Consider the following 72,089-nt stretch of genomic DNA (forward strand, 5'->3'; position numbering starts at 1 on the left):
TTTTGTTTTATGTATATATTATTAATACGCGTCTGTAAACAGATAAGTGTAAGTGGAGCAATGGCAAGGTGATGTAATCTGAAGTGTAACTCGAAGGGGCGTGGGTTCAACCCCTGCCTCCAGCATATATTTTTCTTTGCTTTTTCTTTAACTCCAACTTGCAGATCCAGCGCAGCATACTCATATTTGGACATGGTATACCCTTCATCATGGCCAATGGATCGTCAGCCGTCCGGATCCGAGGAACCAGAATGCGCCATCCCACCGTGGGTCTTCAAGAGGAAGCCACACTACATAATACACGCTAAGTGTTCTTCTTTTTTTTTTAATTCTTTTATTCTAATGGTTTTTTTTTATTATTTATTTTATTCTCAACAACAAAACTTTTTTTTTTCTTCAATCTTTTTTTTAGAGATTCCTTTAAAACTTTTTTTTTCTTTCTCTTAATAAATTTAATTGGTTTGTTAAATTTAATTTAGATAATGATTTTATTAGTTTAAGAAACTTTGATTAGTTTTTTTTAAGTGTAATTAGGTTATTTAGTTTTAAAATTAGGATTACATTTAGAATAATTAAATTAAGGTTCATAAAAATAATTTAATCAGGGTTGGTCGATTTTAAAATTAATTAGGTTTAAACCAATAATTAATTTTTAGGTTTATTGGCCTCGATTAATTTAGAAACCCTAGTAGCCTTAGGTATTTTTAGGTAGGTGTTGTCCATTAATTAATGTGTCGAGTTTTCTCATAAAACCTCCATTCCCTAAAAATAGGGTTTACCCTGAATGTTTTCAAAACCCTTGCCTTTTTCAGGATCTCTTTTATTTCTTATCAACGCCTTTCATCTTCCACAAAAAGTTTTCTACCTTTCTCTTTTTCATTTTTTCAGGGAGCCAAGATCATTCAGCCACGCGCCATACCAATCAAAAAGCTAAGTCCCTATTTAATTATTATTTTAAATATTATTTATTTTTGCCTTATAAAATGTAAATTAGGGTTTACTTTCAAATGTTGAAGAACTCCGCCTACACTCACCACTATCATTTTTCGTTTAATTCTCAGATGATCAGAGTCAATCGAAGGTTCGAGGGAGATCAAGGCTGAAGATGTGCAAATTAATTTTATGCTTTATTTTTCCCCCATCCCCGCAGGTGTTTATTGTAATAGCGTAGGAATTTATTTTTTGCCTTTAAATTCCGTAATTATTAATTGCGTGGTTAGTAAAATAGGGAGTGCAAGATTATTAACTGAACCTAGATCACTAACTCATAAGATAAATGTCATTGAAGTTAACCACGTGATTGTGCCACACACACACCTTTAGGGTAATTCCTCTTGTTGCATGTTGCCTTATATTGTTGCCTTGCTGCCTTAATTATTGCCGCCTTTAAATAGTCAAGTCCCTCGATTCCGAGGATACCTAAAGCAAATGGGTCGAAGCAGCATCTTACGCCAATGTTACAAGACAAGTGGTTGTGAGGTTTATCAAGAATAACATCATTTGCCGATATGGTGTTCCCAGCAAGATCATTACTGACAATGGTTTGAACTTGAATAACAATATGATGAAAGAACTGTGTGAGGAATTCAAGATTGAGCATCATAACTGTCATACCCCAAAATTTGCCCATACTATTTCTCCTATTCAAATTCAAGGTCCTAGGACACCTTCATATGATAAATATTGAGGGAGACATGCATTTATGAAGTTGGCAATTTTTTTGAAGAGATACATGAAACAAATAATGACCAAAATCACACTTTTTTAAAAATGGGCCCATTATTTTATAATCCAAATTTGTTCTAATATTGTCAAGAGTGTTCAAGCCCAATCCCATGAATATTTTGTTTTTATTTTATTTTAGTGAATTTTTTATTCATCTAAAATGAAATTTAAAGCCAAATAATTAAGGGAATATAAGAGATTTGGTTTATCCTTATTTTGGAATCAATTTCAGAACATCCACACACTATTTCTAGACCAAATTCGTGTGAAGATTGATTGGGAATATATAATTTAGATTGAGACTAAAAGAGGAAATATTTGAACCAAAGATATCTTCCAAATCAAAAATCAATTCTTGGATTTACAGAGATTTGATTTCAATTTTGTTAAACCTAATTCAAGGCATTATATATACGTAACAAAGTCACAAGGGTTAGGGGGAGGAGAGAATTATTTGGCCGCAAGAATCCTACTCGGAAGAAAAAGAACCGTGAAAAGCAAGGAGGTAGCAACCAAGTGTGGAGCGGTATTCAAGACATTATAAGGGTCGAGACAGCTTCTCCGGCCCCTTCTGAAGAGAATTCGATAATCAGAGACGTCCAAAGCATTCAGGTTCGTGTTCTTAGCGTTCAAAATCGGTCAAGTCTTCTTTTAATCGATTATGCCAAACTACATATCATGATTGCGTTTTGACTGCATATTTGAGTTTGTACGATTGCCTGGAAGATTTCTGGATTGGTATTGTTGAGTTTAGATGCAGGTTTATGGAGAAGCCATGGTTAGGGTTTCGAAGTTCCAATTTGGGGAATCCTAACTAGATGCAAAATTAGGCCGAATCAAGGGCATCCTCACGCTTAGATCTTGTTTTCTGGTTGATTTATGCTGTTATTTGTGATTCATGTTACATATTGTGTGAGTTTTGAGTCCGCAGGAGATTCGGTTACGGTTGTCGCTACGACTGCAAAAGCGTGGCCATAAACCTGAGTATTTTCGTGAAGAAGGAGAAGCTGGGCGCGGACAATTTTTTTTAAGTTTTGAATCGTTTTGTTTTATGTATATATTATTAATACGCGTCTGTAAACAGATAAGTGTAAGTGGAGCAATGGCAAGGTGATGTAATCTGAAGTGTAACTCGAAGGGGCGTGGGTTCAACCCCTGCCTCCAGCATATATTTTTCTTTGCTTTTTCTTTAACTCCAACTTGCAGATCCAGCGCAGCATACTCATATTTGGACATGGTATACCCTTCATCATGGCCAATGGATCGTCAGCCGTCCGGATCCGAGGAACCAGAATGCGCCATCCCACCGTGGGTCTTCAAGAGGAAGCCACACTACATAATACACGCTAAGTGTTCTTCTTTTTTTTTTAATTCTTTTATTCTAATGGTTTTTTTTTATTATTTATTTTATTCTCAACAACAAAATTTTTTTTTTTCTTCAATCTTTTTTTTAGAGATTCCTTTAAAACTTTTTTTTTCTTTCTCTTAATAAATTTAATTGGTTTGTTAAATTTAATTTAGATAATGATTTTATTAGTTTAAGAAACTTTGATTAGTTTTTTTTAAGTGTAATTAGGTTATTTAGTTTTAAAATTAGGATTACATTTAGAATAATTAAATTAAGGTTCATAAAAATAATTTAATCAGGGTTGGTCGATTTTAAAATTAATTAGGTTTAAACCAATAATTAATTTTTAGGTTTATTGGCCTCGATTAATTTAGAAACCCTAGTAGCCTTAGGTATTTTTAGGTAGGTGTTGTCCATTAATTAATGTGTCGAGTTTTCTCATAAAACCTCCATTCCCTAAAAATAGGGTTTACCCTGAATGTTTTCAAAACCCTTGCCTTTTTCAGGATCTCTTTTATTTCTTATCAACGCCTTTCATCTTCCACAAAAAGTTTTCTACCTTTCTCTTTTTCATTTTTTCAGGGAGCCAAGATCATTCAGCCACGCGCCATACCAATCAAAAAGCTAAGTCCCTATTTAATTATTATTTTAAATATTATTTATTTTTGCCTTATAAAATGTAAATTAGGGTTTACTTTCAAATGTTGAAGAACTCCGCCTACACTCACCACTATCATTTTTCGTTTAATTCTCAGATGATCAGAGTCAATCGAAGGTTCGAGGGAGATCAAGGCTGAAGATGTGCAAATTAATTTTATGCTTTATTTTTCCCCCATCCCCGCAGGTGTTTATTGTAATAGCGTAGGAATTTATTTTTTGCCTTTAAATTCCGTAATTATTAATTGCGTGGTTAGTAAAATAGGGAGTGCAAGATTATTAACTGAACCTAGATCACTAACTCATAAGATAAATGTCATTGAAGTTAACCACGTGATTGTGCCACACACACACCTTTAGGGTAATTCCTCTTGTTGCATGTTGCCTTATATTGTTGCCTTGCTGCCTTAATTATTGCCGCCTTTAAATAGTCAAGTCCCTCGATTCCGAGGATACCTAAAGCAAATGTTGCCCTCAGTTCATTCATCATAAGTTTTGTCCCTCGATGTTGCCTCAGTAAATGATGAGTTGTCCCTATTGCTAAGGTATCCTCGCATGATGCCTTAAATGACTATTATATTCTTCCCTTAGACTACCTGCCCTCTTTATGGCATGGGACAGTCTTATGGCGAACGATACTCTCGATGACCCTTTCACATCCAATTGAAAGACTTCCTACCCCTTATGGTATGGATAGATCCTTTCGCCCGAAAGACTTAAGAACAAGAAAGACCATAAACTTAGGGTAGGTAGCTCTTAACTGCTTGCTCACAACAAACTTTCAAAATACTTTTCACGCCTCCTTTTTCAAATACTTTCAAACAAGGCTACGCTTATTTACAAGCTAAAGTCCTTAACGAAATCTTATTTCTATTTACACCCTACTTTTCAAACAATTCAAACATTTTCAAAGTGAGCTAAGCAATTAAGAGCCCATGGATAACCATGGATGCAAAGGGTGCCTTACACCTTCCCTTTGTATAACTTACCCCCCGAACTCAAAATCTTTAAAAGGTCTTTTTCTGTTCTTTTAGCCTTTCCAATTGGATAAAATAAAAGCCGGTGGCGACTCTTGCTATCCGCATATTTCAAATAAAGTCAGTTCACCGTATTACAATAACTCTTCTCCTTACAGACCAAAAATGAACGGCGCCGTTGAAGCTGCCAACAAGAACATTAAGAAGATTGTCCAGAAAATGGTCGTCACTTACAAAGACTGGCATGAAATGCTTCCATTTGCTTTACATGGGTACCGTACTTCAGTGCGTACTTCAACAGGGGCAACTCCCTTTTCTCTAGTATACGGCATGGAAGTTGTGCTCCCCGTAGAAGTTGAAATACCATCAATGAGAGTCCTCATGGAGACTAAGTTATCAGAGGCTGAATGGTGTCAAAGCAGATACGATCAGTTGAATTTAATCGAAGAGAAACGTATGACTGCTCTATGCCATGGACAGTTATACCAAGCAAGGATGAAACAAGCTTTCAACAAAAAGGTTCGACCTCGTGAATTTCGAGAAGGCGACCTCGTGCTTAAAAAGATCTTGTCTTTTCAACCAGAGTCTAGGGGCAAATGGCCTCCTAATTACGAAGGCCCGTATGTTGTCAAAAGAACATTTTCTGGCGGCGCCATGACTCTTGCAACCATGGATGGTGATGAACTACCGCATCCTGTGAATGCTGATGCAGTCAAGAAATACTTTGTCTAAAAAAGACAAAAGAACAGCTCGGTAAGTTGAAAACCCGCAAAGGGCGACTTAGGCAAAAATGAGCGTCTCGGTGGACTGAAAACCCGAAAGGGCGGTCCAGGCAAAAATTAGAGACAAAAACAGAAAAAAATTCATCCTGGTAGATTGAAAACCTGAAAGGGCAATCTAGGCAAAAATTAAGGATTTATGACAAAGTAACTGCATCAGTCCATACTTCGTCACCTGAATCGTCTTTTCCATCAAAGGATCTACGATCAAATCATCGCCAATCTGAAGCGACAAGCACAGTTGGAACTCAAAGTTGTTAGGGAGAATAGTGGTTATTGCTTTCAATGTAGACTTTTTCGCATAATTACCATTTCCAACTTTTGTAAATACTCCATGGAATCATGCCTTTAGCTGATTACCATCCTATTAAATAAATTTGAGCCTTGTGCCCATTTGTTTGCAATTCTAATTTCTTTTAGCTTGCAAAATGACGCTTTAATTGTGTTATTCACTTTTGAAAAAAAAAAGAGAAAAAAAGTTTTAAATGAATTTAATTTCCTTTTTCAAAATAAAAGCGAAACTTTCCTTTGAGTTGTGAACAATAGAAGGAACATCAACAGCTATCTCCATAGGATGAATCAAAGATTATGATAGGAAAAGCTCTTCTATCCCCAGTGAAGAAGCTCTTCTATCCCCAGTGAAGAAGCTCTTCTATCCCCAGTGAAGAAGGTCTTTTATCCCCAGTGACGAAGATTTTCCATCTCCAGTGAAGAGGTTCTTCCATCTCAATAAGAAAATATGCTTATCATCCCCAGAGAAGATTAAATCACGCAACACCATTCATCACCTGTGTTATCTACACCGTGTTGAAGAACATTTGCCAAGTATCTGGTTGTATTGCGACGTCGGTTCCTCTCCAGTATACTTCTTTGTCTGTCAGTATTGTTAGCATGCATGCGACATTCATGACATTCATCATTCATACATATTTGCATCATTTATGCATCATTGCATTTTTCAAATGTCTGCCTAAAATCACTTGTTCAGGATATATCTATCCCAAGAAAAAGCAAAAAAGAAAAAAAGAAAAAAAGAAACAGGTATGGGCATGTCATCTCTCTAGTAGGTTGTCACCCATAAGCAGAAAGAACATCTTCTTTCTCCAGTTCCCCACTGAGATCATTTCTCGTGGAAGAAGGTTGCTTTAGTTTTCTCCTCTCAAAACAAAGGAGAAAATCCCCAGTCAAGTTCATTCCTCATTGGGTACAAAATCTTGTTTGACTGTTTTCTTTCCAATTCATTCATGGATAGAACCTTGTCTTTACCAAGAGATTCAAATTCCGATTACCCAAATAGAGTCGTGAAAAACAGACAATAAGCAATAGCCTCATCATCTGAGCAGCTTATGTCTCTTTCAAAAGCTTTTTCCTCTTAAGGAATTCAATCATGAAGACCATTTGACAATCAGGGCCTTATTATTGTTCACAAGGCTGAATAACCAGTAATTTCCCTAGCAAAGTCTCCAGGATCATTTTATCACTCGGCTGATAATTGATCACGTCTTCAAAATCGCTATCACGAGGCTGGTAGTCGGTAACCTTTTGTTCTGGTTATATTATTTAACATGTCTATCACCATGCTGATAGTCGGTAATATTAACCGAACCTTTGAAACTCTTTTACCTTGTCAAGTCTATCACCATGCTGATAGTCGATAATACAGTTGCATACCTTTCACCTTCGCCTTATTAACAAGTCTATCCCTGTGCAGATAGTCGGTAATGTCGATAGGTAAGCTTTTCTTACAAAGCTATCATTCCCCGGTGAAGCATACACTTGCTTTCCCGAAAAGAAAAAAACGGATTCTCTTCCTAAAACGGATTGAGACATCCTTCTCGATCTCTTGTCCCCAGTGGAGTCAGTTTGATATCCCTCGGTAAAAATATCTTTGCATCATTTGCAATTTTGGTATCTTAGGTCCAAAATTCGCGTCTTCTGATATTTAAGTCTCTTCCACCCTATCAAAACGAAGATTTTCAATCTTCATGTCTCAGGTTAAAGAAAATTAAATAGGGGCATCTGTCATACCCCAATTTTTGACCTAAGATACCACCTCATATCATAGCATATGCATCATTTGCATCTCTAACAAATTGCATAGCTTGTGTTTGCTACTTGTGACTCAGCAGGATTTGATCAGGAAATCACTCATCAGTACAAGTAACAATAAATTAGGGTTTTGTTCTCCCTTCATTTCAAATTAATCATCTTCATCAACAATCAACATTTGGTCCTCAGAGATTCATTTCAACAAGCTCAAAGGCTCTGAACCAACCAGATCAGGGTTTTGACTGAAGATAGTATACTCCTGACTTTTGCTCAGGATTTGAACTAATGACTTGGGACATGACCTCAAGACCCCAAGTGCATCACTTTGACCTAATCCATTGGCTCAAGACATCTCCTACACAAGGATTGATCAACAGTGAAATTTCAAATCATCAGAATAGGGTTTTGAACTATCAGGGACTGAAATCAGGGATCGCATTTGGGAAACCCTAAAAATCCCCAGGAAGTCAATCAAAGGTTTCAATCATCCTCAAATAATCCCTATGACAATATCCAATGGAAATTGTGTCTCAATTCAAGATCCACAATCATCAATTTCATCAGGTCGACAATTAAGGTTTTTGACCTAATTCACTGAACAACTGACTTTTTAATCAGGACATGGTGCCACAAATCAAACCATGGCTCAATATCCTCTAATGCCTCAATATTATCCATTCATACCATTCATTTGGTGAGGATAGTCTGGTTCATTTGAAATCTCCAGAAACGCGATTCGTCTGAAAAAGTCAGCTGTACAAGATCACCATTGACCTTTGGGGAATTTTGGTCAACCATGACTTTTGAAGTTTTGTATCATCAATATATGATATATTAAGTCATTTGATCAAGAAAAATCAAGAAAATCAATCAAGAATCAAAAAGTCAAAAGTTTGACTTTCCATACTTAGAAAAATTCTAAGTGTTTTTCAATGGTTTTTTCCAAACTTTGGAAGGGAATTTCTCAAAATTTCACCTACAAACTGAAAAAAACTTCCAACATGAAAGTTGTAGATTTTGATCCAATGAACAACTTTGTCACATATAATTGTTTTCCAAAAGATCAACCTTTTAAGAGATATGGAGCTTCAAAGTTGGTATCTTTTGAAAATTTCACTTAAAACTTCATTTTCTTCAAAGTTCGTGGATCTTTTTCACCCATTTCCTTAAAGGTCTTGAAGAAACTTTCAACTAGGGTTTTGAAGTGTGTAACATGAGCTTTCCAAAATGTCCAAGAGCATGAAAAAATATGGAGTGTAGCCATGGTTTTGAATTTTGACATTAGTGAACTTTTCACTTGAAATTTCAAGTCATTTTGCCAAAGTTATGAACCATTTTGCCAAATGATCCAAGTAATGATGCATAGATGCAATAATTGAAGATATTTTCTGATTTGAGATCAGAATGGAAAGAGATAAGAATCTTGGCAAAATAACCATGGTTAAGTCACTTTTAACCATTTGCATTTAATGTGAAAGATTCCATTTTATCTCTTAAGCCAAATCATCACTTCTTGATCAACTTGCAAGAGCTTTGCATTCAGAATCCTTGGCCTATAAATAGAGGTTCAAATCATCTTCAAACTCACACCAAAACCTCACAAATCATAGGTTTTCTCTTCCTTTCTTGAATTGCAAGTTTCATAGTTTTCAAAGAGGTAGAAAACTCAACCTCCAAATCTTTGAAGTCATGACCAAAGTGATGGTTCTAACATCTCATAAACATCATATGGGATGTGTTTGATCCACTCACACACACCAAAACACCTTAAAACTCAGAATCATCATCTCACCTCCATGTTTGCATAAAGAGAGCCTTATCATGCCAAAATCCATTCAAGATCATTTCTGGCCAAACTAACACTTCCAACACCTTATATACATCACATATGAACTATCCCAACACCCATCATCAATCAAAAACTTCAGAATCATCAAGCTCGATTCACACTTGGTTCTACTGCAGATCGGGTTCCATGGAATGATCCAGATGTTTTCAATTCACTCCAAGCATCCAGACATGTTCTATAAACATCATTGAAGCTGTTCAGATCGAGCAACAACTTCTATAACACCTCCCGCTCAAAATTCAATCTCCACTTTGGCCGTTTTTGAAGGTAAGCCTCATGAACTTCAAATTCATACTTGCACGCATCATAAATGAAATGTGAGCATACCATCTTGTTTCTGCACCTATGAGGATCATTAACCCTCAATCAATTGCATCTTAACTTGCACATACACGATTTCAGAATGAATCATAGAATTAGGGTTCTTCGTGTTCATCAGAAAATTGACCCCCTTAGAGTGAAAATAAATGAAATTAAATGGTACCATCATGTTCCTGGTGAAAAATCGAGCAAGATAGGCTATTCACTCGATCCAAATAAATCAGTTTTCAGAATTTTCAAATTTGAATTGGATTTGTGTTCTTGGCGCCAGATTTTGAAACTGAGTTTAGAATTTGATTCAAAAATATAATTGGTTTGTTGCAAATGTTAAACAGACCACGCGCGTGGTCCATTTGGCAATGTTTTTAAGTGGTAAACACAAGGGCGTGGGTTCAAGCCCTTTGAAAGACAAAACCTAATTTTTTATCACTATTTTTCTCTATTTTCTTCACAACTTCATCAATTAATTTAACCCATCAAATTAATTCATTTTGACTTCATTTTTTACACACTTATCATTTAATATGTCTATTTTATGAACATCTAAAAAAAATCACAAAAATATATTTATTTAATACATTTTTTAATTAAGTATAAAATGACATACTTTAAGTGTTTTTAATACTTTTAAGTATTGTTTTTCACTTGATTTTTCAAACTTAATCACTTGTAAATATTTTGTGATCAAACCCTAGTCATCTAGATGTTAATTAAGTATAATCTTTTTGTTTATCTTGATTAATTTGATTTCTTTCAAAATTTCAAACCGTTTTAAAACAGACGATCACCGTTTTTCAAAACAAATAAACCATTGATTAAATCTTTTTGGATTGATCAATTGATTTTCAATACCATGGGCCTCCATGTAGGTATAAGTCCCAAGCCCCTTTTATACCCATTCCTTTTTCTTTGTACAAAAAAACTTCTTTCAAAAAACAAAAACTTTCAAACAGTTTTTCAAACGACACATCTTTTAACAAAACAATCAACCATGTTTTATAAAAGAAAACATGGGCCTCCATGTAGGTATAAGTCCCAAAACCCTTTTGTAAATATTTGTTTGCATAGCTTTTGAATGAACTCAATGGGCCTCTCCCCGAGTATAAGTCCCGAGCCCCGTGTATACAAATGGATCATGCTTACAGGTATATTTCCTTCATAAACTCCATTATATACACACACTTTGTCATATATATGTAATTGTTCATACTTGTTCATACTTGTTCATGCTTGTTCATATTTGTTCGTACTTGTTCATATTTGTGATTGTGTTATATATACTTGTTCAACTTAGTACAACACTAGGTTCCCCATAGCCTCCTATTGGGCTTCGTGCAAAGAATCTCCCTAGTTTAGGTTAGGACATAGAGTATGGTTTCCCGGTGAAATCGCTCTAAGAGCTCAAACCAACTATACCACGCCTCCTCTTGGGCTTTGTACAAACGACTTGTGCCTCCCATAGCCTCCTCTTGGGCTTACAATGCAAGGACCCTCGATAGTCCCTCCCATAGCCTCCTCTTGGGCTTACAATGCAAGGACCCTCGGATAGCCTCCTCTTGGGCTTCGTACAAGGACCCGCGGGCTTCTTATAAGCATCCCCAATATCCAAATCAAATACCCTAGGAGATTAGACATTTATCATCTCTATGATAGGAGTATCTCTTCTATATCATCACAAACAATTAATCAATCAACTTAACTTTTTTGCCACAAGGCTGGCTAATCAATCAAACTTTTTTTTGCTACCATACTGGCTGATTAATCAAAGTTTTTGTCACAAGGCTGACTTCATTGAAACTTTTGCCACAAGGCTGGCTGATTAATCAAAACTTTTTGTCACAAGGCTGACTTCATTGAAAGTTTTTGCCACAAGGCTGGCTAAAAAATATCTTTATCATTCTAAGCGCCATAAGTGGCATGGCCCAGGGCTTATAATGAAAAGATTTCAAGCAAAATCAAACAGATGTATGTGATGATATAGATTAGATACATCGAACATTTAGATGACATTTGTCTCTTTTCCTTTGCTTCCACTAGCATAAGTGGGAACTACGATTGCTCTGACTTTCTCAACATCCCTTTGAGAATACGTAGGCACAAGGTCGTATCCTTGGCGAGCAAAACTTCTCCCTCAAACCACTCAAACCTTAGCACCCGTAGTCCCCGAGCTACAGATGCTCTGATTCCCTCTAAGGGATATGTATGCAGAGGATCGCGATGATCTTTGCGAGCATAATCAAACAAACACCTTAGGTCCCACCTATTTCACCAGAACCTCCACCATAACATAGAATGAAATAAACAAAACAAAGAAACCTATAGAGTACTATAGATACGTTGGGTGCTAATACCTTCCCTTCGTATAACCAACCCTCTTACCCGGAATCTCTCCCCCACTTGTGCATTGCTTTTAGTTTTGGGCTTTGCATCTGTTTTTTAGGTTATTGCAGCTTTTTTCCTTTTCCTCCTTTGGAAACAATAAAAAGTTTGGTCGGAACAAAAGAAAAATCATTTTTTGAGCACTCGAGCCCAAAGAAGGCATCAGGTGTCTCATCCCGAAAAAAAGATACGATTTTTCCCCGCAACAATTAGGTTAAAAATAAAGGAAAAAACAAAACAAAACACAAACAGTACACGTAAGTCACATTGTTATCTAAATGTTTATTGTATAAAAAGTGTGTGTTCTTTATGCTTGTTGATTATCGGTTTATATAGGTCTTCATTGCAAGAAATCATTTATTATTGGCTTATTGCTCATTATGATTTGTATTTCCCTGTTTGACTGAAAGTAGTAAAGGGAGCTAAATTTCATGTTTCCTTGTCTTATATCTCTCTTTCGAATGCCTTTAAGTAAATAAGTTTTAAGTTTAGATTTCCTTTATTCATAAGGAAATTGGGTGGAAGCATTTAGGATGGACCTGGAGTTGTCAAATATTGAATATAAGTTGACTTCATTTTTGAACCATATATTCAAGGTGAAAGTGTCAGTATGCGGATCCCCGAGTGGAAAATGGGTTTTTTTCTATTTCTTTATAAGTGTCTTCGAAGATTTTGGGGTCGGTAGCCCCTTTACCATATTTGAATCTTATATTATCAAGGAGCTCAACAATTCTCCTTCATAGCTTCTTTTGAATAGCTAGGAATGGACGTGTAGAATACAGATCCTCTATTGGGGCTTGTATGTTACAATCATTGATGTGATCTTATTCTCCTTTTATGAAACAAAAGGAGTATTCTAGGGTGTGTGGGTCTCTATGAGCGCATCCCTAGGTGTGTTATGCTTTCCCTTGTACCTCCAATTAAATTTTTTGGAAGGATAAGTATGTTAGGGTTATGGGTGGCACTAAATGCCTTGATGTTATCTTTGAGGATAATAGGTCATATAGGTTCTCACTTTACTAGAAGAGAGGTCTTCTTTCTATCACAAGCATTCTTCTATCAAAACTTAGTGATAGTGAGAAAGAGGTTGTGGAATTCTTGAAGTAATTTTGTACTATGGAGGTAAATCATCCCATGTTGATGAGTTTCTTAGGTAAGACATTATTCTTCTAAAAATCTTACGATTTATTTTTATCCAATGTTTATTGACTTTTTTTCCTTTTTGTTGGAAAGATGACTCATATTTTAGTGATTGTGAAGAAGGCATTGGTGGCAAGGGCCAAAGCTCGTTGAGGCAAGACCCAGACAGTTCACCATAATGATTCTAGTGACTTTCAAACCAGCTTACCCAAGAGAAGGAAGAATGCGACAGAGGGGAAAATAAGAAAGGTTATACCTTTGACTGTAATACTCCAATTTTTGTTAAATTATTTTAATTGATTTATTTGTAATTTTATATATGATTTATTTAATTATTGTGTTGTAGTAATTAAATAAATAGGAAGCTTGGGGGTGTGTCTGGTATAGTCCTAGTGAATTTGGAAGTTGTTGCCTCGGTTGAAATGAGTACGATGTGCGCTAAATGTACATGCAAGCAGGGTACACTATTTTATAACTCTATTGGTGTTAGGTCAGTCAGAGTCACACTATTATCTAAATGTATATCGTATAAAAAGTGAGTGCCATTTATGCTTGGTGATCATCGGTTTATAAAGTTCCTTCATTGTTAGAAATTGTTTATGAATTACTTATTACTCAATATGAGTTGTATTTTCTTGAATGGATGGAATTAGTAAAGAAAATTAAATCCCATGTTTCTTTGTCTAAGGCCGACCCTTAAAGGTTATTTAATGGCTTAAATAATTTGTAGGTATATATATAGGGTATTAATCTGAGATGAGGTGTATCCACCCATGGCTCGACCCATTCTTTCTAGCCCATTAAGAATTATTCAATTAAGCCTTTTCCTATGAATGAGTTAAGTCAGGGCAAGTTAATTCATGACCGAGTTTTGATCTGGCCTAGATGTTTTGGGTGAGAGACCATAATTTACAAAGTCCCTAAAGCATAAGGTTTAAAGGGAAAGGTGCTTTAGGGAAAGAGAGACCAGGAAGTACACAGTCCCTCGAGCTAGTGGCTGAGGGGGAGAGGTGCTTTAAGGAGAAAGATTGAAATATGCATAGTCCCCTAAAGCATGAGGACAAGATGGTGACGTGCTTTAGGGGGAGACTTGAATGTACATAGATAATGAAGGATATTATACCATCAATTGTGAAGATCATGTTGAGCCTCCAAGAAGAACCGTTGAACTTAGTCATCAAATTTAAATAATGGGTGCCTCGTAGAGAGTGTAAGTGATTATGAGATGGTCATTCTGTCACAACATTTTTTATGTTTTGAATAAACTCATTATTCTTGTGATACTTATTAGCGGAGGATTTTATGAGGTTGATGTAAAGGGAATAACTTGTGTGACAGACTAGATCATTGGAGCATTTATCCTTAGTTTTCATAATGGTTAGAGTAGGGATGAATAAGATTTTTCTAGACATTACACATATATTCACCTAACTAGTCTTTAGACATGCCTTAGTATCATAGAAAGAAACGAAGGTCCCAATGGTAGGGTTAGAGGTTAACCTCTAGGCACTAAAAGATGATTTTGAACGCCTAACCATTGGGCGTTATTTGTGAGGGAGCGACGTTGATGATCACAAGGACCTTAGATTTGAAATGGGTGAAGGGTATGAGCACCCATAGATCATGAAAAATAAACAAGTACATGTAAAATAAGGTGTGGGGGGAATCTGTCGGGGTGACCATGTTAGTCTTCTCCACTTCGGAGTACAACTCCATAATAACGCACCTTTATCGCCTATTCTAGACAAGTTCCAATGTCTTCTAAAGGAGGATACTCTCTAATCACTGGTGTAGTGTGTCTCGAAGTCCATCATTCCTTAGTTATTTGTGGGACTAGTCGCCTTTGATAAACTCATATTTCCTAAGAAAGATAATGAAGAATAAGAGTCATTATTGCTACTAGACTCGGAGATGCTCTCGTAACTCCCTACCATTCCTACTTCGAGGAGCCTTAAGTCAATTATTCCATAAACTCGCTTGTCATTGTTCATGCAATGTTTAGATAAAATTTCACGAGTTCTATACTGTTGGAAGGCTCAATTGTATTACACATATCATATAACTTTCTAATAATCACCATTTCCAAAAACAGAAAGTTTAAGAGAGGGAATGAGGAGTTATACCTATTTGAGAGGAAGACAAAATTTGAAAAAAAGGTTGAATGCATTTAAACTTGTTAGAAGTAGAGACTTTGGAATATCATAAGTACTAATGAGCCGAGGGCTTATTTTTATACTGCTAGGAAATAGGCATGGCAAGAAAATTTGTTTCCACCCGGACTTGGCTTCCCCTGCTCCGAATCTAATGGCAAAAACACGATTAAATTGGGGTGGGTGCAGGTGCAAAGAAAACCCGATTCTTAATTACGAGGGTGGGTGAGGAAGTGGTTGCTAATACTTGTCTCATACTCACCCTCGCTCTGCATTGGCCTATTAACTTCACTTTACTACCCTTACTTGTAATAATTTTATTACCCATTTATCCTTCATAATCTTAAGATAACAAACTTATTAAAATTAATAGACTTTTTAGAAAATACATATTTAGTGAAAATGATCAAACATTTTGATTATTATTAAATGACTAAGTATTTAGTTTAATTATTTAATTTTTATTCTGAAAAAAAAGATGCAATTTACCTTATAAAAAAAATACAATTCTTGGGGGTAGGTGGAGGCGAGCGGGGAAACTCGTTCTCCTTTCCCCGTTGTGGGCGGAGTGGGTGGTCAATTGTTGCCCCCCAAATGTATTTAGGGGCGGGGCAGGGTGGTGGAGGGGCGGAACTGGTAATGCTTAAACCCACCTCACCTCGTTGTCATGCCTAGTAGGAAACCCATGTCATGCACATTATGATTTCCTTCTGCTAGGTACACACCAATGATTATATACTGAATCACTAAATGTCTTACATCCTAACATGTGTTGGCAAACCAAGGGTCTTATGTAGACTTGGCTTTCTGTGACAAATCAATTATTAGGGGGATTTAATGTTGCATGTGATGCCCTAAATGACGTTTGAGAGACTCGTCTCGTGCTTCGCTTAAGGGCTTGCCCTGGGTGATGCTCGGGGGATTGCCCACATGCTTCACTTTGAGGACTCGCCTCATTCTTTGCTTGAGAGACTCACCCCAAACTTCACTTGAGCGACTCGCCCTAGATGTTGCTTGATGGACTCGCTTCATACTTCGCTTGAGTAACTCACCCTATATGATGCTTGAGGGACTCACCCCATGCTTCGCTTGAGGAACTCACCTTAGATGATGCTTAACGGGCTTTCCCCATACTTCGCTCAAGAAATTTCGCGAAACTTCAGGATGGAAATAAGACAAAATTAAATCACTTTGTCCTTTTCAAGGTTTGTACTTAAGGAACTCTGGACAAAAATAATTTATTTGGGTCTGACTAAAAAGTGTCTCATAACAAAATATATTTTTGATAAAGTAGAATTAGTGACGAAAAGTGGGCTAGCTGCCCAAAGGGATGTTTGAAATGGCGTAGTTGCCCTAATGGAATGGAAGCGACTAATCACTTAAAATAAATCTCTCATTCTCTTCACCATTGTATATTGAGCAAGTATAAAATTAAATTTGTTAGCACAAAAATCAGGGGTTTGTTAGGGCAATAATCGGGAGTTGAACGAGGAGTATTCTACTTTGTGGGACTTTTCTTTGAACAACACATTTTTGTGAAAGACACGCCACTTATTCACCTAAAATCTTAAGGTGATAGATGAGTGGGTTCTCCCACTTATAAATACTCAAGTTACCACATTCTTCACGGTTGCTATATTCTCAACATAATTGTTATATAAAAAATTACTATCAGCAACATAGTAATTTCGAGTTTAAAACTGATTCAAGAGAAGAGAAAAAAAAATAGTTGACCAAATATAGAATAAATGTATCGTTTTGTTTGGTGTGAAAGCACCATTTTAAAGTACGTATATAATATTCATCACACTTTTAGTTTACATTGTGCACTAATTAATTGTAGTAAGTAGGACTCAAGGCAGAGTCATCATATAATATAGACAGTGCTTTTCACCGACGCCAAATGATTGGGAGAGAGTATGAAACACGAATTTAAAAAAGGATCATGCATATATAAGGCGTGATTGTTGGATTATTAGCCAATGAGATTGTGACTAATTTGCTAAACAAGTGTGGTTCAGGTCAATTGCACATGAATTCCCTTCTTAGCAAGTGTGTATAGCTATTGGCTACTACTATTATTAATCATCAAAGTCATGCTTATTATATAACTAGAAAATTTATTAATTATACAAGATAACCTGGCATGATCATAAGTCAATATTTAAGGATCTGTCTAAACCATATAATTTCTATGTCAGTAGTTTGTTAGACAGATTATCATATAAATTAGGTATACTATAAAATTAGTTAAATGCAGAAACAAATTAAGTAAGGCAAATAACAACCAACAGCAACACAAGCAAGCAAGTAAGAAAAGAAACTAAAATAAAGACATTTAAATATAGTTACTGTACTTGATATATTCAGTATAGATGTATTAAATAGACTTACTTTACCTAAATAAAACTTTTTCTACAATTATTTATAAAAATTTTAAAATAATTTACATTTAAATAAATAACTTTAATTGATGTATATATAATATTTAAAAAATAAAAATAAATAAATATCATGATATTCAGTTATTAAAATAATTATGGCAAAAGTTTTATACTATTAAAAAATAAAATTATTGACCAAAAAATGAAATTCCCCGGCAATAAAAATTAATAAAACTAATTAAAATGTCTTGGTTGATACAACTAGTAGTTTGACTATAAAAAATTAATCTAAAATTTTAAATTTTTGTAGTTAGACTATTAAAATTTTTAATTTGAGTACATAACTAAACTTTTTTCTCGTTCTTCAAGATATTTATTAATAATAAAATATATAAAATAATAATAAGATGTTTTTCTCTTTTTAAAAATTTATTTATATTTTTTAATATTGTCAGAAATAAATATTGTTAAAGTAAATTGACTATTTTCTTTAAATAAAAAATGTTAGTTGGTTGTAGTAATAAAATAGAAACAAAAAATATAAAAGAAGAGGTGAAAGTTGTGTGTGGTTCCAGGCTTGCAAACCAATCCTCTAAAAAGGAATCGTTGAGAAAAAGTAATGGGTTTGCTTCAAAGCCAACCGAATCTCACTCGTTTCTTCCATTACCTCCTCACATACACATACTTCACAATCCCTACACTTCACACCTTGTTGTATATATTTTAATATCTCTATATATAACTTCCAATGTTGGAAAACCAACTCTGGCAAACACCAAATTTATAACTACTAGGTTATATTTATATACTCTTCTCATCATAGGTTATTCATGCACCTTTAAACCCTTTCTTTACACCACTAATATATATTAACTCTCTTTCATTCAATCATTCATTCATCTCAAACTTCACACCTTCTTCTCTTTTTTCTCTTTATCTTACATACAAAAAATTATGCAAGTCCTAGAAGAACAACAACTCATGGTGGTTTCTAAGGATCTTACACAACAACATGTCATAAAAGGAAAGAGAACAAAGCGCCAAAGGTTGCCTTCTCCACTTAGGTTAGCCATGTCTTGCAATGAAGGAACCAGTTATTCCGATGATCGAAATTCAAAAGGAATTGATTTCGCGATAATAAAATCGCGTGACCGATCAGAAGAAGAAAAAGAAGAAGAAGATATGGCGAATTGTCTTATTCTATTAGCTCAAGGTCGTCATCGTCATGATCATCATCGTCAGGATCAACATCTGATCCATGTCGATGATGATAACAATAGCAACAACAAAAGACCTTCAAATTTTTATCTTTATCAATGCAAGACATGCAATAGATGCTTCCCTTCATTTCAAGCACTTGGTGGACATAGAGCGAGTCATAGCAAACCTAACAAACCAAATTGTAACAATAATGTTACAAGAACTTTTGTTGATAATCATTATGATCCAACCATGAATACTATACTCTCTTTGCAAGCCTTTACCGCCTCCGCGACCCCGATCACTACTATTACTACTACCACTACAAAAAAGTCGAAAGTTCACGAGTGTTCGATATGTGGCGCGGAATTCTCCTCGGGCCAAGCGTTGGGAGGACACATGCGACGACATAGAACACTCGTGAACACGTCGACAACAACTACAACGACGACAGCGGCAACAACTTCTTTGAGTATGAGTATTGGAAGCCCTAGATCTCATGAAGCTAAGAAACCAAGAAATGTCTTGAAGTTGGATTTGAATCTTCCAGCTCCGGAAGTTGAACAAAGAGATCAATCCAAGTTTTCTTTTCAGCCTAGGGAAAATGTTATTGCTTTCTCTAGTAATTCTTCTTTGGTGGATTGCCATTTCTAAATCTCAAATTTGTGTATTCAGTATTAATTCATTGACCTTAATTTTTTTTATATTTTTTATTTTACTTTTTCAATTAAACTTGTATATGCTAATAATTCTTTCCATTCATTCTACATTGAAATTGAAAATTGAATTTATTCATATTCAATGGCTTATAATTGTAGATATTAAATGTTAATTATTATATATGATTGTGATGCATGTGATTTTTAGTGGATTAAGTCACAAGTCAAAAGTAGCTTCTTCATCTATTATTTTTTTAATTTTTGTTTGAATTAGCATTGCCTGTCGCTATAGTATTGAATCTGGTATATATCATATTCACGGCATGTTAAATGAGAATCTTGTATTCATCACTTTGCGTACAAAAATGTTTCTTTTAGGTGCAATTTCTATTTTAATTCATAATCTAAGGGAAAAAAAGTAGACGTGCATGAAAAATGAAGCGAAAAATAGGTGCTGCTTTGCGTGTGGTGGTGAGTACAATTTTCACTAAAAGTAGACAAGTTTTTGACTTAATGAGCTAGATAATTTATACTATTAATATTAATATATGTATTAATTTTCATGCTATTTTTGAAAAAGAAAATAGATAGTAAAATTATAAAAGTAAATTGCTAGTTAAAAAGTGACTTAGTTTTAGAGTCCAGCAAAAGCAACTCGGTTAGTTAGTTAGTTAAAGGATTTTGAAACAGTTTTAATAAAATTCACAGTTACACTCTACTAGTTTTCTATGTTCATCAGAACTCGGTGCGTCAGTAAAACTGAATAGCTCGCGAATGGTAACAGTCGATCCAATTAATCTTCCAAAACTAATATGTTTATCATAATCTCCAAATTTGTGTGATATATTGTTCGCAATTTCTTTTTATAACCATGTACTTTCTTACAAACCTGCCGTGAAAAACCCAAAATACTCCTATATTTTGGATATGCATATCCAGCCTTGATCGTTATAAAGGACGCTGCTACGAGATCGAGCCTGTTCCTGGAGAAGATAATCAATTTATTGCTTATGTAGCTTATCCCTTAGACCTTTTTTAAGAAGATTCTGTTACTAACATGTTTACCTCCATTGTAGGTAATGTATTTGGGTTCAAGGCCTTACGCGCTCTACGTCTGGAAGATTTTTGAATCCTTAATGCTTATGTTAAAACTTTCCAAGGCCCTCCTCACAGAATCCAAGTTGAGAGAGATAAATTGAACAAGTATGGACGTCCCATATTGGGATGAACTATTAAACCAAAGTTGGATTTATCTGCTAAGAATTATGGTAGAGCAGTTTATGAATGTCTCCGCGGGGGACTTGATTTTATTAAAGATGATGAAAATGTGAACTCTCAACCATTTATGCGTTGGAGAGACCGTTTCTTATTTTGTGCCGAAGCAATTTATAAATCACAGGCCGAAACAGGTGAAATCAAAGGACATTGTTTGAATGCTATTGTGGGTACATGTGAAGAAATGCTAAAAAGAGTTGTATTTGCTAGAGAATTGAGCATTCTTATCGTAATGCAGGACTACTTAACAGGTGTATTCACTGCAAATATTACCCTGTCTCACTATTGCCGCGATAATGGTCTACTTCTTCATATCCACCGTGCAATGCATGTAGTTATCGATAGACAAAAAAATCATGGTATGCACTTTCGTGTATTAGCTAAAGCCTTACGTTTGTCTGGTGGAGATCATATTCACGCTGGTACTGTAGTAGGTAAACTTGAAGGTGTCTTCGGAGATACATATATGTATCTCCGAAGACACCTTTTTTTTTTAATAAAAAAGGTGTCTTCGGAGATGCATATCCAAAAATTGTTGCCTGTTGGAGAGTTGACGATCACCCTACTCGATGTGGTCTGTCTGCTCCATATGCCGATCAGAGGGAGGTTATTGGACCATTCCCAGATACAGAGGGTTAAGGTCATAGAGTGGATGGTGGATTATCTGTGCATGGACTCAAATATGGCCGATTTTGAGTGCAGAGCAAAGAGTGGGGCGCTTATCCGGTTCTCCAGCCTGAAAGAGCTTTATGAGAACCACTTGGTGGCGGCAGCGGATTTTGAGGCAGAGGATGATGGCCTTTATGTTGAATACCACTAGGCCTGCGCTTTGCGGTGTTTGTTCATGTTCTTGTTAGGCACTGCCCTCTTTGTGGACAAAAGTGCAACTTACGTGGACATGACTTATCTCCGGTACTTTATTGATTTGAATACAATTCACGAGTGGAACTAGGGCGCCACCATTCTGGTATACCTATACCAGAAGCTGAATGAAACCTACAACTGGAGGACCAAACAGTTGACTGGCTCTTGCACACTCCTTACGGTACATTTCTTTTTAATTATATCACATTTAGTTATATCACATTTAAAATTGCGAGACGCAGCATTCTTACCAACATTCGGCTGATGTTCCAAAGCCTGAGCCATCGCCTCTAATGCGGCAGTAATTGCAGCATTCTTCCTTCCAGCCATCTCAACTCGTCGCTACCACACAAACAATGATCAGAATAATCAACAATACTCTATTGTTAACTAACTACGACACGACACTTGGCGGGACGGACCGACCTGCTCTGATACCACTAATGTATTACCCCAAATCTACCCAACGGTTTATAAAGGAAAATCAGAGTGCAAAATCTCAAAATAACATGCTTGAGGCGTCACATTTATCAACTTAAAACATATACGCATACATGCTCATTAATAAAGATACATAACACATATCAATAGGGAGAATTCATAATCCAATGGTCATTCAAAACCAAATCAACTTTAAAACAATGCAGCGGAATTCATAAACTCATAGACTTCTAAGTAATAGCATATTTGTCAACATAAACAAAATAGCTAAACAACTTCAACAGAAGCAAATCATAATCCAACTCAAACATGACAATAGAAAACAAGACAAGCGTCAATTATCCCGAGTGCTACGTATTAGAGCAGTGGACACCAACTCGAGCTACTAACGATAAACAGCTACTCCATATCGTCACCTGCACGTTACCAACAAAGGGTAACATTCAAACAGAAGGGGTGAGATATCAAACAGTATAAAGGAACATATGATAATACTTATTGCAAAGATAAGATCATACACAATTCACCAATTCCCATCTCAAGGCAATTTGCATCACAACAACAATGTTAATAATCAATCATGATAACATATTCAATTTCACAACTAAATCACCCACAATTACAACATTCACTTCATAATCACAACGAAAAACAAATGCAACTCAATATGCGACTTAACATTATGCATATGCATGTGTTACCATTTGGAGTAAAACTCCCATCGTCGTTATTGCCTCTTGGGCCATCATCACTTTGCCATTTTCAGGCCATCGTCGCTTTTGCCATTTTTAGGCCATCGTCTCTTTTATGCAATAGATGCGACTCAATGATGCATATCCACAAACACAACATTCATAATACATAACAACATCGTCTAAACATCATCAATTTAATGCCAAGATTCAATGGCAACAACAACATCATTACTTTTATAGTAATTCGTCACTTCTCAATCACGTCACTATGTCGTATCATCATACAACATTATTTCATTTCTCGATACATCACAATATCGGAAAATACAACTCAAGAAAAGTTATCAAAAATCATTCCAATCATTCTCATTAGATATACACTAATTTCATCTTTACGGAGGTTCAAACGGTGAGTAAAAAGGAGTTACGAATCAAAAGATACAGTAGTTAGAAGTTTCAAAAAGTTTTTGATAGCAAAGTTCGCTTAGCGGGCTTCAAGCGGGCTTCATAGAACTAAAAACAGAAGCGAACCACTTTCGCAGCTCTGCTTAACGGGTCAATCTCGCTTAGCAGACTCGCGAATATCAAAATATGTCCCCAGACTTCGCTTAGCAGACCAGGGGTCGTTTAACGAACGTGCAATTTGCAGAAAAATGACAGCAAACCCAGTTTTGTGAAAAAACTATTCCACACCTCAAAATCACTTCCAGTCAACAATAAACCATAATTATAACCAATATTGAACATGTGGTAATAACAATCATCATCAAAAACATGTTTAGAAACACAATTCATAGAATCTAGCATAAATCCTAACAATTTCAATTTCACAAACATGGTTACTAAGCATATAATCAAAACCCCACCATAATCTATCATCATACAATCCCTTATCATGAAAGAATCCCACTCTTACCTTAGGTTTTAGATTGAAGACAACTCTAGCTTCAATTTGGGATTTGACCTAGCTTTCTCTCCTCTTCCCTTCTTTCTCTTCTTTTCTCTTCTTTCACCAAATGATCTTCTAATTTTCTATTTTCTCAATTTCCCTTGTTTTGTTTAACTCACTAACTTATTATTACTAATGGGCTCTAATTAGCACCTCTCATTTACTAGCACTAACACTAAGTTAGGCTCAATATCATTAGTCTCATTATGTTATTACTACTAATTTCTAATAAAATAACGTAAAACCAATTAATCACATAATTAACACATAAATCACAAAACATATTATAAAATAAATAATTAAACTAAAAACAGGCATTACATTTCACAACAACTTCCACTAAATAAACCTCACCCAACATCCCAAATTCCTAAGCTCCCTATAAGAAGATTATCCTAAGCTCAACTACAAGAACATCGTGCCCAAGGATTTTGTTATAATTGTGATGAATTTTTTTTCCTAGGGCGCAAGTGTACTACTAGCAAATTTCTTTTACTATTAGCTGAGCATGACTCACACCAATCTGACCAAGTAGACAAAGTCTATATTGAGACAGAAATTGGTGAAACAGATTTTAGTGATAATTATTTTCAATTGTCCACTCAAGCTGTGACTGGTCAATTCTCTCCCCAAATCCTTAAATTCAAAGGTCTGATCAGAGGATTACAAGGATGGTCCTCATTGACACAGGCATCACTCACAACTTCCTACAATCTTGCATTGTCCAACATCTCAACCTCAAAACCACCCCAATTCCATAATTTTCAGTTATGGTGGGAAATGGATCCCATTTACAATGGCAAGGAGTATGTAATTAGGTAAAGCTCACTCTTGCAAATCAACCCTTCCCCGTCCCATTTTACTTGTTGCCTATCAAAGGCGCTGATGTTGTGCTTGGCATGGCATGGTTAAGTACACTAGGACCCATTCAAGAAAATGTTTCAATCCCATCCATCACATTTGCCCTCAACAACAACCCGATTACCTTAAAAGAGGGTCTTAAGTTACAACCAACACATACAACCTTCCACCAATTCTGCCAAATTATCCACACAAACTCCATCGCTTCCTTGCACCTTATGACTTTTACCAATTTAAACTCCCAAAGCAACAAAGACTCAATTCTCACAATCTTGGATAACCTTCCTAAGTCTCTTCCTCCAGAAATTGCTACTTTGTTACACAACTACCCATCTGTTTTTCAAACCCCAAGAGGTCTTCCACCCTCACGCCAACATGATCACCAGATCCCTCTCTTACCAAATACTCCTCCAATTAATGTACAAACCTACCGTTATCCCCGTAACAAAAAAGAAGCAATGACATCAATCATACAAGACATGTTAAGGGAATACACAATTATCCCAAATAATAGCCCATTCTCTTCCCCGGTCTTGCTTGTAAAAAAAAGGACTAAACATGGCATTTTTGTGTTGATTAACGCGCTTTAAATATTGTGACAATTAAAGATAGATTTCCTATACCTACCATTGATGAACTTGGTGTTGCCAAAATTTTCACTAAGATAGACTTACGCTCATGCTACCATCAGATTTATGTTGCATCTGAAGATACTCACAAAACAAATTTTCATACTTTTGACGGCCATTACGAATTCCTCGTGATTTCGTTTGAGCTAACAAACGCCCCCCTCTACCTTTCAATCAACTATGAATGATCTATTACGCCCATACTTACGACGGTTTTGTTAGTATATTTTGACGAAATTCTAATTTTTAGCGCTAAGTTGAGTGATCGTTTACGCATTTGACTGTTGTTTTCAACTAATTACAAACCCATGCCTTTGTTGCAAAGTTATCTAAATGTGTTTTTGTAGTGGATACAATTAATTATCTAGGTCATGTGATTTTAGTAGGAGTTGTTGCACCAGATCTAGAAAAAGTTTAAGCCATTTTGGATTGGCCTGAACCATGATCACTCACGGCTCTCCGATGATTTTTGGGTCTCATTGGACTTTACAGGCGCTTTGCGCACAACTACGTCACTCTCACCGATTTGCTTTGTTCCATAAAATTTTCTTGGAGTACAGAGGCTATTATAGCCTTTACAAAGTTGAAAAGAAAAATGACCGACATACCGATGATGGTGTTTTTGGTGAATGGAATTTTTGTTTCCTTCTGCTCTCAATTCAATGGCTAATAATATATATATATATATATATATATATATATATATATATATATATAGAGGAGGGTTATATTGACTCCAAGAGTAAGTATTCAACACTTACTCCAAATCATAACCATTGATTTTCATTAATCTAACGGTTTTAATTGATCATTTAATCTAATTATTTTTGGAAATATTTTTTTATATAAAACTTTAATTAAAACCGTTGGATTAATGATAATCAATGGTTATGATTTGGAGTAAGTGTTGAATGCTTACTCTTGGAGTCAATATAACCCTCCTCATTATATATATATATATATATATATATATATATATATATATATATATATATATATATATATATATATATAATGCATTAAAAATTGGTATAAAAATAATACAATATAAAGATTAGAATCACAGCTAAATATAAGATAGTAAAGAAAGTAGAGAAATTCTTCGTGTTTTTATGGGATAATAGCATGCATTATAATTTGAAAAGAGAGAGACAAAGATTACTAGATGAAATTCTATTTTGATATTTTGATATAATATGATTCAACATCTTTATTATACAATGTTGATGTTTTTATTTTTTTACTAACAGTAGAACTCTTGTAATTTAAAAATGGTAAATTACATACAAATAATATTTGGAAACAAGTAAGTCTCTTTATGGTTAAAATCATAAATAGACCTCTAGTACTCTGGAAATTAAAAATTGTAGTGCTCTAGAAATTTTGAAAAATCACCTAATTTAATCAAGGGAGTCATGAAATAGGATAAAAATATGAACTATGGCATCCTCCTATCTTTGAATATAAAACTTTTAATTAGAAAGTTTTGTTTTAATAAAATTGTTACTGATTTAAAGTTATAAAAAAAGAGTAAGTGAATTTATCACTATTATATATATGATTAAGAAAAAGCAAGGATAATATTAAAACAAAAACACTTAGATAGTCGAGAGCAGAGCTGATTTAAGGAAACTTGTCATGAAAAGAAGATGGATGGAGGAGTTTATGAACCGTAGTAGTTGGGATGGAAGAAAGCTTCATATAGTGTGAGAATTATTTCAAGGGTAGTTAGAGCCACATGGAAATGTGTAATTGGATACTTATACAATAGCCTTCTGCATGATGATCCAATGGTGGAGATTGGATTAGAGTTATATAGATTGTGTTTCTTTTGAGTGATCGTGATTTTCTCTTGAAACCAAGATGCAATAGTACAAAAGTTTGAGAAGGTTAAGAAATGGTTAAGTGGTTTTTGAGAGGAAATAGGTGACTTTTTTAAATGACATTTAAGGTGGCATTTAAATGGAAAAGTAAAGTCTTTTCCATCATAATTTGTAAGCATTTGTTACCATTTATTTGTTCAATTGAAAATTAAATTTTTAGTAACAATCATTAAAAATTAACACAAACAATCATAAAGAGACATATAGTACTCTGGAAATTAAAAATGGTAGTGCTCTAGAAATTTTGAAAAATCACCTAATTTAATCAAGGGAATCATGAAATAGGATAAAAATATGAACTATGACATCCTCCTATCTTCAAATATAAAACTTGTAGTTAGAAAGTTTGTTTCAATAAAATTGTTGCTGATTTAAAGTTATAAAAAAAGAGTAAGTGAATTTATCATTATTATATATATGATTAAGAAAAAACAAGGATAATATTAAAAGAAAAACACTTAGATAGTCGAGTGCATAGCTGATTTAAGGAAACTTGTCATGAAAAGAAGATGAATAGAGGAGTGTATGAACCGTAGTAGTTGGGATGGAAGAAAGTTTCATATAGTGTGAGAATTATTTCAAGGGTAGTTAGAGCCACATGGCAATGTGTAATTGGATCCTTATACAATACATGGATTGTGCCTTCTGCATGATGATCCAATGGTGGAGATTGGATTAGGGTTATATAGATTGTGTTTCTTTTGAGTGATCGTGATTTTCTCCTGAAACCACGTGATTTTCTCCTGAAACCAAGATGCAATGGTACAAAAGTTTGAGAAGGTTAAGAAATGTTTAAGTGGTTTTTGAGAGGAAATAGGTGACTTTTTTAAATGACATTTAAGGTGGCATTTAAATGGAAAAAGTAAAGTATTTTCCATCATAATTTGAAAGCATTTGTTACCATTTATTTGTTCAATTGTAAATTAAATTTTTAGTAACAATCATTAAAAATTAACACAAACAATCATAAGGGTTAGAATTTATTAATGTGAGTTAAGATTGAGGTTTAACCTAATAATATCAGTATTTTGCCGGTTGCGATATGACTTATAAATAAATTTTAAATTCATTTAACTATGATTTGTATAAGTTCAACTCTATTTAACTTTTTTAAAATTAATAAAATTAATAAAATATTTTTTAATAAAATTTATTTCTTTTCATCCTCGTCAAACTCATTTAAACTCAAATATCATTCATCTTTATTTCTCTATCTTTTCATATTTATGATTAATATCATTACAATTAATTAATAAAATTTATATAAAATTAGAAGGCAAAGAGATAACAAACTGCGCCGCAATACTTTTTTAGATGACAAAATGAATCCTCTTCAAAACTACATTCATAGACATAAAAGATATAACATTGTTATTCATAAGTTTATATATTCTCTATAAAAGATCAACTGGTTCTGGTGCTAGGAAATCAAATGTGTCAAAGAAATATGGATCCATTTGCAATTTGTTATCTGTTTAGATGTGCCTCCATGCAACTCCATGTGTTTTGCTTTTGTTAATTTTGGATGGTCATAAACACGCCAACATTTTGCCTATTATCTTTTCACTATCTTCAGCCTTTTATACGAGTCTATATATATATATATATATATATATATATATATATATATATATATATGAACATACTGCAATTATACAAATACATAAATATAATTAATTTTCATTAGTAATTATATAATCTGCAATTCTATAATACAGAGGCCTACAAATTCACTAGTGTGTGTTTTAGTGGGTGTGTATTAGCATCTTCATCAGTTTATGACTCATCCTTCAAATGAATATGTATTATTTTCTGTTGCGTTCTTGTTCTATCTAGTCACTGTAGTTAAAATTTGGTCACCCACAAAAACTTCTTCTATAGCCTATAAGCAACAACTCTACATTTATAATCAATATATAACTACATCGTTTAGAAAATAAACTGATGATATTGACATCATCACATTCACATGATGCTTAACCAAAACCTTTAACACTGCCAACTAGTGCCAGTAAAACCAATGCATATTTAACTTGACAAACTTCTGTAAAATCGTTCTTTCAGTAAATGGTCAATCTAAAATATTACACACCAAACTTTAGTACTTTTGATGGATCATATTCCCCTTGATCAAGAAAATAAGAAACATGATCAACCTAGCTCATTAGGAGCCTCAACAGACCATGCGCTCTTGCTCAGAAGGCTTTCTAAAAAAACATCTATCAATTATTGTCTTGATTGCAACATCATTTCCCCTCCATTCTCCATGATAAACAGTTCCAAAGGTACCAAAACCCAACTCTGTCAGCTCTTCAAGGTCAGAGCTCTTTATAATCTTGTAAACTTCCAACAACAAGATATTAGCTTAGACAGGGACAGATCTAAGTGGGAGTAAATGGAGTCAAGTGACCCCACTTGATTTTTCCTTTTCAAACTAATAATAATAATTATTGATATATTGACCCCACATAAAATATCTTGATGTCCCCACACCACTCCTTTACTTTAAATTCTAGCTTCTAGGAAACATAAATGTGACACTTAATTATACTTTTTGTTTTTTTTTGTTGAATATTTCAAAAGTAAATGGAAATTAAAAAGGCATGAGGAAGTTGTGTAGCTTCTTTTAACTAAATCTCCATAATACAATAACAACATATTTCTTCATTTATATTCTCCTACTTAATTTTTTTTTCTTTTGTCAAAGTGAAGCTAAAAGACAATAATTCAAGTAAGTTTCTTCCTTCATTTTTTATCTTTGGGTATATTATATTATTTTGTTGGGATTTTATATTTTGTCTTGATTTTTATCATATTTTTAATTTTAAGCCGATGCTTGTAATTGTATAAGATTCAAGTAACTAATTAGAGTTATATTTGTATGTGTTAGAAATGGAGAAGTATTTTAAAAGAAAATCAACATTAGAGTCTCAACAAGTTAATGAAGTGGAAAATGCATGAACACAACAATTTGAGCCATCTTTGAAAAAAATATTTTTAGATGTTGATTTAGATAATCTTCCTGTTGATCCTGGAAAGAGGAATCAAATGTCATGTTATCATACAAATGATTGAGATGAAATCCGAAGAGCTTATTAACAAAAAGGGTCTTGTCAACCAAAGGAGCATAAATTTCCACATCGACAAATTGGTACGTTTTAACGTAAGTTCAATCTTGATTGGTTTCTTGAATTTGGCAATTGGTTGGAATATAGTGTATCAAAAGATGATGTGTTTTTTTATATTGTTACCTTATGAGATATGATATAGGAGAACACAAAAGTTGGGATGCTTTTTGTGACTGAAGGATTTTCAAATTGGAAAAATAAAGATAGACTCAACGTCCATGTGGGAGGTCCTAATAATGCTCATAATCAAGCTTGGAGAAAATATAATGCACTAATGAATCAAAAACAACACATTGAAGTTGCTATCAACAAACAATCTGAATTGATTAAGAGGGAATATCAGATTCATTTAACTTCAATAGTTGATTGTAGGCAAAATACCCTTTTTGGTCCCTTAAGTTTACCTCGGGGTCCATTCTGGTCCCTTATCTTTAAAAAGTTCCAAATTAGTCCTTTAATTATTCAAAAAGGTCCATGTTAGTCCTTTTCGTCCATTTTTCACAAACGGCGTCAAATTTTGCTTTAGTGGCATCTGACGTGGCACCTGTTTGTAGGCGTGGCATGTGACTTGGCATACATTGATCTTCTAGGTCACCAAAATTACAAGAAAAATTCTAAAAATTTCACTTGAGACAGGATTCGAACTAGGATCACATGGCTTGTCAAAGTAAATACTTTACCACTACACCTCTTCACCTTTTGTGATTTTGTTTACAAATTAAATATATATTTCACTTGGTCCTTATTATTTTTTCTTTAATCTAAACCAATTGCACGCACTGTTAACCATTGCAGCTAGAGTTTTTCTTCTACCCAACAACTCCAACTTCCCTTGTTGTATCAGATACACTTGAATAATATTTTCCATTCATTTATGTCAATAAAGTGTTTGAGATTTCAATTGGGCATCATATTTTCCAATAATTTACCTTGACCCATTTTTCTTAATCAGTGAAAATTATTCTCTCCCCTAAAACCCTACTCTCTCCATTTACAATGCCTCTTTTCAATTCCTCAACAATTCACCTCCCAATCACTCTCACTTTCACTCCCTCCTTCAGATTTGCCGTTTGATTCGTCGTCCATGGAAACGGCAACTGTGTCTAACGATTTCGAAAACAAAAACTGCAAGCTTCAGCGGCGGGGGCAAGGCAAATTGGTCATGAACAATTAACATAATTTCTCATCATACATACCATCATATACTTAATTTCTTTTGATTATTGAAAATTAATTTTAATTGCTTTGATTTATAGGTAGTTGTTAACACCCAAATTAATTTTGGCTTGGAGTAAAAGTGTATTGAAAAATGGTGATGCACTAAAACTGAAAGAATGTATTGTACAGTTATATAAAATTTGAGACGAGAGGTTGACATTTTTGTTCAAGAATGCAATGTTAAATTGCAGAAGAGCAAAAATTTGGAGATTTTTAGAAATTTCACCTTGTGGGTTGATACTTGATAGTAGTGATGTTACAAAGATTTAAAAAAGAAACTGAAATGTAAATATGTATATTATTTTCCTCTAACCCCTCGGTTTTAAAACAAAACCGAGGGGTTGTAGTTTTTTTTAGAAAATGGTTACATTGTTTATCCATAATATCAAAAATATATTGTATGCAACAAATCTTCGCAGAATATCAAGATTGTTTACCCAAAATATCAAAAATGCAACATGTCCAAGTCCCATACAAGGTGGTAGAGATCTGTCTTGAATTTCTGACATGCCTTCATCAACATTGATTGTTTATGCTATGATTATCAATGCTTTCACTAGCGTATACAATTTGCATGCTTGGAATGCATCCAACTTCTAATCAGGTGTTTGTTCCAGAAATTAGAAAGTGTTTTTTCAGCACTTGCAATCTATCAGTAAAGACTTTTACGAGTAAATCATAATTGTTCAAAACCTTCAACAACAACATCAATACCATTGTTTGAGATAGATTGCAAAAGATGGAAAAAAAATTGTTCAAGGTAGAAGAACATTTTTTCTCATTTTTGCAATCCATCCTAAAACATTATGCATTCGACGATGGGGCGGCTACAAATCAGATAGTATTAGGATAAAATCTGTTTAGCGAGTATTTATATTAAGATATGAATATTTTATCCCTCAGTTTATCAAAGAAACCGAAGGGTTAAATCATTTATTTTATAGTTGTTAACAAATAAAAACATAAAGTGCATCAGTTGGGATTCGAAGCATGTCCTGAATGGTATATGATCGGTCACCATTTCTACCTAGTTTTGTTATGAATTCGGCACAAGATCATCAAGTTTGGTAACACTTTGAGTTGTTTATTAAGAGTTTTCATTGATTTCCCTTTGTTTTGTTAATTAGCTTGCATTATGTTATTTATTTTATAATCATGTCTTTTTAGATGCTTTTGATTTCTGTACTTGGTGGTTGTAGGTTAACTCTAGATCAGATGGAAATTTCACAAGTGTTGGTGTAAAAGAAGTTGATTTATGCAACAAATGAAGCACAGGTGCAAAAGCTGACACGGGCAGCCCGTGTCAGCTGACACGGTCAGCTCTGCTGAAGCAAGAAAGAGGAGGTACCCGAGGCTGACACGGGCAGCCCGTGTCAGCCTGCGCGTCAGATTTTAGAAATTCAGCATTTTGTGATTTTTAAAGAACCAGAGGGCAGTTTTGGTATTTTACCTAGACTAGAAAACCTATGAGGATAAATAAGTGATTTGGAGAAGGGGAAAAGCACTTTTTTTGACGTACGAGAAAAGAGAATACGATAGAAGATTGGAGAAAGCAAGGGTTTGGGAGAGAAGAAGATCTTCGTGAACGGAAGCAATTGAAGATTTAATCTCCTCCAATTTCTTGTAATGTCTTTATTCCATATTTTGTTTTCTTTGAATACTATGAGTAGCTAAACCCCCCAATGCTAGGGGGTGGCCCTGATTTCACTTTGTAATGACTCTGAGTTTGTAATTGCAACAACAATCATGTTTTCATCGTTAATTTATTCTCTTGATGTTTCTAATGCTTTTCCTTTCGAACAAATTGGAATTGATATATGATTATCATTTAGGTTAGACCACCATTGATAATGCTTTCATGAGAATATACTATAATAGATATTACCTAGGACTAGGAATACCTTATAGCAACCGGATATTCTTGATAACTTAATTGCTTGATTTCATTGTAAATTTCTAAGGACTTAGGGTTTAGGATGAAGGATCAAAGGTTTTTTCACTAAGGACTTAGGATCAAACAACCTTAAGAACCGGTAATTGATTATTGAAAATAAGTTGTTGCAATAGAAATTCCAGAGTTGTTACAGAGTAAATCATCCACTATCCCTAGCATGTTACTCATATTTGTTAAAGAGTCAATTTCATTTACTACTTATTCTACTGTTCGCTAAGTGATAATAACAAAACAAAACCCAATTGAAGTTTTTGTTTAATTGAACCATGAATTGAACTCATTATTCCTACGCAGTCCCTGAGATCGATATTCAGGGAATTTTCCCTATTACTACAAGAGGCAAAATAGTACACTTGCTATTTTACCGATCAGTATATCACCTCGGATTTTTATAAAAACCGAGAAAACAAGTTTTTTTTAATATATATGGTGCGCCCTGGAATAAAACCTCGGTTTTTTCTGGATGACGTGAAAGCTTCGTCATGAAAAGCGTTATTTGTAGTAGTGAAACTTGCATCACTTTCAAGTCGAGGTATTTTATCAAGTGATTGATAAACAACTTCAAGAGTTGAATAATAGATTTACTGAGGTGAATAATGAATTGCTTATTTGTGTAGCAAGTTTAACTCCATGAGATTCATTTTGTGCATTTGACAAGGAAAAATTGATTAAGTTGGTTCAATTTTATCCGTCTGAATTTTCTCCAATATAACTCATATTATTTCACATTCCAACAATTGTTTTGTTTCTCTAAACATTACATTTGGTGATTCTTAAAAAAAAACACATACAAATCAAACCAAAAATAAAAAATAGTTCTAGATCTGTTGTATAATAGTTCATGATGATAGAAACTACAAGAAGAAATTTAGAGAACCATTCATTGTTAATTTTCCTGCATAATCTCTAGTAAGTAACCAAGAAAAATTATACATAAAATACCCAATGACTAAATTAATAGTTTCAAACTTAAAATATCCACACACAAAATGAAAATCATTCAAAATCCAGAAACCAAAATTATTCAAACTAACAAACCGAAAAAGAAAAATGAAATCTTTTTTTACTAAATTAAAAAGAGAGTGAAATTGATTACTGAGTAGATTACGTAAGTCAGCGAATTTGTGGTAGTTGGGAGAGCATGAAATTTAGGGAGAGAAGATAAAAAAGGATGCGGATGCCAGTTTCACTAGAGAGTCTGTTAGAGTTTGTTCCAAATAATAAAATGTGAAATATATTATAAATATAAATAAGGGCATAAAATGTGAAATATATAAAAAAATGAAAGTAAGAGCATTAAAAAAATTTGAAAATGTCTAACAAAATGTCATGTCAGATATTAAAAACTGTCACATAAGCACTAATTAATAATTTTGTAGAAAATTTAACGAAATGGGCTATTTAGGCTAACAACACTGTTTTTAGGGGACTACATAGTAATATTTTTTAATTAAGGGATTAAAGCAAAATAATAAGTTAAGTTAAGAGATCAAAAGATGAATTAAAAAAAAAAAGATACTGGGACAAAAATCAAATGAGTCTCTCTTACACAAAAAAAGATAAGGGACAAAAAATAAAAAACACGTCAACTAACATGAACCAAACGACTATTTAAGATTATAATTTTTATTATATTTACCATAGATATTATGAGATTTTTCTTTAATTTTTGTATATAAATTTAAAAAATAGGCCGTTTTGAAGCGTGTAATCTAAAGCCCGTATAAGGTCAGGTTTGAATAGTAATTTTTAAACCCATATTAAGATAGAACTTTTTTACCTAGAAAGTTTGAAAGTTTGAAGCCTGTTAGGGCCAGTCCATTGGCTGGATAGCCCGTTTTCATAACTCTACAAACTTAATCCACCCACCAAACCTCAATCCTCCCACATAAAATAAACAGATTATAGTAATTACAATTACAACACCTATCCAAACTATGAATTCCAATGACTTGCAGCCCCACCGACACAAAACCATAACCGAACTCGATTAAAGATGCATCCAAAAGGAAAAACCCGTGACTCCAAGTAATTGGCCCTGCTGAAAAATTGCAGAAACAGACAAAATCTAAGGCAATAAAATTACCGTAGGTGACATCGACTCATTATAAAAGACTATTGCGCGCACTCTGAACTAGCTTTTAAAATTATCAGCTTCTATTTTGCGGTTCCGAATCACCACTCAGCAGCTCTGCACTGCCAATAACAACATTGCTGAAGCACTCTCTTAACAACCATTTGTACTAAGGCATGCCCATGGACTCCAACACCGTTGTCTAGTAGATCGGATACTTGTTTTAAATATAAAAAATGCATAGTTTGAACTTTGAAAAGAATAATTAAAAATGCATAAAATTATTTTAAAAAACACTTAAATAGAAGAAAAAAAATAGGAGTCGTATGTAAATAAAAGAAATACCTAAATATGAAAATTAAGATAAAAGGGGTAGTCAGATTTGAACAGCGAGGGTAAATTCATGGAATCTAGGCCATTGATTATTTAATAAAATATTGCTATACACTGGAGCATCTCCAGCGAAGTTTTCACGGGAGAGAATTAAAGTCGTAAATTCAATTTGACAAGAGTGACTATCAAGCGGCGCCATACAGAGAACTGTATCATATCATTATCAATGGCGGTTCCTGGGAGGCGCAATGGTTTCAACGAAGACGACGATGAAGAATCCAACGGTATTTTCGAAGAACAATCTCTCGCCGTTGAAGAAACCGATACTCCTCCTCATCTTCGTGACCTCTCCCATGCCGCTCAAACCGGCGACCTCAACGCCCTTCGCATCGCTCTCGGTAACTCATCTCTCTTTCATTCTCCTTTTCCCTTTCTTTCTCTCTTTTTCCATAGCATAATTCCTTAGTATCTGTTTTACTTCAATATTTACCTCTATGTTAAACCCTACTTCTTATATCAATCCAAAACCCTAATTTTTTTTCTGTTATGCTGATAGATATTCCAATTGCCATATTGTCTATAATTTTAAGAAAAGGTAAAAAATGATGAGTAACCATAGCTTTAGCTCTGAATTTTTTAGACTTGTTTTAAAAAACCGTGGTGGTGACTTTTGCGACTTCGGTCCCTTAAGACCTTCGCGATTTCGGTCTGATAGAGGCTTTCACGATTTCGGTTGCGTAAAGGCTTTTGCGATTTCGGTCAGGTGTCGCAACACTGAGTGCGGTTGTCGTAGTGTGAATTAGCCATAGTTTATTCTTTGTCGGCAACTGCTGATACTGTTTTGTGGCTGCTGTTTTCGCTGTTGCGGATCATTTTGTAGAACATTATATTGTTGTAGAGGATATATCTATAAATTGGACTAGGTTTGAGATAATTTGCAGAGTAAATTATGATTATTTCATTGCTTTTTAAATATTGAATTTATAGTGCAACTGGTTGAGCCATGAATAGTCTGGTCTAATGTTTGGTTATCTTGAGTATTTTGATCCTGGTTTCTCCTCTTTTAAAAATTGAACCATCGAACCATGACCAAAATTTCTTGGTGATTTGATGTCTGATTTGGTTTTTAAAACAATGAATTATCTACTTTGGCGTTTATGTTTTTATATGTGAATTAAAAGACACCCTAACTAGAATAATGGGTAACTAATGGATGTCATTTTGTTGATTCTTATGATGGTTATCGACGAGTTGGCATAATTGCAGATAATTTGAGTGGGAGTATTGATGAACCTCTAGAGGATGGGGATAGTGCTCTTCATTTGACTTGTTTGTACGGCCATTTTGCATGTGCCCAGGTTTGTTATCTTGCTCATTCAATTTTTTTTAACTCTTTTATTATCTTGAAACATGTGAGTTATTGATCTTGTTTATTGAACTGCAGCTTCTACTAGAAAGAGGAGCTGATTTGGAGGCTAAGGATGAAGATGGGGCAATTCCTTTACACGATGCATGTGCAGGAGGTGAAATTAACTTGAAATCATGTTTTAAATGTTAAAATCTCTTTGTATTTTTGGTTAAGATTTGTGTTGTTATTTTACTTTGAATGGTCATATCAGGATTTTTGGAGATAGTCCAACTTCTACTTAACAGAGCTAATAACACTGCGCATATAAAAAGGATGTTAGAATCGGTCGATGCTGAGGGTGATACTGTGAGTATATTTTTACCCTTCTTAAAATTTGAGTTCTTATTCATTGAGGCTAAGTCAATCCTACAAACATTACAACCTACTATAAATACAACAATACAGACTACTTAAAATTAGTCTCATTTGTGTGTTTCTTTTGGATGATAGGGTGGGGAGTCCAATGTGTAAAGATACCGGCTCAATCCCAATTCCTAATCCTATTTCATCTTTGTTTACCCATATCTTGTGACCATTTTTGCAGCCTCTTCATCATGCTGCAAGAGGTGAGCATGCCGATGTAATTAGGTTGTTGCTGTCTAATGGTGCATCAGCCACAAAGGAAAACTTATATGGAAAGGTATATTTGCTTTTAAAGGAATTTAACGACACTGACAATTCCTTGCTCTTAACATTTTCTAACATAATCATTGGCAGACCCCTGCAGAGTTACCTGACTACGGCACAAATGCTAGGACGCTGCTTGAAGCTGCTGCTACTGCCATGGCAACCTAATAATAGCATTAACATGGTGATTAGTAGAAATATTTAGTTTTATTTTGTTATAGCTCAATCTGTATTACTTTATATTCATTTCTCCTCGTTCAGATTTATCAAGGAGGAAATTTTGTGAATTATAACTTTGAAGAATTAAAAACGAGGATTCAGGGGTCAAGTTAGGACCACCCGGATTATTTTTATTAGTTTTACTCCTTTGAAAATTTATTTACATCTCAGATTGCAATTGACTTTAAAGGGGTATTTACTAGTTACACACATAAAACTTCTAGTTTTACCAGAATTAAACCAATTTCTTGATCACAAATTTGCTGGTGGTTTTTTAATTCTCCCTTTTAGTCTTCATATAGTTGAAGGTGGTTTTTTAAATCCACAAATTTGTTGTGAATCAAAAGTTTGGGAATGGAAAAACGTTCAAGAGTTGTTCAACGCATAGTAATCAATAGCGGCGCTATCCCCCTATAGCGAAGTGGAGGCAGGCCACCATGGAAGAGTCTTAGCGGTGCAGAACACTATGGCATCCGCTATAGGGTGAATAGCGGGTAGTAGGGGCAGAGCGTTTCTTGGCTTGGAGCTGATTTTGTCCCGCCATTTTTTTTCATCAGAAAAATTGAAATTAACCCTAACATTCCTTCATCGGTGTTTCTTCACTTCAACTGATTTTTAAAAAAAAATCGAAACTTCAATTGTTTTAAAGAAAAATCATATGTTTCTCCCTTGCCTCTATCACTTCATATGTTTATAGTTATTATTCATGTAATTTATTCGGAAAAAAAATTAAATCATCCCATTATACACTATCATGCTATTCATATTTTAAAGTCTGGAGAGTGCAAAGTCCTAGTTGAACGAAATCTATACAAAAACAGATCCAAAAGACACAACCAGAATTACTGTAAAATACTGATCTTGCCTTTTTAAGTATTCAACTTGATAGATCGTGTGAATATATCCCTATACACATGAAGAGCCTAAACAAGACCCCACAGTTTCTGATACAAGGCTCCACAATACTTAATATACAGTGCCACTGATTGTTGTGTTGATTAGAATAAAATGTAAGCTAAAAACATTGACTGAAATTAAAGAAATTTACACAAGCAAATTGTCATCATTGTCACCAGTTCCCGTTTGTTATGGTACAATTAATTGAGCAACCAAAAGACATTGGTGCCAATAAGAAACTATGGAAGAAGATTACATATAAGTAGATCAGTTCAAGATGTGATAGTCAAGTCTCAGTGTCCACTTTGCAACATTTTAGAAGCAACAACCACTATCTTGGGATGTTTGTGGTTCCTGTCTTTGCTTTAAAATATTCCTTTTCACTAATGTTGATCCTTCTTCCAAAAGACTTGGAACTTCCATTATCTGGAAAAAAATGGTAACATGTTTGTCATCATGATTGGAACACAGCAAATAATCTACAAAGAATTTTAACTATAATTTCAATACCTTTTGTGTAAGTTCCTCGAAGCACTTGTCTACATTTTCCCGAGTTTTAGCACTGCATTCGTAAAACAAACATCCGAACTCTTTTGCAAGTGCTAAACCCTCTTCTGTGCTCACAGCCCTTTCAGATTCCTAAAATTAGATAAAATAAAACATTAAGGAAGTCATTGAACAGAATACATTAAGATGTGAACTGGAAAATCAGAGAAGAATGTTTTGAAAGTTGATGATTCAGTTACTTGGGTCATATATATCTGAAATATGCACAATACCAAAACACAAAACTTACCCTATCAACTTTGTTTCCAACTAGCATCTTCACACAATCCTGATTAGTTGAGTAGAGTTCCACTTCTTTGGACCAAACCTCTGATAAGTTTGTAAATGTTTCTCTTCTTGTTACATCATAAGCTAAATGAAAATTAAATTAATCTGATAAGTGTAAGCCTTGAATCTATAACACACAAGAATAACTGCAAAAAAATAAGTATATCCAATAATTTACACCATGCAAGCAGTTTATCTCAATTAAAACCAGAACACGAAATAGCCTTAACATCTAAGGATTATAAAACAAGTGCTCTCTTAAATTTCTAAAGGTTGCTGTTTAATTAAGGCAAAACTGATACAAACCCTATTTCTTTAGCTGTTTAACCGTGACAAATAATTTATGAGAACCTTTTTAGACACGGTTTAAAAGTCTCAAATTTTTGGCGCTATGCGCTAGCCCGACCTGCACGCTCTCAAAAACGGCTTGGATTGCAATAGAAAAAATGATCACAAATCGTTTCAACATACCGAGAATGATTCCTTGTGCTCCTCTATAGTAAGAACTAGTTAACGTTCTGAATCTTTCCTGTCCAGCTGCAATAGAAGTAATTTAGGTCAATTTGCAAATGATTCAACCGAAAACCACTGTAAGGATAAGTTCATCAGATTTGTGGCAAGAAAGAAGTATTTTCATGAACAAGAAGAACAAGGTTTGAGTATAGAGATTACCAGTGTCCCAAATAGTAAGTTTCAATCTCTTGTCACCTACTGTGAGAAGCTTGATCTTAAAATCAACACCTACATAACATTGAACAACATAAATAGATCAATTCAGAACACAAATCTGATAAAAAGAAAAAAAAGAAAAAGCAACATGACTAATAGAACAGTTAGTTTTTTTGCAACCAGAGATGAAATACCAATTGTGGGGGCAATATCTTCAACAGCGCCAGAGATGAAGCTAACAATTAAGCTACTTTTCCCCACAGCAGAATCACCAATCAACAAGATCTTGAAAGAGAGATCATAGCTACTACTTTGACCAGAAGAAGAACTCATATTATCCCTACTCTTTGAATGGTTTATTGAAGACAATGAAATGCTTCACCAAAGAATGTTTCTATTTGTATGTATCTATGTATGTATATATGAAGAAAAAGAGAAAAAAAGATAACAAAAGAAAGAAAGAGGAGAAGCATCTTTCATGTATTGGCCTTTTTGGGAGAGATTGAGTGATATAGAAGCTAAAGAAAACGGTTATCTTTGCCTGATGAGTTCATAAACACAACACATCAACGTATATATTCTTTTCTTTTCTTTCCTTTTCAGTATGATAATTATTCTGTTTCAGGAATTTTTTAATATAATAATTATTCTGAGATTATTCTGTTTCAGGAATTAGTTATAGATATACCATTTTTTAATTTACTTTTAATTTTTTTTGTTTATGAAAAATTATATATTAAAATTGATTTCTATGATATATAAATTATTTAATTTTAGTATTCTTATCTATTACTCCATGATTCTATTTATAAATAAGAAATTATTTTTAAATTTATTAAATAAATAATATATTAGTTTATATATTATTCAAATATATTAGTTATTCAACATATTTAAAAAATAAACTTTTTTTAATAGGATAAGATGAAGTAATATTAAAATCTAAAATGCTAGTAAATATTATCATTATTAATTTTACCTAAGTTACTTTGTATTTGTGTCTTGTAGAGATAATGATATATATTTAATGACGGTTTTATGACTTACTCTAGTATCAACTATGAATGCACGCGTGAGTTGAAGGAACGATAACGATTTTGTAACTCTTCGAGTGATTTTTTTCCATACACAATGATTACTTTTATAAATGTAACAAGCACTTGATTAGGTACTAAACACCATATCCTTTTGAATTGTCTATAATATATGCTAGGTAGGGATTTTGTGTGTTTGGTGTGCACGTTTAACGCTCCGTTTCCTAAGATATATTTTCGAGTTTATAGTTTATGTCTTATGTCTTATAAGCTCATATGATAATTTAGACTCGTTTGGTAACGGTCTTTTTATCACGAGTTTATAGTTTATTTTATTAACTTATAGCTTATTTTTCAGACGCTATTTCAAATAGCGTTTTAGCTTATGTCTTATAGCTTATTATTTTTTCTTCCATTTTTATCCTTATTATTTTAATTAAAATCCATTTTTAACCCTTATAATTTATTTTAATTTAAAATAAAATAATTATATATTAAATATCTTTTATGTTATTTTACATTTATAAGTTAATTGAACCGCTAATTTTACCAAACATTTCAATTAGCTTATAAACTATCAGTCTCAACGATCCGCTATAAGCTATAAGTCATCCGTCATCAGCCATCAGTCATAAGCTATGAGCTATCAGCTAGCTTATCAATCAACCGTTATTTTTACCAAAGAGACCCTAAGACTATATGGATCGGGATTTCCTGAAGCAACAAATCCATGCTTCTATCAAACTTACTGTGTAGCATTAATTATTGATAGTCTTTATAAATTTATTCTTCAAAACTTTGAATCAGTTTATGTTACATCAATAAGATTCATTGTTGATTATATAAAATAATGTAAAATAAATAGATATATATTAATAAATAAATAAAATAACTAATGTGATTTTTTTACCATCATGCCATATATTTAGAATTTATATATTATAATATCACATTATGAAATAAAGTTGCCAGAATGTGACACATGCATGAAACGCTCGGCTATTCATTGGCCGAGTGACTTTTTAAGTCGGTTTTTTTAAATTTTTTAATTTAACCGACTTAATAAGTTATGTTACTATTAGAAATTTTAAAAATTATGAGAAACTCTACACTTGTTAAGTCGGATATTCTGTGAACCGACTTAATAAGTCGCTCGGCAAATGGATGGACGAGCACTCCCTGCATGTGTGGCATATATATATATATATATATATATATATATATATATATATATATATATATATATATATATATATATATATATATATATATATTATGTCTTGTGTTATGTGATTAACTTATGTTTAAATAAATTAATGTAATTTATTCACAGTCAATGTGTGTTTTCTAGAGATTTCTTGTGAGAACATCTACAATTGCATTTAGAAAGGTTTTTCCTTACAACATTAGACTCGGTGGCTTCTACTGTCCACATGAAGATGAAATACCACAACAATTTTAACGAACCAGCCGTTATTTCGATTGACTTACATGGAGTCCGCCTAACACATGAAACGATACTAAGGAATTCTCGACCAACCACCCCCACTCCCAAAAAGAAAATGAAGAAGATTTGTACATTCGCCGTCAACATTCGAAAAACACTGTTCTCATTCGAAAAACACACTCTAGCTAGAACCTGATATATTTTGTGTTCAAAGCACTGGCCAGACTAGAAACACCTGTTAGCTGAAGATTTCGTTGAACAAATATATGTGCTTCGAAGGAGTGCATAATCGAAGGCAAGGTGGTTACTGATGACCATCTCTGAGAAGTATAAAATGGCTACTGATGGCCATGTTTCGATAGCAGGAAATGTCTAAGTTTTTTATGAAGGTGATGGCTACTGAAAGCTATTGGAAGGATATATCCTCGAAGACTTAGACAAAATTTATAAATTTACTTAAGTATTATTATTTAGCGTGTTTGTTAGTAAGTGTTTATTAGCATACTGCCACGCGTCGAAGATGGACTCAGGCGGGAAGATTTGAAATTCGAAGATAGTCACGTAACTGCTTATTCACAGATGTCATCGCTGGAAGTTCTTATGAGAAACGTGGCAGCAGATTAGCGTAGGGCCGTTATGGTCGAAACTAGTATAAATAGGAGTTTTCATGATAGAATTCCGTGTGTTCATTTTGTACAAATCACTCACATATTTACTCAAGTATCAAGCGTTAACGAGAACGAGTTCGCTGAGAAAATGTACGTATGACACCACCATTTTAATACATGAGTATTATCTTTTATTGCTTTTCGTCTTCGAATATCTTTAAATTCTTGCATTCTATTTACTTCTTATCATTTACATTACTGTATCTTTAACTTTCATGTTATTTACTTTCATGTTATTTACTTTCATGTTATTTATCTTCATGTTACTTACGTTCAAGATCTTTAACAGTTTTATGTTTTAAGATTCTTTTTAACAGAATTGCATGTTATGTTGTATGCGTTGTCTACATTTTAAAGTCATAATCGCATATAATCAAGTCATCACTAAAAAAGTGTATGTTTTTAATCGAATAACATTTGTCGAAGACAACGAATCATGAACATGGTTCTAAAGAATATTGATAACAATCTAATCGACTATGTGTCCTAGGATCAATCTAGTCGATCCTGCGAGTAACCAAATCATATTTATTATAGTTTGGAGGACTAGCGGTTGTTTACCGGAAATCACCGTAAACAAATTGGCACGCCCAGTGGGACTGTGTCGAACAGATTGTTTTAATCAATTGCTTTGTTTTGTCTAGACAATATCAAGACCTTGTATGAACCTTAGGAACGGTAAATTAACAAACAGTGCACAACCGGTTCCCAAACGAAGGTACAACAAGAAAATGGCTGTTACAGCCAGTGCAGGGGGTAATCAAGATCCCTCACAAGGCACAGGATCAGGAGCGGCAAATTCGAATTCCACTCAAGGAACAAGGGATACAACGGGTCCAAATGAATCGAGACCTGCAGATAATTCCCAGTCGGTGCCTGAGAATAATACAGGACTTTCAGGGACTTTGCCAGTTTCAGTGTCAACAGCTGCACCTTCGACCACGAGTGCAGATGAAGTATTACCGTTTCCCTCAACAAATGCTGCGAATAACTTGTCTAGTCAAGGCACGAATTCAACTTTCGAATGGAGGCCAAATTCTTCATTCGGGATGCCATTTCCTTTTGGATCAGGCGTACGAGGGGCCGGACCTACTTATGCCCCAACTAATAATGCGACATTTTCACCGAATGTGGGATCTGCAAGTCGAAGTACATACAACGGTGGTTTTTCTACCCAGATGCCTCTTTATACCACAAACAGCCAAGCAGCATTTCGACAAGAAATGGATGCAAGCAACCATGATATGCTAGGGGCCTTAGCCAAAGAATTGACTTCAATCTTTACCCCATTGTTGACAAACATTACTTGCACAAATAGGGAAAATGTAGAAACTTTCCGAAAGATGTCATCTCAAATGAATCGGATGTCGGAGTTCATGGGTGTGACACAACCAAAAAGGAAAGATAAACAGCCCGCATACCAAGAGGAAATGCCCGTTTTAGAACGCATACAAGATGAGGGCCCATCCTCGAGACCACCCATCCGAGATATAAGCTCCTTGCGGAGGACGAATTGGACGGAAGAAACTCCAGTAATTAATTTAGAGACTTCAAGTCAAAGAACCGTCCCCGTTCGACAAGAAACGGAGGAAGAACAACCCAGAGTAAGAATTGTAGGTAGAAATGAACATCCAGATGGGGTTGTTCAAAGAGTCAGAAGGGAAAATCTGGCCACGGAGAATAACCTGACTGCTATGATAGAAAGGGTGATGGCCAATAATGGCCTAAGTACTGGACTCAGACGTCCAAATTATACATCCCCTATATCAGACTATATTATGCAGACAGAATTACCTAGGGGCACTAAGGTACCCAAATTTACAAAATTTTCAGGCGAAACTAACGAATCGACAGTGGAACACATTGCTAGGTATCTAACAGAAGCAGGGGACTTGGCAGGAAACGAGGACTTAAGGATCAAGTATTTCCCTAGTTCGCTGACAAAGAATGCCTTTATCTGGTTTACTACTTTGCCACCCAATTCGATAGATGCGTGGGCATACCTAGAAAGATTGTTCCATGAGCAATTTTACATGGGTCAAACTAAGATAAGTTTGAAGGAATTGGCCAGTGTTAAGAGGAAATTCACGGAGACTATTGATGATTATTTGAATAGGTTCCGTCTGTTGAAATCTAGGTGTTTTACGACAGTTCCTGAGCACGAACTTGTCGAAATGGCAGCAGGTGGTCTAGACTACTCAATAAGAAAGAAATTAGATACCCAATACCTTAGGGACATGGCCCAGTTAGCGGATAGAGTTCGACAGGTCGAACGCTTGAAAGCAGAAAAGGCTAGGGCTAACAAAAGTCATAAGAAGGAAAGGATAGCGTACGTCGAAGTCGAAGACGCTGATGATGAGTCTTGCGATGACTCATATAGCCTGGAGGAAGTCGAAATAGACTTAGCAGAATTAAAAGAGGCACCACCTTATGCCTGCAAACTATTAAATCCTGCAAATGGAAAGAACCCTGTAGAAAATGATAAGAATGATAGGTTTCCTAAGAAAACTTATACATTTGATATTACTAAGTGTGATGAAATATTTGATCTATTAGTAAAAGATGGCCAAATGATACTACCTCCTAATTCCAAAATTCCTCCGTTGGAACAACGGAAGAAAAGAGGTTTCTGTAAATATCATGGGTTTTTAGGCCATAAAACTTCACAATGTTTTCTTTTCAGGGATCTAATTCAAAATGCTATCAATGATGGAAGGTTGAAATTTGCTGACAAGACCAAGAGTCACATGAGGGTCGATACCAATCCCCTAAACATTGCTGATGCTAGCCTCTGTGAGGTAGAAGATATCAACATGGTGGAGGTATCGGAGATCGAAGTGGCGGAAACTAAGGCAATGCTCAACGGAAAGCAGGCTACTGAAAGCCTGAATGATGAAATAATCTTCAATACTGAGATTGAAGAAGCTTCCCAAATAGAGATGACTGAAGCACCAAAAGAAGAGAGCAATGAGGCCACTGAAGACCTCAGGATGAAACTCCAGAAAATCCAAATCTCTGAAGTTGCTCCAGCGGTGGTCAACATGGTTAGCGCCAGACACCCAACATCTGAGTTTGGCGAACTAGAGACACGGCTGACAAGGCAGAATGGGGGTATTAAAGTTCCTCTAAGAGCTGAAAGCCTCAAAGACTACCTATGGAATTGCCATGAGAGAAATGGCGGAAAACAATGGATGTGCCCAAGGTGTTCGATCATGCTGAATCGAAGAATCGAAACCAATTTCGAAAGGGCTCGACGTGAAAGATGGGAACACCCAGGGAGAGAACCAAATCCTTTACTACAAGTGTACCCAAGGATGGATGAAAGCTTATTAGGATTTTTGATCAGATGCCACAAGGGGAACTCTGAAGTTGCACTCTGCCCCAGATGTGGGGCAGCCTATGATGAGATGCTAGCACGATCATTTGAACGTGTGCACTGCTCCATGAATCAAGAAACTCAGGGGCTACGTCCTGACCTGTATGGTTTCGATGTATGGACCCCAACGAAGAGACCAGATAGTCCACACCCTAGAGTTCGAAGGGTAACGTTCAAAATCCCTGCAGATCCACCTAGGGATAGATGGGTACAAGCTGATGCAAGAACCAACAAATGGCGTAGTTGGGACCAAGGAGGAAGAACCGCAATGGCATATAGGAGACAATTTCAAAGGCCAAATCGAGAGACATGTCGGTTGGAGAACTATAAGGGAAAAAACCCTATGTCTCGGTCCCAATGGAGGAGGCGCCAGAGGATGAAAAAGGCCCAGAAGGAATATAGACCAAGAGAAACTGGAGAAACTAGCAGCAACCAAGTCCCATACCAGGGAGCAAAGTCAAACAAACCTCCGGTGGAACGTGCATTGTTCGAAGCTGAAAAGCTCTTGGATGAAGAAGATAAGATGCGGTCAAATTCCTGGAACGAAGAGGACAGAATGACAAATGATTTTGATTCTGATGGAGTCTCGTCTATAAATTTAAATTGCAATGTTGTGTCCGTACTCCCTCACGAGTTTAACCAAGAAACTGAGGTAGAAGACTGTGAGGAGGCTGATATCGAAGAAATGGCAAAACACAGACCTGTGTGTTACTATGTGCTAAATAATGGTGCAGTCGAAGAGCAGAATGCTTTCTTCGAGAAGCCTGATGAGGGTATGAGAAATCATTTGAAACCACTCTACATTAGGGCTAAGATTGAGAATGTTGGCATCAATAAAGTCCTAGTCGATGGGGGAGCAGCAGTAAATTTGATGCCCCAGTATATGATAAAGAGAATTGGCATGTTCGATACGGACATAAGACCACATAACATGGTCCTGTCTAACTATGAAGGTAAGATAGGACAAACACTGGGAGTTGTTCAAGTCAATTTGACAGTAGGCTCAGTTACCAGACCCACTATGTTCATGGTTATACCAGCAAAAGCAAACTATAACCTGTTGCTCGGAAGGGAATGGATTCATGGGGTAGCAGCTGTACCCTCCACAATGCATCAAAGGGTGACAATCTGGAGAGAAGATGGCATAGTAGAGAACATCGAAGGTGATCAGAGTTACTATATGGCTGAAGTTAACCAGGTAAATAAATCCAACTTCGATAGGAATCTGGCAAATATAGGACCTTGTCATACTGCGGAAGAGATGTACACCCCAAATAAGAATGCATTGTATTATCTTACTTTGCACCCAAACGGATTCCAATGGGATAGAGAGATCATGGATGGTCCAACGGATACAGCACCTTTAGAAGATCATGCAGCAATACGGCCAACAGGCTGGGACGATGACATTAATCATGTCTGAGTCTTCATTCTTCGAAAGGATTTCGGCCTATGTGGCCGAGAACAAACAAAAGGCGGCTCTCGAGGCCGAATTATCAGATGTAAAGGTAGATACCATCCAAATCAAAGAAGAGATAGCAGAATTGGAGGTGCATATAGATTTCAAACACTCCAAAGATACGATCCTAGACGAAGAGATTATGGACGAAGGATCAAACCAAAGATTAGATGCAATATACGACGAAGAACCTTTAGGGTTCGAAAAAGACCCAATGGCTTCTAATATAAAGATGTTAGCCCAAGATCCACTCGAAGAAGTAAACCTCGGAGACAGGGATCAAAAGAGGATAACATATATCAGCGCGAAATTAGAGCCAGAATTAAAAGCAACGGTCATCAAAATGCTGAAAGAAAATAGAGATTGCTTTGCTTGGGATTATGATGAGATGCCTGGTCTAGGAAGGGATCTAGTCGAATTGAAGCTTCCGATAAAAGAAGGGAAGAAACCTGTGAAGCAAACTCCTAGAAGATTCGCGCCAGAGATCCATTCGAAGATTAAAGCAGAGGTCGAAAGGCTTTTACGTTGCAAGTTTATCCAAACTACAAGGTATGTCGAATGGATTGCCAATATAGTGCCTGTAATTAAAAAGAATGGCTCTTTACGAGTATGCATAGACTTTCGTGATCTTAATGCAGCCACTCCTAAAGACGAATATCCCATGCCTGTAGCAGAAATGCTGGTAGACTCAGCCGCAGGTTTTGAGTATCTAAGTATGTTGGATGGATACTCAGGATATAATCAGATCTTTATTGCAGAAGATGATGTATCCAAGACAGCGTTTCGTTGCCCAGGGGCAATAGGCACTTACGAATGGGTTGTAATGCCTTTTGGTTTAAAAAATGCTGGGGCAACTTACCAAAGAGCAATGAACTCTATATTCCATGACTTCATAGAAACATTCATGCAAGTATATATAGACGACATTGTGGTGAAATCTACTTCGGGAATGAGTCATCTCGATCATTTAAACCAATCATTCGAAAGAATGAGGAAACACGGATTGAAGATGAACCCCCTTAAATGTGCTTTCTTTGTACAAGCAGGAGATTTCTTGGGTTTCGTAGTCCATAAAAAGGGAATAGAGATCAACCAGAACAAGACAAAAGCCATCATGGAAACCAAATCTCCATCCATGAAGAAAGAGTTACAATCATTATTGGGAAAGATAAATTTTTTAAGAAGATTTATCTCTAATTTGAGTGGACGCACGCAAGCCTTCTCGCCTTTACTACGGCTTAAGCAAGGAAAGTTCGAATGGCGTGCTGAACATCAAGAAGCTTTCGATCAGATAAAGCAATACTTGACTTGTCCACCAATCTTATCTCCCCCAAATGGGAAGAAACACATGCGCCTGTACATTTCAGCATCAGACAAAACAATAGGCAGCATGCTGGCACAAGAAGATGAAAATGGCATCGAAAGAGCCATTTACTACTTAAGTAGAGTACTCAATGATGCAGAGACTAGATATACTGCTATAGAAAAACTCTGCCTTTGTTTGTATTTCTCTTGTATTAAACTTAAGTATTATATAAAGCCAGTTGATGTTTACGTTTCGTCTCATTGTGATGTTATTAAGCATATGTTATCCAAGCCAATATTACATAGTCGAATTGGCAAGTGGGCTTTAGCCCTAACGGAATATTCGCTAATATTCCAACCTCTCAAGGCAATGAAAGGCCAAATTGTGTCAGACTTCATTGTCGATCACGCAGTGGTCGAGAATCATCAGCATTACGTGGACCTAAAACCTTGGAAGTTGTACTTCGATGGGTCGACACATAGAGAAGGTTCTGGAGTTGGAGTGTTGATAATTTCTCCTGATGGAATTCCAACAAAGCTCAAGTACAAACTCGAAGGACCATTATGCTCCAACAATGAAGCTGAGTACGAAGCGTTAATCGCCGGACTTGAGGCTTTGTTAGAATTGGGGGCAACCAGAGTCGAAATTAAAGGAGACTCCGAATTGGTCATCAAACAATTAACAAAAGAATACAAGTGCATCAAAGAGAATCTAATCATGTACTTTGTCATTGCAAATAGGCTACTCAAGAAATTCGAATACGTAGAATTGAAACATGTATCAAGGGTGAATAACCAAGAAGCAAACGACTTGGCACAGTTGGCTTCAGGATACAAAGTATCGAAAGAAAAATTGGAAGAATTGATCGAAGTAAGAGGAAGAGCAATGTCTACTAAACTTTCTCCGAGCGATCTAGAGAATTCACAATTGGGTTATGCCAACAAAGAAGAGTTCGAAGTCCTAAATATTGACTCTTTGGCAGACACGGATTGGAGGAGCCCAATAATCAACTATTTGAAGAATCCTTCGACGGAGACAGATAGAAAAATCAAATATAGAGCCTTGTCATATTTTCTAATGGGGAACGAATTGTTCAAGAAAACTCCTGAAGGGGTATTGCTGAAATGCTTGGGCGAAGCAGAAGCATACTTGGCTCTATCCAACGTACACAGTGGGGCATGTGGTGCACATCAAGCAGGACATAAGATGAAATGGCTTTTGTTTCGTTATGGGATGTATTGGCCTTCAATGTTGAAAGATTGCATAGAATTTGCCAAGGGGTGCCAAGAATGCCAAGAACACGCAGGTATACAACATGCTCCAGCAAATGAACTCAGTACAATAGTGAAACCTTGGCCTTTCAGAGGATGGGCTTTAGATTTAATTGGAGAAATTCACCCTAAATCATCCAGAGGTCAAAGGTACATTTTGGTAGGAATAGATTATTTCACAAAATGGGTCGAAGCAATACCATTGGCAAATGTGGACCAAGAAGCGGTGATTGAGTTTATTCAAAAATATATTATATATAGGTTCGGAATCCCAGAAAGCATAACAACTGATCAGGGATCAGTCTTCACTGGACGAAAAATGCAGGACTTTGCCAAGGAAATAGGATTCAAGTTGCTAACATCCACACCTTATTATGCTCAAGCAAATGGACAAGTCGAAGCAGCAAATAAAATTATAATTGGTCTTATTAAGAAGCATGTGGGGAAGAAACCCAAGAATTGGCATAAGACTTTAGATCAAGCACTTTGGGCTTGTCGAACCTCTCCAAAAGAAGCTACAAATACAACTCCTTTCCAGTTGACGTTTGGACATGATGCGGTACTACCAATCGAAATATTTTTGCAGTCAGTAAGAATACAAAGACAAGCAGACATTTCTCCCAACGTTTACTGGGAGTTAATGATGAATGAGTTGGTAGATCTAGACGAAGACAGGCTTCGAGCATTGGAAATGATTAAAAGACAGAAAGAAAGAGTATCCAGAGCATACAATAAAAAGGTGAAAGGTAAAACTTTTGTTAATAATGATTTAGTCTGGAAAGTTATTTTACCTATAGACCGAAAAAATCAGGCGTTTGGTAAATGGTCCCCACATTGGGAAGGACCTTTTCGAATCTTAAACACATTTTCGAACAATGCTTATGAAATTGAAGAATTAGCAGAAGATCGTAGGATCTTAAGAGTAAATGGGAAGTATTTGAAGAAATATAAGCCAAGCATGTTCGAAGTTAAGATTGCAAAAACGTAGACACTTGAGGTGTCACGAAAAGCCAAAATGGTTAGCCATGTGTCAAAACACATGAGCCATGTTGATCAAAATGGCTTTACATGCAGAATAACAGACTTAAAAAAGGAAAAGTCTAAAGAAATTTCAAAATATTTGTCATTCATAACTTGGGTTTTGCATGCATTACAAAAGATCCAAACAGGATCTGAAAGTACAACAAAAAGGAAAGAAAGCATAAAAACCCTAAGACAAAGGAAAAAGGAAAGTTGTTAGTTAATCCTTTGGTTTAAACCCTCCAAGGACAACACGGGTGAAGGTTCGGCTTCGAACATGTCGATGGCTCCGCCCTCACGCATGCGTCTCACTACACCCTTTCTTTGAAAGATGAAAGAAAGAAGTCTTCCGTAAGGGAGGCAAGTCACGTTCCTCTGCCGTTCAGTACCAATAGAGACAGCTTTCACAAGACCTTTGAATATCATCAAAGGAATGTTGATCTTCTTCCCTCGAAGACCACAGAAGATGAACTCCAAATCTTCAACCAAGATGCTGTTTTCGTTGACCCTCCGAGGCTGGAAGTTGCCTACGAGCATCTGATGCCAGATCCTAACAACTCTGGCGCTGAAAGGATCATTTTCCATGACGGACCTCAGCATGAGATGCGTGGTCATGTTAAAGACATCATCATCAAAGCGTTCCCCAGAGTTACTACACTTGATTAAGTGAGCAATGGTGGCAGGAGTAATACTGAAACGTGCATGCCGAATCTCAGAATCTATGGTGGTTCTACCTTCAGGATCTATGCGTACAGTAGCATTCATCCAAAATTCAGCCAACATGTTTGGATAAACAGCACCTTCCAAGACTTCCTCAAAGTAGAAGTCCAACTCCTGATTGGCAAACAAAGTTTCAAAAGTGACAAAGTGGCGAAGGAGTTCATCCTCAGAAAGTCTGAACTCGCTCCGGATAAGGGTTTTGATTTCATTGAGTGAGAGGATTTCGGCCATTATGAAAAAGAGAAGAAGGTTTTGGAGGAAGAAAAATGGTTTCTCTTTTCTGAGTTTAGGAAAGAAGAGAATGAGTGAATGAAGAAAATAAGGGTGATATTGGACCTTTATATAGAAGGGGGATACTAAAGGTTGGTTTAGTTTCTTAATAATTGATTAGACTGCAGTTGGTTTTTTCAAAGAGAGGAGTTATTACATCCGCCGTTTCCCGCCCTTGGAAGTTGAACAGCAATCATGAAACTGATTCACGCACGTCTTGAAATGACGTTTTGAAAAAGTAACGTTACTGGTTAGTCATGATTAGGGCTAAAGAAGTAGAAACGTCAAGTCCAAAGGCTAAGAGGTCGCGAAGAGTATTCGGAGTTTACATGTTGCATTAATGAAGAATACTGTGGAGGATCTGAAAATATATTTTGACAAGAGATTGAAAAGATTTGCTAAGAAATAGTGCTGATAAATATTATATTAAGGGAGAAGTTAAGCATATAAATAAGTGCTTTTACAAAACATATGAGGTTTCGATTACAAATGAGAACGCAACAGATAATAAGGTTCGAAGCAGCTAGTTGAAACCCTCAGGGAGGTTATTCTTGATCTTTGAATATTGTGACTCCCAAGAAGTCATACGGAGTTCGATCACCGATCGTTGCTTCTTCAACCTTTCGATCTCAGGAATTAATTTTTGAGCAGCCTCGAAATGTGTGATCCCTGATTGTACTATTTCGACCAACTCCTTTTGATTGGATTGTTGGATGGTTGCCTGGCTGCGTTCAGCTTCCTCGATTTTCTCCTCAAGTGCCTTTATCTCTTGTTTCCAGATCTTGATATTTTTTGCATGATCATCAAAGGCCTTCTGGTCTTCTGATTGCTTAAGTTTGAGGACCTCGCCTCGTTGGGTTGCATCTACTGCAGAATTCCATGAAGAATCACGGGAGGCTATTGCTTCAGATAACTCTCTTTCGATATTTCGTTTTCGAAGGATATCAGCTTGAAGTTGCTCAACCAAGGAGCCTAACAGAACAAGTACATCTGAGACTGTTGTGGAGACTTGAAGTAAATCTACTTTTCTCAAAAGTTGATGTAAACCATGACTCTTAAGAGGATCCCGAATGAGGAGATCCACAAGATTGACATCGAAGAACCGCTCTTTGATTTGTCGAAGCACGCTAGAAGTGTCTTCTTGTTTGCCAGACTCCACAGTCGCAACTGGAATAGCGTCAGGACTTGGAGACGAAGAAGCATCCACATTCATGATAATCTTCAAGAAACTAAGAGGATCAGCATGCTTTAATTGTTCTAGCTCCGAAGGCGTAGGGGCAGGCATTGAAGTGGTCCCAGGATCAGCTTTTGTGTCAAGAGTCGAAGCTTCTTGAAAATTTTGCTTTTCTAGTTTGGAAGTTTCCTCCGTAGCATCTGATTCAGACACGGTGTCGTCACTGTGATGAGGATGCAGATTCACATTGTCACTACCTGAGAGGGCGTGATCTTCGCCTTCCAAACTTTTGTCTTGATGGGTAGCTGGAGACTCATCAGTAGAATGACTTTCTTCAACGGGTTCATCAGGCAGCATAGTGTTGATGGGCTGAGCATCTTCGACCACGGGTGAAAGAGCGGGAGCTTTGTCTCGAGAAGTATCTGTGTCAGATAAAGCAGAGTTAGTCATAAGAATAAACCTGTAACAAGTTTATCAACAAAGCTAAAGATTATTATTACCATAGAGTTTGGGAACATCAACGGTAAGACCAGGATCTTTGAAACCTGAAGTAGCAGTACCAGCATCATCCTGCAATAACAAGGTAGAAAAGTTAATCCCATTATCTAGATAAAGTCACAAGTTAGTATGCGAAAAACCTGGAAGACCTTGGTTTGAATATTATCTGGACTTGAATTGTGACTTTCGACAACAAGTATGTTGCTAGTTGTTTTCAAAGGAGAATCTTCAGAGGACGCTTTATCAGTAGGAGAAGCAGTTTTGGAGGGACTCGCTCCCTTTCCTTTTTTCGAAGGAGTAGCAGATTTTTGTCTTTTCCTAAGTCCTTGTCTAGTGTTAGGAGGAGATTTATCCCCATCATCTGAAGCAGCGGGCGAAGAAACTTTCCGTTTCGGACCAGTTGGGGGCTTCGAACTCTGAAAAGACAGATGATAAGCAAAGGGACTATTGATTACAGATTATATAAGATTAAGAACGCAAAAGGTGCGTACCGTAGGCTTTTTATCAGGATTGAGAGAGCCACTTTCACTGGGTTTGTCGCTTTGGGATGTCCCAGGATTCTTTTGGGCAGGAGTCTCTTTGATCTTCCTCCTGTGAGCAACAGCTGTAGTCGAAACTAAAATTAGTATACCAGTCAAAAAGGAAAAGTCAGTCGAAAAGATTGTCTGAATCCAAACCTTCAGGTATTGGAGTCAAGACACGAACGTGTTTGAGATCTATATGGAGATGTCCTTTGAAAGTATCCAAGGTATGCTTAGTCGGAACCACCCGTTCAGCGCGTTTTTTACTACTATTTTGAAGATCTTTTAAAACGTTGCCACACACAAACCAATCTGGAAAAGGAGGGCTCAAAGCCACACCAAAATCCGCGCTTGGCAGCGGAGGAAATTTTGGAGGATTAAGTTTGAAAGCCACTTCATAACGTAGTTCTGGTCGAACATACGAGGGCAATTTCAACTTATTCAGTTTGGCGGAAAACTTTTCGCGCAAAGTAATTGCAGCCTCACGGACGGTCCGACTAAGATCATCAGGCCTATAGATAGTTTCAAAAATTTTTTGGAAAGCTTGTATTTCTTTAATATGAGTTGTAGTACCTTTACGAAAATGCTCCTGCACATCAGCAAAAGCTGCAGTTAGTTCCTGCGTCAAACTATCAGCATCAAGGATTTGAGAAGTATAATAATCCGTCCACCATTGATGGAAGTCTGGTGTACAGTAAAAGGAAGGTTCGAAAGGAATAGGGGAAAGGTTGGTGACGCCAGCATATCTGTTAACTTTCTTTTCACATTCTTCTTCTGACAAGTATAAGGTGTGGAAGCATATATGACTCCTTTTCTCATATAAGCATTTTGGTTTTATTTGGACCAATCCAAACTGTCGTGAAACCAAATTTGGTTGATAGCACACAAGAGTGCATTGCCCTTTCGATGGTCGAAGGCGATAGAGGAACAATCTTGGAGTCAGAAAAGATTCCCAAATTTCCATAAGCTCAGTTTGTTGGTCCTGAGATGTTGGTGGGAATTTCTGAGTAAACCATTCAGGACCCTTGGTTCTATGTACAAACGGAGCCATAGACGGATCAAATTGACGACGTTGGGCAAACATCATCATGTACGCTAAGAAGCATTCTTGAAGTTTCCTAGGCTCTTCTTGTGGAGTCAGGTAAGCCAACCTAGTTCCTTCAATGGTTCGATTCCTGATTTTGTCATCTTCCTCCTTGATTTTCCCTCGAAACGGAAGATGAGCTTCGAACGTAGCATTTAGCCACAGTTGCAAAAGCCAGAAAGGTCCAGCATAAAGTAAGGTACCAGATTGGAAATTCTTGGTAAGGTTTGCAGCTTCGCTGAGGTTTTCATAAAGAAATCCCAGAAGTAGTTGGCCAAGATTGAGCTTTTTTCCATTATGCAATTGGTTAGCCATGCAAAGATATCTCTTTGCAACTTGTATGGATCTTGAGCAGAAAGCACACCGCGAAAGCCATAGCGCCAAGAAAGCAATATGTTCGTTATCAGAGACTTCTTCGTTCGCGGTAACATGATGTCGTTGGATAAAAGCAGTATAAGTAACTGTCGAATTATTAAAGCCAATCGTGTCATCATCCATCTCAGTGGGATCGAAGTCTTCCCCAGTTGGTCGAAGTCCTGTAATCGCAGCTACATCAAAGAGAGTAGGGGTGACCATTCCACATGGGAGGTGGAAAGTGTTGTGGGAAGCATCCCAGAAATGGACCGCTGCTACTAACATGGGTTGGTTATATGTTAAGCCTGTTTTTGATAGTTGGATCAAATCGTAGATTCCTAACGATTTCCAGTCAGATTCTTTCTTTTTCTCTACTTTTTCTAACCAGGCAAAGTATAAGTCAGGATCTTTGGCTAAAGGGAGTGACCTAAACACTTTTACAAAGTTGGTCATATAATTTAACCTAATTTTTGGCAAAGCCAAAGGGGCTACGGTTGAAGTTTCTTCAACATTAGCAGATTCTCCTGAAGGAGAGCAACCCTCTTCATTTGTGTTAGCTTTGCTCACTAATGGCCTAGTCTTATAATAAGCAGGGAAGAACTTACTTAGGGTTTGATTATCTTCACCCGGCAATGGACCCATAAAAGCAAAAGTTTTTCCAGAAAGTTCAAAGGGTATGATTACCTGGGAAGCGTAAATAGCACGAACTTCTTCAACGTTAGGGTTTGGAATATGTTCGTTTTCACCAGACCGTGTGGTGGATTGGAGCTTTAGAGCAGGTTGAAGAACGTTGGAAGATGAAGCCATCGGATGAGTTTTGAGAAATTCAGATTTGAAAAGTTTGAAGATGTTGGTTCCTTTGTTTGATGAAGAAGATGGAGAAATAGGAATGAGAAGTTGTAAAAAGAGTGCAAGTCCAAAGTATTTAAAGGTTTAACGGAAACCCTTTTTTAAAATCTTTTGGGTAAAACCCAAAGGACACGTGGCGAATGATGATTTAATCCAATGGCGGTCGAGAGATTCAGCTTTACTCCTAGTATATAGGAGTAATAATCAGGAAGTAAGGTCAAGGACGTGGGAATGTAAGTTATGAGAAGACATTTTGAGAATGACAAGACGTTTCGGAAACAGAGATTATCAATGATTATGACGTTTAGTCAGTAGTCTTGGAACTATCAAAACTTAATAAGAGACGAAATCTTATGATGGCAAAAAACGCCTATTTCTGTTGATCTTCGAAACAGGCATTTATTGGGGGCAATTTGTTAGCTGAAGATTTCGTTGAACAAATATATGTGCTTCGAAGGAGTGCATAATCGAAGGCAAGGTGGTTACTGATGACCATCTCTGAGAAGTATAAAATGGCTACTGATGGCCATGTTTCGATAGCAGGAAATGTCTAAGTTTTTTATGAAGGTGATGGCTACTGAAAGCTATTGGAAGGATATATCCTCGAAGACTTAGACAAAATTTATAAATTTACTTAAGTATTATTATTTAGCGTGTTTGTTAGTAAGTGTTTATTAGCATACTGCCACGCGTCGAAGATGGACTCAGGCGGGAAGATTTGAAATTCGAAGATAGTCACGTAACTGCTTATTCACAGATGTCATCGCTGGAAGTTCTTATGAGAAACGTGGCAGCAGATTAGCGTAGGGCCGTTATGGTCGAAACTAGTATAAATAGGAGTTTTCATGATAGAATTCCGTGTGTTCATTTTGTACAAATCACTCACATATTTACTCAAGTATCAAGCGTTAACGAGAACGAGTTCGCTGAGAAAATGTACGTATGACACCACCATTTTAATACATGAGTATTATCTTTTATTGCTTTTCGTCTTCGAATATCTTTAAATTCTTGCATTCTATTTACTTCTTATCATTTACATTACTGTATCTTTAACTTTCATGTTATTTACTTTCATGTTATTTACTTTCATGTTATTTATCTTCATGTTACTTACGTTCAAGATCTTTAACAGTTTTATGTTTTAAGATTCTTTTTAACAGAATTGCATGTTATGTTGTATGCGTTGTCTACATTTTAAAGTCATAATCGCATATAATCAAGTCATCACTAAAAAAGTGTATGTTTTTAATCGAATAACATTTGTCGAAGACAACGAATCATGAACATGGTTCTAAAGAATATTGATAACAATCTAATCGACTATGTGTCCTAGGATCAATCTAGTCGATCCTGCGAGTAACCAAATCATATTTATTATAGTTTGGAGGACTAGCGGTTGTTTACCGGAAATCACCGTAAACAACACCCTATCAGAAAATAGAGGAGATGGTGTTAGTGTTGGTAATTTCCTCTAGGAAGTTATGACATTACTTCCTAGGGCACAACATTGTTGTTCGAACTAATCTAGCCCTTGAACAAGTCATTCACAAGCTAGATCTAGTGGGGAGGATGATTAAATAGTCTATTGAAATGTATCCTTTGAACTTATAAAGGTGTTTAAGTCCTAAGTGTTCACAGACTTCATAGTTAAAATGACATTGGTTACATCCGAACCAAATGCTACATAAATTATATTCATGAACAGGTTGTTCCACAATAGGGGAAGCAATGTCGGTCTCATTTCATAATGCAAAGTAGCTATAATAATCAATGTGTCATTTCGCTTCAAGTTCGCCACTACCAACAACCATGTTGAGTATGAAGTCTTCATCACCAATCTCACGCTGACAGCCGATATGAGAACGAAAAATGTTAAGCTACAGACAGACTCATAACTGGTGGTATCCCAAATCAAAGGGGAAACATGTGCCAAAGAATTCGTTGATCATAGCATGATGAGGAAAATATCTTATTTAGTGGGAAGCTACAAATTAATTCTAAGCAAGGTTATCTATTCCTTAGTCATGGTATGAAGCATGTGCCATGGGAATATTATTCTTATATGAGTAAGGTTCCCTAAGACATGTATAAGCTTTTCACCTTAGCGAGAGTATTCTACATAAAAGTGTCATACTTGGTGAATGAAATTTAATTCTTTATTTGTTAACAAAAGATTTCCTTGGATGCATTTTAGGTATGGCACAAAATATTTTTTAAGATGACTAAATGTGTGCCTAATGAGGATATTAAGCAAAACAAGGTTGCATATTTATTAAGCAAACAAACTAAAGCACTAAGGAAGCTCAAGATAGAGAAAATTCAAACGTTGAACAACTCCCCAACAGATAGTTGAAGGATTTAATGCTATAATAGATAGTTACAACGAAAAAATCTAAAAAATTACCGTTACTAATTGACCTCCAATCGATTAAATGAAGGCTATATAAAGAGGTAAGTTCTCATTCTTCTTCACTCATCATTTATCACTTCTTTCTTGCATAAAAACTACTCTTTACGTTTATAACTCATCACCATCATCAAAAATGGCCCCAAAAAGAACCTGCTCTTCCCAACCATCGTCATCCTACGCCTCTGAGGATTTCTCAAGCCTAGCTCAAGAAACCAACTTCAACCTTTAGTACTCCAATAGAGAACTCTTCACCACTCACTACTTAGATGAAGAACTCTTCAAGGATTTCTCCTTCATGGAAGCATTCAACTTTGTAGGGTTGAAAAACTTTGTCCTAGAAAAACTAAATGAAAGGTATCCCGATCTTGTCAGAAAATTCTATGCAAACCTCACATATATTAATGGGATCATCCAATCTTAAGTTAAGAAGAATCCCATTGTCCTCTCTCTTGAGAATTTTGTAAACATTTGCAACCTACCCTACCTAGAGGAAGAATATGATCAAAATTACGAAGGTAATGAACTTGATCTTGATACTCTTGCTCACTCCTTCCTCACCAATTCTACCTCCTCCGTCCCTTCTCCATTCATTGTAGGAGTCATTCAACCAAACATTAGGTTATTTCACTGCACCACCGACTGGATCTTATTTCCAAGAAAAGGAAACTATAACAATGTTTCAAGATTATACACACCCTTTGTCTGGTTCCGTCACAATCAAATTCCCAAAAATAGGGCAGATGTAGTTCTTGCTTATATGCTAGAGTGCAAAAGAAAAAAACAACATCTCACCCTATGTTGAACTCATCACCAAAATCCTCCAACACACCGGCTATCTCTTTGGAGAGGAATAACCTATCTTTGAGCATATAAAGATAGGACAAGCTGCAATAAGAAAAATGGGCTTCACAATTCAACAAGGAGAATTTGTGGCCCAACAACCAAGAGGAAGAGAAAGAAGGAACACTCCTCCATCTAGCTCCAACACCAACATCCTTAAAGAGCAAAGAAAATTGAATGAAAAGATTGATTTGCTCATCGAGAAAATGGCTAGGAAAAATCTCATCTCACCATTAGCCTCTAGCGAATATGATGAAATGAACTAAAGAGTTTTTATGCTTTAATTTCATTCTTGTTTATTTCTTGCATTTCCTTTCCTTCTTGTAATGTTTCTCCCATCAAATAAATTATATTTTTTAAATAAAAAGGGATGAGTGGAACTTTTAGTATCGGTGAATGAATTGAGCAATCAGGAGAATGAATAGTTTTAACGAGAGTGCAAAATAAGATTTGAAGGAGAAGAAGTCATTGATTATAGAACTTATCGTTGAAAATTAAGGTAAGAGAGAAAAATATGTGTGTTTGGTGTTAAACTTGGATTCTTGTCAATCACTAACTATGTGACGTATTAATCGTGTCATAGTATATGTTTAACAAATTCTATGTTAATTAGGTGAATCAAGGAGCTCCAACCAGAGGCTTGCCTAACGAGTTGTTTCTGATTGTTTGATTCTGTTGAGTATCATGATTGTTTGATTCTGTTGAGTATCAATTTTTACTATAGATTTACTATAGAGTCCTGTTTCATGTTGATTGATACGTTTAGAAAACTTGTTAGATTGAGGTGATTCTCGTAGGATATTTAATTGTCATTCATACAAGTGGCTTCACAGTTTTCAATTTCTAATACATTTTCGATGCATTAAAAACACACATTAAATAGCATAATTTGATGAGTTGTCCATGAATATTGACAATTTGAATGTAACAAAAATCATCTAGAACTTAAAAAAATTCATAACTTTGTTTTGTTTAGATTATGTACGGCATAAATAGATTTTCAACTTGTTTTCAATTTGTTGTGTTGCAGTTACAAGTCAAAAACTAAATTATAAGATATAAAATAAACATTAGACGGATAGTTAAGATAAATGATAAATTTGATACCAAGAACAAATGACAGAACCTATTAAGGCATGCAACTTAAGTAGAGTGTAAATAATTACGTATAAATAATTAAAAATCAGTTAATGTTTGGTTTATATAATAGAAATCATTTTAAGAGTTTTACTACAATTAAGAGTTCTACAGTGTAGTTAACTCTAATCGTAACTTAGTAAACAAAAGTGAAATTTAAATAAAAACATAAAACTGGGCAATAAACTCAGTAGAAGCCGCGATGTCTAAATAGTTGAAATTGAATCAAAGTCAAATTGCCACAGATTAACCCAAAAAAATATTTCAATAACATTCGAGGGTGATTTTCGAAATCTTATAAAACCAAATCCATGAAAACCAAAACAAACATATACTAAACCATCAGAAATATCGGATCAATACATCAAGATTAAGTCAGACGACCGTCGTGAGATTGGAAATCCATAATTCATCATATGGTTTATATTTTTCATAAAACAAAAAACAAAAAACAAAAACAACAAAATTGCAAGAAAAAAACGTAAGAAATAAATAACAGAAGAGTAGATTTTCTGAAGGAGGAATGAAGACGAAGCTATGAGATAACGAAACTATTTAAAGGAGACGGATTAGGGTTTGGAATCATATAGGGCCGACCCAGCCACCGGACATTGGGCCAAGGTTTTTTAACGTGAAACAACAACAAAGTTTTAACCCCATACCCCTCTTATTATTTTTCACCCTTACATTTTTTTAAATATTTTCAATTTTATTCTTTTTATTTGTAAAAAAAATTTTAATAAATTAAAAAAGAAAATTGATAATTAAATATTTTGACAAATAAAAATGATAACATTGAAATATTCAAAAAATATACGGGTGGAGCTGTGAGGAATAATAATAGGGGTGTGGGGTAAAACTTTCAAAGAGCTAAATAGATTTTCAAATAAAATCACTTAAGTTGTTATTAATTGTGTTAAAAACAGTTTTTCTAAAAATTTATATCATGAAATTATTTTAAATTGTATGTTAGCTCAGATGATAAAGTGTAAAATATTTTATAATTTAATTTATGTAGCGTAAAAGAATTTTAATAAATGATTAAAAGCATCTTATTTTAAAAATTGAAAATTTTATTCAAATCAAGGGTAATATATAAAAGTAATATATATTTGTTATGGCCCATAGTTATGTCGGCATCAGCCCATGTCTTATCTCATCAAGCATTTCTTTAACAATGTGTCACCTTACGTAGTAGGGATTCGTCCTAAGGGAAAACATGGACTACAACGTATATTTAGTTCATAATTGCATGTGCGAAGTTATGCTCGTGACTCTCCAAGAAATAGGTAGACAATAGCTCTTTTAGTCAAGCTGGAGTGGTTACTCCTTCTTAAGAGTTTCATAAACCTAGGGTAATAAGCATCTATAAATATATCATCTCTAACATGAGGAAAACACCTTAAGATACAGAGTTTTTCACCTCATGTGAGTTTACTCTATCCATAAAAACACCACCGAATATAGTTTCTCACCATTGTGAGCAAGCCCAAAACTACATAAAATTACTAAGCTAAATGGTTAGTCCTAATAGCAAAGGGTTGCCTATCATTATGTGCTTTTTGACAAGTACAGTAGTGTCCACTGTGGGACCTCGGTAAAACTAATTTGGGTCACGGTTTTGATACTCGCCAAAACCTCCAATCCTATACCTAATTATTTCTAATCATGGTTGTTATGAGAGCACAATCCCTTATGTCGGAGAATACCACAGTCAGCAGTGATCCCAATGTAGCCAAAATATGTGTTGCCATGAACGAACTACGTCACCAGAATCAAAATGTTGAGGACAACGTCCACAACATCCAATAACGCAAAAAGGTGGTTACTCTCACAAAGGAGATGAAAGTTTTTGACCCCGACCACTTTTAAACAATATGTTGTGGTACCTATCGCAACAACCCATACGAGCATGTCACCTCCATCAATACACATTTGTCCATCATCAAAGTGTCCGACTCCTAAAAGTGCAAATTATTATCTAGTACCTTCAGAGGTGCGGCCTTGCAATGGTACATGGTGTGGAACCATGTTTTGCAGGTTATTTGCAAGAGTGGTCAAAGCTAAAAGCCAATAGGGCTTGCCTTTGGATATGTGCTTTTGATGATGACAACTTGAATTTAAATTGTATGATAACTTGGACAAGTTGTTCTACCAATGACAACCTTTACAACCAATGAGAATTCAAGTATGGCAAGCGGTTAAAAATTCAAGACGGATAAGGGTTTGGCGGTCTTGGTAAACATCTTCCAATGATGGAATTTCACTTGAAGATATCTTAAGTCTCATATCCAAGAAGATTGAATCAAGTTCTTATATGATTGGTTTATTTGGGATGTCTTAAAGCTTCAAAGTGTGAAATAGAGGAAGTGTGAAAGCTCACTCAATCGCGTCTAAGTGAAATGTGTTTTGTAAAAACACACAAGGGTATTCTCTTAAAGTTATATGACTAAATCACACACACATTAAAACATGTTTTAAAGTATTTGTTTCTCAAAGTAAACAACCCAAAAACATTTTGGAACGTAGCTAGTTAAATAAGAAATTATTAGAATAGTTTTGGACAAAATTTTGAATTGTCTAATTGATTGTGATAGTGTCTTAATGAATGGCAACGACTTTGTATCCATTATTTCCATTTTAGGCGTTTGCAAATGATTATTAAGGGCTCCTAATAGATTGGCCTAAGGTACCAATTGATTAGAACAATTATTTTGGCCCATGGATCTTTCCTTTCTTATGTCAACCTCTAGCCTATAAATAGAGGCCTCTCCTTCACATTTTCACATCAAAAAAGTGAGTTTTCTATCTAACTCTTCACTCTCTCTCTCTCTAAATATTTTCTCCTTTCTCTCCCTTTCATTTAATTGTAGTGCTTCGAGAAAGTTTGTGTGTTTGGCGGGGAATTTTTGTATTCTAAAAAGAGTGTTATTGTAGCTTCACCAAGAATTTTTCTTCTATCGGTTGAATAATTTATTCTTAAGGGAGTGTTTGTTTGGGTTCAAAGTCAAACTCCTTAAATTTGTTTAGGGATTTAGTTTCTTGAGTCGCCATTTCGATTTGCAAGCTCAACCAATGTAAAAGCTTACTTCAATTTGAAATTTTCCCGATTTAAAATCTCAATTTGGTTTGTGATCAGCATGTTCAAAACCCTAGTTCGGTTCGAAATAAGCCCAGTTTAAAATCTCAACTTGGTTTGTGGTCAGCATGTTCAAAACTAAGGTTAGGTTTAGAGGATGGCATGTTCAAAACTCTGGTTTGGTTCAAGAAAAGTTCGTAGAAATCTCGGTTTAAATTGGGGACTAACTGCTTCAAGTTCGTGTTAGGAAGGAAGGCTAATCGCTCTGGTCTGCCATTTAGAAGGAAGATTAACTGCTTCCGTACATTATCCTTTGTTTGGTTGGAAGTTAGACTAAAACTTTATTCTTTCTTGTATAAGTGGTTCGAGAGTTTAACCTACAAAATCTCTTTAGCATTATTGGATACTCTCAAAATCAAATCTTTGGGACAAAATTATGTCTTTTTGGCCAAACTTGTATAATTCTCTAGTGTCATTTATCTAACACTTAAATCATTATTGTTTTTCCGCTTATTTACTTTCGCAACCATTTCTAAAACATTTTTAAAAATGTTTTAAACTCTGAAAATGATAACATAATGTTTTCACACTATCATTTATCTAAACCCCAAAATTTACCCCCCCCCCTCTTTGTGTCTGGATTCATATGTCCAACAAGTGGCATTATAGCCTAATTCATGTTCAAAGACTAATCCTCTAAAAGGAAGATGACTTCCAACACAATTTATAACAAGAGATCTTTCCTAAACACTCCTTCATTATTTAATGGTGTTATGTTTCAACTATGGAAAGCTAGATTTAAAATTTGTATTTAATGTATTGATATTGAATTGTGGTAAACTATAATCGATAGTCTGTTTATCACTACTCACCAACTAAATGGAGAAGTAGTTGATAAACCCTATTTCCTTTGGATCGTAAAGGAAAAGTAAGAGAAAATTTGAAATTGATTTCAAAATAAAGAATTTTATAGTAATGTCTTTAGATGATAGTAAAAAAATTTATGTATATAATTGTAAATTCGTCAAGGAAATGTGGGATACTCTTAAAATGATCTATGAAATTTCTTTGAGTATCGAACGAAAAGGAATGAAACACGAGTCAAATGTTTCTCAAAATTTAGAAAGGTTAGTAATTCTATTGGAATCTAAAATTTGATTCAATCCTTAAATCATAAGATGAGAGTGTTTATGAATTTCAAGAAAAATCAAAAAAGGAAATCATTGAGAAATTGAAAGAATTAGTTCAATTACTTAAAGATGAAGGTATAAGCTCGAAGATTGAAGAATTATCAACGAACTCGTCAAACTCTTGTCAAACAAATCGTATAGTTTCCTTCTAAAGAACTATCTGAGTAATTGAACAATCTTTAGAGGATTCAATATGAAGAAGAAACATCATATAGTGGAATCTTCGTCATGTTTATAAATGCTTGTATTGTAATAGGTTTGGCCACCTACAACCCTTTTGTTTTTATAAATTGAAAAGGTCTAAAGGTAGTAACCCTAGACCTTTAGGAACTACTAACGCACCAGGACCAAAGAAAATTTGGATACTAAAGGTGAAACCCTAATATGTTTTACATGGATGCTTTGCAGCTTGTATGAAGAGTTAGAGAAAATTAAATGAAGTTGTGCAAAGTAAAAGGCATACTCTCGAGTATACAGTGGTTTTCAGTTTGAAATCTCTTATCAAAGAATGATTGGTGATGATGTATCAACGATGGTGATCAAAGTAATGTTTTCGTTGAGGATGGCCTCAACGTCTCTGATATGTGATGATTGGATAACCTCGTAGTAAGTTGAGTAGACAAGTTTGTGTTGGACTTATTTGTTTAGTTGTTTAACCAACTCTTGTATCCAACGATCTGTAGGAAAGGATACACCATAATATGTTAGCTTTCCCTTTTAAAAGGGAAGTTTTACCAAGGCTTATAGATAATTGAGTTAAAACACTATTTTAAAGTTGAAATGATTGGAAAATTCTTATTAATCCTTTAATATAGTGGGTTTAATTTTTGCTCATGAATTAGAATTATTTTGCTAACCAAATAGATGAGATATCAAGTAGTTTTAAGAAATAAGTGTAAATAAACTAGTAAGGGGTGCAAAAAAGCCAAGTCGGAATCTATCACAAGGCCCAAAATCACAAAATGCTGAAAAATAACATAACCAATCGCTAGAGCACTCATGAAAATAAACTGGTACATACACAACCTATTAGTGTATCATTGTATCAATAACAAAAACTATGGGGTTGTGATGTAAGTGGTAGTCCTCTTAACATACGCTAAGTGACTTTAGTTCAAATTGAAATTTTTTTTTTACTTTTCCATTGAACTTTTTAAATATATGGGAAATTGTTGTAAATTTTGATTAAATTTCAAAGAATTTAAATAGTTTTTGTCTCAATTTTCAAGTGACAAATATGAAAAAATATTTAAAAAGAAAATATTATTATTAATTTATTTATATTTTACAAGAGAATTTAATTTGGTCAATAATTACTTTATTCTAATGTTGACTTGACTTAGTCAAAGCCATTAAATACTATATGTCTCTTTTATATAACTACTCTTCATCTTTCGGCAAAAAAAAATTCTTGCACTTCTTTTACCTCAAATTATTAAGTAAAGGCTATTGAATCCTATGGTAATTTGCGCTTATGAAACAGATAAATCCTTAAAGACATTGTTTATCTCATGTTTATATAACTATTTATTATTTTACAAATTCAATAATTGCTATTAATATAAGAGATGATCAGCGACCAAATTCAACACCATTTTTTAGATGTTGGGATATAAAAGAAAGGAGTTTAGGTCCCAATATATGATTCAATTAGAAAATTCTCACAATTTCTTTGTAAAAAGGTGTATATAAAACAAAACCTAATATATTGTTTACAAAACATCTACAGATTGTGTGCAACTAGCCATCTACAAATTATTCTAGACCTAATGGCAGTAACAAATGCATTTTACAACTTATGCTAGACCCTAGTGGTAGTGACTAATGACAGATGCATTTTACAACTTATGGTAGACCCTAGTGGTAGTGACTGATGCATTTAAACAAAATTAAGCAATTATATTAAGACATTATTGTTGGGTTATCCCTCCAATTTATAGTGGCCCAAATGAACGTGGGTTTCTACCCCATGTGTGTGTAAGCCTTTGTCATTATCCAACAAAGAGATTTATGTCATTTTTCATTCTTTGTGTGGGCAACAACAAAGAAAAAAAAGAGAAGAGTGAAATTCCCGCAACCCTAATTCAACACAAACCAGTACCACGATATCAGAGTTTTCTCACAATCCAACTGTCGAATAGTCATGATTTTTTGTGACATTTTTTAGCACTCATAGATGTACATTTTAAACGGTGGAGATCTGATTTTGGGTTTTCTAGACCTGATTGTGAAGTGGTTTTTTGAGATATTGTTTTTGTGGTTGTTTTTGCTTGATTGTATCCGTTGTTTCGTGTTGTATTCCAAGATTGATTGTAATTCTTGAGTATACTTATGTATGCCTTTAAATTGTGTTAAAGAGAAACGTGATTTTACCCATTGTTTGATTATAGTGGAGATTTAAGTGACCTACATGTTTCGTGGTTTTTTACTCCTAGTTAATAGAGGTTTTTCTAAGCTAAAATTATGTTGTGTTGTTTAGTGTGTTTTAATGATTGTCGTCGTATTTGGTATTTGGGAGAGATTTGTTAGAACAAGATTTGTTCTGATCAATATTGTTAGTTTTGATGATAACAAGGATATGAATTTTGTGTGAGATAATGTGGTACTCTAATACATTGCAATTTCCCTTTCAGGAAATATATAAAGAGTATGCACAAATCAGCGCTTAGAAGCTTTGTCTCAGAAGGTTCAGCATGCAACATCAGAACATGGTCTGGCAAGACATCAGAAGATGGTCAAGGCAGAATCAGAACATGGGTCTATGGAAGCATCAGAAGAACTTGAGATCAGAAGCAGAAGCACTGAAGTTCTCATGGTATCACGCTCAGAAGCACTTCAAGGTCAGAAGACAAGAAGATGCTATGCACCAAGCTGTTTGACTCTGATGATATTCAAACGTTGTATACATAAACATCAGATCAGAAGAAAGTACAGGTGGCAGGCTACGCTGACTGACAAAAGGAACGTTGGAAGCTATTAAAGGCAACGTCAGTAGACACAGCGTGAACAAGGCTCGAGGTAGTTGACAAAAGCGTGAAACATTAAATGCAATGCTGTACGGAACACGCAAAGCATTAAATGCTCCCAACGGTCATCTTCTCAAGTGCCTATAAATATGAAGTTCTGATGAGAAGCAAGGTTACCAATCCTGAACAAACTTAGTCTGAAAAACTTGCTGAAACGCTGTTCAATTCAAAGCTCAGAAACTTCATCTTCATCAAAGCTCACTACATTGCTGTTGTAATATATTAGTGAGATTAAGCTTAAACGTTAAGAGAAATATCACAGTTGTGATTATAGCTTTTCAGAAGCATTTGTAATACTCTTAGAATTGATTACATTAATTTGTAAGTAACTAGAGTGATCAAGTGTTGATCAGGATACTCTAGGAAGTCTTAGCTTGTGTCTAAGCAGTTGTAATTAGAGTGATCACGTGGTGGTCAGGATACTCTAAGAAAGTCTTAGCTTGTGTCTAAGCATTTGTTCCTAGAGTGATCAGGTTGTGATCAGGATACTCTAGAAGACTTAGTCGTGGGCTAAGTGGAAAACCATTGTAATCTGTTGCGATTAGTGGATTAAATCCTCAGGTGAGGTAAATCACTCCGTGGGGGTGGACTGGAGTATTTTAGTTAACAACGAACCAGGATAAAAATAACTGTGAAATTTGTTTTTATCGTTCAAGTTTTTAAGACTACACTTATTCAAACCCCCCCTTTCTAAGTGTTTTTCTATCCTTCAATTGGCATCAGAGTGCCGGTTCTAAGGTGCAAGCACTTAACCGTGTTTAGAAAAGATTCAGGAAGAGAAAAACGCTTCAGTAAAAGATGGCTGGTGAAGTTCAAACAAATCCAACTGCATCTACATCTGGCTCTGCTGAGCAATACAACGATAACAATGGTTATACTAGACCACCAGTATTTGATGGTGAAAACTTTGAATACTGGAAAGATAAACTGGAAAGTTACTTTCTTGGTCTGGATGCTGATCTATGGGATCTTCTGTTGGATGGTTACAAACATCCTGTTAAAGCTACTGGTGTAAGGCTCACGAGAAGCGAAATGACTGATGATCAAAAGAAAGATTTCAAAAATCATCACAAATGCAGGACTGTTTTGCTGAATGCTATCTCTCATGCTGAGTATGAGAAGATATCTAACAGGGAAACGGCCCATGACATATATGAGTCATTGAAAATGACCCATGAGGGAAATGCTCAAGTCAAAGAGACTAAAGCTCTTGCTCTAATCCAGAAATATGAAGCCTTCAAGATGGAGGATGATGAAGACATTGAGAAGATGTTTTCAAGATTTCAAACTCTGACTCCTGGATTAAGAGTTCTGGACAAAGGCTACACCAAAGCTGATCATGTAAAGAAGATCATCAGAAGTTTGCCCAGAAGATGGGGCCCAATGGTGACTGCATTCAAGATTGCGAAGAATCTGAATGAAGTTTCTTTGGAAGAGCTGATCAGTGCCCTGAGGAGCCATGAGATTGAACTTGATGCAAATGAACCTCAGAAGAAAGGTAAGTCTATTTGTTAGCTGAAGATTTCGTTTTGTAGTATTTGTCCTTCGAAGAAGTAGAAAATCGAAGGAAAGATGGTTACTGATGGCCATCCCTTAAAAATAAAAGAATGGCTACTGATGGTCATGCTTCAAGAATAAAGATTTCTAAGTTCGCTATGAAGATAATGAATACTGAAAGCTAGTGAAAAGTATGTGTCTTCGGGGACTTAGACAAAATTTATAAATATATTCAAGTATTACTACTTAGCGTGTTTTCGTAGTGTTTTAATACACTGCCACGCGTCGAAGACGGACTCAGGCGGGAAAATTTGAAATTCGAAGACGGTTTCGTAACTGTCCAAGTAACAGATGGCGTCGCTAGAAGTTCTTATGAGAAACGTGGCAGCAGATTAGTGTAGGACCGTTAAGGTCGAAACTAGTATAAATAGGAGTCTTAATGTTAGGATTCTGTGTGTTCATTTTGTACAAATCACTCACATATTTACTCAAGTATCAAGCGTTAAGAGAAAGAGTTCGCTGAGAAAATGTACGTATGACACCACCACTTTAATACATGTGTATTATCTTTTGTTTTTAAATATCTTCCAGAATTACTGCATTTCGTTTACTTCTTGCCATTTACATTTCTGTATCTTTACTTTAATGTCATTTACTTTCGAATTACTTTCATGTTATTTACTTTCAAAGTCTTTAACGTTTCTGCAGTTTAAGATTCTTTACGTTTTAATAGTCCTTTTAATTTCATATGTTATGTTACTTATCTTTTCGTTGAAGTCACATTTATATATAACAAAGTGATTATCAAGACTATTTGTTCTTTAATCGAACAACGCTTATTGAAGAAGACAAATCATGAATATGGTTCGAATGAACATTGATAACAATCTTCTTGACTATGTGTCCTAGGATCAATCTAGTCGATCCTGCGAGTAACCAAATCATATTTATTATAGTTTGGAAGACTAGCGGTTGTTTACCAGAAATCACCGTAAACAAATTGGCACACCCGGTGGGACAGTGTCAAGCAGATTGTTTTAATCAGTTGCTTTATTTTTGTCTAGACAATATCAAGATCTTGTATGAACCTTAGGAACGGTAAATTAAAGAACAGTGCACAACCGATTCCCAAACGAAGGTACAACAAGAAAATGGTCGTTACGGCCAGTGCAAGGGGTGATCGAGATCCCCCACAAGGTTCAGGATCAGGAGCGGCAAATTCGACTTCTACTCAAGGAACACGAGATGCAACGGGTCCAAATGGATCGAGACCTGCAGATA

The 72,089-nt window shown here is 35.3% G+C and overlaps 4 protein-coding genes, 1 non-coding gene and 1 pseudogene across 6 annotated transcripts; 3 read left to right on the forward strand and 3 right to left on the reverse strand.

The window, feature by feature from the left end:
- The first annotated feature begins 18,529 nt into the window (after positions 1 to 18,529).
- On the forward strand, positions 18,530 to 19,717 carry LOC131620204 (zinc finger protein ZAT5-like). The gene has a single exon (XM_058891210.1). It carries the CDS (start codon positions 18,713 to 18,715, stop codon positions 19,610 to 19,612), a length of 900 nt encoding a protein of 299 aa, XP_058747193.1. The 5' UTR covers positions 18,530 to 18,712; the 3' UTR covers positions 19,613 to 19,717.
- An 822-nt stretch (positions 19,718 to 20,539) lies between these two features.
- LOC131659314 (ribulose bisphosphate carboxylase large chain-like) lies at positions 20,540 to 21,712 on the forward strand (annotated as a pseudogene).
- A 14,299-nt stretch (positions 21,713 to 36,011) lies between these two features.
- LOC131644637 (uncharacterized) lies at positions 36,012 to 38,338 on the forward strand. The gene is made up of 6 exons (XM_058915189.1): positions 36,012 to 36,319; positions 37,188 to 37,279; positions 37,366 to 37,444; positions 37,541 to 37,635; positions 37,874 to 37,969; positions 38,047 to 38,338. The coding sequence occupies exons 1-6, from the start codon at positions 36,148 to 36,150 to the stop codon at positions 38,122 to 38,124; spliced, it is 612 nt and encodes a 203-aa protein (XP_058771172.1). The 5' UTR covers positions 36,012 to 36,147; the 3' UTR covers positions 38,125 to 38,338.
- Positions 38,339 to 39,147: 809 nt separating this feature from the next.
- On the reverse strand, positions 39,148 to 41,108 carry LOC131644636 (ras-related protein RABC2a-like). Its single transcript, XM_058915188.1, has 6 exons — positions 40,770 to 41,108; positions 40,579 to 40,647; positions 40,378 to 40,443; positions 39,869 to 39,990; positions 39,583 to 39,711; positions 39,148 to 39,498 (listed from the first exon to the last, which is right to left on the reverse strand). The coding sequence occupies exons 1-6, from the start codon at positions 40,906 to 40,908 to the stop codon at positions 39,388 to 39,390; spliced, it is 636 nt and encodes a 211-aa protein (XP_058771171.1). The 5' UTR covers positions 40,909 to 41,108; the 3' UTR covers positions 39,148 to 39,387.
- A 12,297-nt stretch (positions 41,109 to 53,405) lies between these two features.
- Positions 53,406 to 55,770, reverse strand: LOC131620208 (uncharacterized). 2 transcript variants are annotated; one of them, XM_058891222.1, is made up of 3 exons: positions 55,310 to 55,770; positions 54,821 to 55,234; positions 53,406 to 54,742 (listed from the first exon to the last, which is right to left on the reverse strand). In XM_058891222.1, the coding sequence occupies exon 3, from the start codon at positions 54,675 to 54,677 to the stop codon at positions 53,670 to 53,672; it is 1,008 nt and encodes a 335-aa protein (XP_058747205.1). In that variant the 5' UTR covers positions 54,678 to 54,742; positions 54,821 to 55,234; positions 55,310 to 55,770; the 3' UTR covers positions 53,406 to 53,669. The 2 variants fall into 2 exon arrangements, with proteins under 2 accessions (XP_058747205.1, XP_058747198.1); XM_058891215.1 differs by having other exon boundaries at positions 53,406 to 55,234.
- A 6,583-nt stretch (positions 55,771 to 62,353) lies between these two features.
- LOC131645476 (small nucleolar RNA Z161/Z228) lies at positions 62,354 to 62,439 on the reverse strand. The gene has a single exon (XR_009297095.1). It is a non-coding gene; the product is annotated as a small nucleolar RNA Z161/Z228 (small nucleolar RNA).
- Between the last annotated feature and the right edge of the window lie 9,650 nt (positions 62,440 to 72,089).

This window comes from Vicia villosa, linkage group LG1 (assembly GCF_029867415.1).
Source record: "Vicia villosa cultivar HV-30 ecotype Madison, WI linkage group LG1, Vvil1.0, whole genome shotgun sequence".
Lineage (NCBI taxonomy): Eukaryota > Viridiplantae > Streptophyta > Magnoliopsida > Fabales > Fabaceae > Vicia > Vicia villosa.

Coding starts and splice junctions, on each gene's coding strand:
- LOC131644637 (XM_058915189.1), top strand. CDS start 36,148: ATGGCGGTTCCTGGGAGGCGCAATGGTTTCAACGAAGACGACGATGAA. Junction 36,320..37,187: donor CGCCCTTCGCATCGCTCTCG/GTAACTCATCTC, acceptor GCATAATTGCAG/ATAATTTGAGTGGGAGTATT. Junction 37,636..37,873: donor TCGATGCTGAGGGTGATACT/GTGAGTATATTT, acceptor CCATTTTTGCAG/CCTCTTCATCATGCTGCAAG.
- LOC131620208 (XM_058891215.1), bottom strand. CDS start 54,770: ATGACTAACTCTGCTTTATCTGACACAGATACTTCTCGAGACAAAGCT.
- LOC131620204 (XM_058891210.1), top strand. CDS start 18,713: ATGCAAGTCCTAGAAGAACAACAACTCATGGTGGTTTCTAAGGATCTT.
- LOC131644636 (XM_058915188.1), bottom strand. CDS start 40,908: ATGAGTTCTTCTTCTGGTCAAAGTAGTAGCTATGATCTCTCTTTCAAG. Junction 40,444..40,578: donor ACTTACTATTTGGGACACTG/GTAATCTCTATA, acceptor CTTCTATTGCAG/CTGGACAGGAAAGATTCAGA. Junction 39,991..40,377: donor AGCACAAGGAATCATTCTCG/GTATGTTGAAAC, acceptor ATTTTCATTTAG/CTTATGATGTAACAAGAAGA.